Here is a 72089-nt window from a genome sequence, read left to right as displayed (position 1 = left end):
CTATGTTCCGGCCTTGTGTATCTCGTAGGCAACGGTCGAACAAAGAGCAGGTGTTTATTCTTTGCAATCATAGACAACACTGTTAATTGTTCGGCTTCTCTTTTTGACACATCTTGCAATATCTTACTTGAAGTCGAGGAGTTTCTACTTGGTTATGATGCAAACATAGACAACATTTTACAGTTCCATACAAACTATGTAGACTCGAATTGTCCTTTGCTTCAGAGAGGACCGTTTCATGTGTCGCTGCCGAACGAAGGTACGGTATAATAATTGTTAGAGGACACTTCAAGAAGTACGGTAATTCATGTTAATGACTTGCTTGAAAATATTGGTGACAATTCCCGTGACAACTTCAACAGTTCCTTCTCAGGCTTAAAAGACCTCAGACACTCTGCGTACAACTAATTATCAGCAGTGGGCCTTGTGCATGTACTCAAGTAGACTGCTCAGGCGCTAGACCAAGAAATGACGGCATCTGGTGATAGTGCTTTAAACACTTCATATTATGAAATGAAAAATCCACAAAATGTTTTATTGAAGTAAGTTCTATTCTGTTTACTTATGAGTATTTTGATAGTTCCGTACCTACAGAACACATTATTAGTACGTATTTATGAACCAAATTCTATTTTTTTATTTACTTGTGAATATTATTGACAAATCCGTACCGGTACGTAAGATTCGTTCAAAAATCTATTTGAGGAACGATTGTTATTATTTCAGTTCGTGAATATTTTCATTATATAGGAATGTTTGCATGAATAGTTATTCATGCCACCCCCCTCCTCCCAGTAGTTACCCGAAGTAACTAGGGAGTAGGCGACCATCCTTCTATGCTGACCAGGGGCCTTATTGGAGGATGGGAAGTAATAGGCAAGGGAGAGGGAAAGAAGCGTCCGTAGCCTTGAGACGAAGTGGGAAACCACGGAAAATCACTTCGATGTTAGCTGAAGAGGGAATCGAACTTCCTCTACTCCTGAGCGCCCGCAGAATCTTTTCCAGGGGATGGGGGGCACATTAACAATTTTTTGAATATAAAAACCAATCTAACGTCAGCAATATTAAATTGTTTACTGAAATTTCCGGTTATAACAAATGCTAGGTGACTGTCAGTAATTTCAGTTTATGAAATAATCTGGTATGATATTAAACAATTGAACATCAACATTTTTAGAATTTCAGGGGGGGGCACGTGCCCCCCACCTTGCGGGTGCCCATGCCTCTACTCAGATAACTTCCCGAGGATGAGTGGATTCCTTTCCAGTTCTCGTACCAATTTTCAAACTTTGTGGAAGAGTCGGACCTCGGGGGTGGCACAGAGGAGGACGAAACACTATTCGAGTTAAAGTAATTTAGAAGTGCACTGATGGCATCACATCTCAGGGCGAAGCAATGGACACGAATTGAGAAGTGTTACATAACACACAAGCTTCCGATACGCAACCTGAGTAGACGAACAAGTTTGAATGGTGTCTTTAAAAGTAGGAAAGATCACTATATTAAGATGATGTTGGAAATCAAGAAGAGGCAAATTGGGGCCGATAACCTTCATGTTAGGCCCCTTTAAAAAAACAAGCATCATCATCAAGAGACAAACTAGGGCTAATATTTGTTTATAGTAAGGGGAGTTGGAAACTGGAATTACTTAAGAGGCACGTGTTTATGCATAACTTGACCAAGCGCCAAATTGTCATTTCGAGATATTGACGTGAACGCGTTTGTTAGCATATAAATTCGAGTCGTGAATGCATTGGCAGATTTCTTTCACCATAAGAAGGGCTAAGGTCAGTTCTATTTACAGACCAATCACCAACTGCATAGCAAGTCATTAAGTGTCTGATTTTCCATAAAATGTCGCTTAGTCAATTTTAAATTTCTGAAGTAATTCATTCTTTCTGTTTCGCATCAACTGACCAAGTGACAATTTTGTCGGTTGGTCATGTGATGCATATTCATGTTTTGCCTTTACTTATGTTTTACGTTGGGGATTGTTACTACGAAAGGGCAATAATCTAGGTAAACAGACGTATAAACAGTTTTGTGAGTAATGTTGAACAAAACTTCTGTTTATTATTCTACAATACCGTTAGAATACATACAAAGAAACATATTATCCATACTATTACATACTGATATTTTACAGATGGTTTTCACTTATGCCGGTGTATCTACTTGATATCACTACCATCAGAAATTGAAATAAACTTCAGAATGTTTAATCTGACACAGGAATGGGAAGTATCATCAGCTTCATCTAAGTTTCCTCTTCAACAATGAAATCAAGTTCCTGGCAATCGAATCCATCAATATCGTCTTCAATACCCGGATGACTGCAGAGTTTCCGATAAAAATCAGTGGCATCTTTTGGAATAAGTGACATCAAAGAGCGTATGTCGCTGAGCTTTGCTTCTGAAATGGGTTTTCCATTCGGCCACAGAGGTGTTAACACATTGCTAAAATAGTGGGTCACGCCATTTTGTGAAGGACGACCAACAGCTTTCTTCTTCTGAATGTTTATTTCAACTGGCTGTCCTTTATATTCCTGCTTGAAGAAGATGCTAAATGGTTTGTCTTTATGTAACTCTATCTCTTTTACTTTCAGCCAGTTTATCTTCTCTCTCAAATTATTTGTCTTCCGGTTCACGATTTTTTTCTCAAGTAAATCTGTACTTTTAAAATCCTCATACTTCATTCTGTGAACAACTAAGGGATTCCTCTTCCTACAAAATGTCATCACATTGATGTAGTCCTCTGCTGTATACAACCTTTGCTGAAGTTTCAGTGCACACTCTATGTCCCCGAAATCACTGTCATTGGGGAGAAAGCTGTGTCCTGGAACAAGGAAACGTTGAGTGACTTTTTTCACTGTGGAATGCTGTTCTAAGATAGCTTTTAACATCAAAACCATTTTTATGTTTCGGTTCTGTCCTCCACAGGAATCTGACCACAAGATTACTTCTTCAACAGCTGGTAGCTCTTCCATTAAATATTTCATCAGGCATGAGGATACCTCCTGTGACCCTCGGCCTGCCTCACCCTCTAACCAGACATATCAGTGTCCTCTTTCATCCTTACCGCTGCGTATTCCTAAGTTATAAAGCCATAACTGCCTTTCATAAAAGACTGTATTTGTAGGAATTCTAGGCAATGGCAAGGGTTTCTCTAGGTCAAAACAAAGAACTTCCAGGGCGCCATCTTGTTTTGCCTTCGACATGTCTGATGATCTCATATCCTGCGCAATTTTGGCTTGTTCAAGATGATTTTCTTTTTTTGATTTAAAATTCTCGGCTTCGCATCCAGTTGTGTTTTGGATCTGAACTTCCAATGTGTCACAAACATTGCATGTGTCTTTTTTCAGTGGTTTCCTTTTGATGTTGAACTTCATGAGGAATATCTTCTTATAACTTGCTTTTGATACAGGATTTGAAACCTCGTCCTTGTACATATCATACATGACATTGACCGTTATTTCCGGGGCAAGAAATTATGCTTGTGTATCACTTCTCCTATAGTGAGATTTGTAACGTGGAAACTTCTTTATGTGGTCTATGACTTCTCTCAGTTTATTTTCAGAGAGTTTATTTCTTCCACCAGCCAATCCACGACGATCCACAACGCCCCTTGGTGATTGTATCTTCTTAATTGCCAGATGAACCTTTCCACTGGAGATTCTAAATGTTTGCAAGAAGAAACTTTTGCATGCTTTGACACCGCGGATGGTGTAAGTTCTTGTAGCTGTTCTTTTGTTGGAGTGCTTCACTCTCTTCCGTTTGACATCTTTTGTTGTTACCATGGCACAAATAAGAGCTGTTTGTGCATCGTGTGATGTAGTACTATAGAAGTTTTTAAACTCTTCTTTCACTGCATCAATTCCTATCTTGTTCAGACATTTACATGAACAAATATATTCTCTAAATTCTTTGGGTTCTTTAAGATATCCCCGCTGTGTGATATAGGTTTCATTTTGAACACATTTCATCTTCCTAATTCTTCGATTCTGAAATGGATATTTTCTTTTCCGACCTTTTCTTGGTCTCCCTTCTCCCAGAGAATCATTATTTTGAGCTTCCAATATCTGAGATGCTTCATTCATCGGCTGAGGAGTTGAATAATGGGTCTGGCTAGCCGCATAATTAGAGATGCTGGAGTCTAAAACAACATGTTCATTAGTAGCATTACCATCATCGAAACTAACGTCTGTATGGGAATGAGAGAAGTGATGTTCGTCCAGTAATACAGGAACGGACTGCTGCTGATCTTCAGACCGTGTATTTTCCTGTAAAACAGAAACACTATATTGTGGGGTAAGAATGTATTTCTTCCTAGAAAAACCTTACCCGACACTGATCTACAGTATCTGCCTGGCAATGCTATAGGATATGATGGTGTTTCTTTTCCATTAACTAATTCGTACTTACCTTCAACAATATTGTTGCGTCCATTCTTCCCTCAACAAAGTTTACATCACTAGAGCATCTCAGTTTTAAATCTGAATAATCATCTTGAAGATTGCTAGTCGTGGCTGTATTACACCTCAGAACAGTACTTTGGGTAGCATAACAGCATTTCATTGGACTCAGCTCAGTCAGACTGCTGGAAAAATTGACATCTTTTGGGGATTCGTAAACGGGTGTAGCAATAGCTGGTGTCTGTGGATATAAATCCGGCTCATCTTCCTGCGTAAGGAGAAGAGAATATAGAATGGTGAAACTGTTTGAAAAACAATCCATAAGTAACATGTATTTGTCATATATGCTAGTGGTACTGTGATATAGACTGAACAACTAACCTGTAATAATGTTTGCAAGTAGATTTCCTTCCTTGCTAACTCGACGATTCGATGGGCTCTTGAGGAAGACCTAAAGTAATCCATGCCAAAACAGAAGTGAATAGTGTTAATAGGCACTCACTAAATAATTTTGTTGAAATGAAGACGGTAGACAATCACGGAGAAACTTCACTGTTGTCACAAGAATAAAAAGGCGGGAAAGAGCAATACGCATAACATGACCAAGCGACCGCCAAATGTCGTTTAGTCAGGTGATGCAAAATTCAACTACATGAGAGTTTCTTTGGTCAGTTGATGCAGAAATATCTTCAGGCGATATTTAGATTGGCGCATGGTCCTAATCGATTTATTTTCGATATAAATGATGTTCGAGAGTACGAATATTTTTTTTCCATGTACCGGTAGTTTGAAGCCTCGGCTACCAGGTGGTGTAGATATCTCGAAAATTGAGAATTGGCGTTTGGTCAAGTGATGCATAACACAGTCCAATTTAATTGCAATCATTTCAGAAAAGGCTAGGGAAACAACAGATAGGGAATCTGCCACCTGGACGACTGCCTCTTCACATCAGTATTGATTGATTGATTGATTGATTGCTTGATTGAATATATACATATTGAAGCTGCAGACGCAAGGTTGACAACAAAAGGGAAGCGTGACGGCCAACTTGTATGCCAGACAGCCTATGTACATTGCACGTAACTGGTGGTGTACGCCTCTCTTTCGCATTTGTCTCCCGTCTCTCGGTAGGTACGCACGCAATGTATTTTCAGTCCTGTGTTCTGAGTGTAATGGTTGGTCTTGGTTGTCCCAGATGAATTTTGTCTTCTATCCATGTGCAGTAGTTAGCTGGGTATAAGTGAATTATACCGGCTGTCCATGTATACAGTCGAGGAACAACGCACTGGTTATTAGTGATGGGCGATATTTCACGAACTGTGATTTTTCACTGATATCAATAAATCACGAGTAACGACTGTTACTTTCTACGCTATCACTGTAATCAGTTGTGATTTCACTTCAAGTGATCACCGTACGCCCTCTTAACTCCAAATACCGAACTAGAATGTTGCTACCGAAACTGTGACTGTGATCGATGTTGTGATCAGTCGTGATATCACGACATGTGCTGTCGCAACGGTATCCACGCAAAACGATGCGTTCAAGGAAGCAGCATCGCCATGATTACCAACAGTATGGATTTCATTTTTTAAGGACGTCAACATATCGTTCAGTATATAATGTATTTGCAGGAATTGAGCACATTTCTCCCGAATATATTAACAACTGAAACACTTATAATCCTCGGCATCGCTTGCAATATCAGTTTCAGGAAATTGTCAGTTGACTCGCAGTGTGGTATTATTTTTAAGCGCGCGTTCAAAAAAATTGTGGTACACGGGACTCTCCTAGAATAGTAACAAACATGTTTTTCTCCTGTATTTTGGAATGCTCGGGTGTATATTGTCACTGGACCTCAGTATTAGGAGGCAAGTTGACCGAAATGGCGTTTTCTAGAAAAAGGAAGAACAGTGACCTGTAGCAGTCCTTTAAAGAAGTGGATGAAAATTTCACATTATGTAATATGTGCAAACAGAAATTGTCTAGAAGTACTTCAAATCTGAATAAACATTTGGAATGCAAGCACCTCTCACTTGCTTTGCCAGAAAGCAGTAGTCAACAATCGGCATGTATCTGATGATACAGACCTGGGATTTTAGACTCTAAAAAAATGTTTTAATTACCTAAAATGGCCTTTTAAACAAGTAAATAGGTTTTTAAAAGAGAATATAGGCACTTCAAATATGCTTTAAAAATAGGCAGAAAATTGACTTTAAAATAATGACAATATAGACCTACACTGTATTGTGATATTTTTTTTTACGTTAAGTAGGCCTACAGTAATGTGGTACAGGCTACCCTTTCTAAATAGGAATAGTTGCAAAATGAAGGCATAATTAAACAGGCGTTTATTACAAACAGCTATGGATTAGGAAACAAAAAAATTTCATCAGTACTGTACTAAAATTAAATTAAATGCGTAGTACTGGTATGCATATTTATTTGTGAGGAACATTCCTTCTGCACTTTTCAGTCGTAGTTTGCTTTACAGCAGATAACAATAATCTTCTCCAAATTTTCCACAGTCAGGCTGCGTCTTTTGTCTGTTAAAACAATTTTAAAAGCAGAAAAAATGTGCTCTACGCTCACAGATGTCGGAGGGGCATAGCAAAATTTACCTACATTTTTCAGTTCAATTTCACTAGGTAGGTCTACTTTTCCCCATCCATTACCTGATGTACCCTTTCCTGCACTGAATTACCTAGATTCTTCTGCAATACACTAGCCCACCTGTCTTTTATTTTATCCCTTACTTTACCCCTAGTACTTTGTATAATATTCTCAGCTTCCTCAATTACAAAATATATCTGTTTGAGACTCTACTTTTTTTTTTTCCTATTTTTGTAATGATTGACTGGAAGAAATGAAAAATTTGCCTGAATATATGCAATGTCTCTCTGAACACTGGAATAATCCTTTAGCAGATCTTTGCCCATACGACACACATGCAGAGTTGTCTGTTAAAGGCATATTGTCTATCACAGATGTTCGATATAATACAGGGCAGCTTCCATTGAGGAACCCCAACGTCTGATGATTGGCTGTGGTGGAAAAGAATAGAGGGGAATTTCTCTCAGAAGATGGCTATTCTTGATGGAAGCTTACAGAACACTTACTTTGTTGTTGAAATCAGATTATTTACTGCAGGCAACTTGGCCCTAACTATTTCTGTGAGTCTGTGCAAGGCATGGGCCATGCAAGTAACATGAACATTAAAGAAGGGTAGAAAGTTTTAACGAGAGGTAGAGTAGCCATCATGTAGGAAGCAGCATTGGAGATATGGAGAAGGTCTTTATAATCATCAACACTCCCAGGATACAACAACTGGAACCTCTTGTTGATGAACACAATGCTTTGCTCTATTTTCTGAAGCTGCTTAGAACAAAGGAGAGCAGTTAATGCCAATTGGGTTCCAGTTTTCCTACTATAAGATTAGCAATGTACCTGCCCACAGAGTTGCTGGTTTTGTCTACATACAACCCTGTGTAAGGACTCCCAAATATCCTCTGTGACTGGCAAAATTACCTCCTATATCTAAGTAGTTTTTCTTTAATGTAGATGTTGAAAGTATGTGTTGTTGGTGTATTTCTGTAAACAAATCTCTGAAAACATGACTATGCACAGAATTCCAGGGGATATTTTCAGCAACTAGGGCTCTAAACATATGAGCATAGAAACTACTGTGGATTATGGGAGGTATACTTTGTGTGAGCAGAGTCTGTCCAATGTTACTTCTCATGGTTGATTTTGCTTTGTGACTAGCACTATCAGCATGCTCTTGTGAAATCTAAAACACAATAATGTGATGAAAATTACAGACTAAAATAAGGAATAGCTAATGAATAAAATTTGTAATTTTGAATTATTTCATTTAAACCACTGTTATTCTAAAGTTAATTAAGAACAAGAACACTCCACGCCTCGAAAGGTCTTGGCTTTCATTTACAGCTGCTGCGCAGCTCTAGGCCTGCAGATATTAGATAGCCGTGTGGTTCAAAACGTCACATCCCTCAAATGTATTGCCGTGCCTCTGAGACCGTTCCTCATTGTAGCTTCCCAATTGCCCTCACGCAGCTGGGTCAACGCCTTTCCATACCATACATTTTTCTAAATTACTGCCGGTACTGGTATCTAGGGAAAGGTGAACTGGTATCGTTAACCTTACATTAGGTGGCTGAGAATAGTCATTCATCATTATATTTTTCGCTTGTGCCAGATAAATGTGTAGAATTTCATTTCCTAGCACATACAAATAATCGGTTACAGTATAAAACACGACTGTTACCAATGTTGATCCTATTTTTTCTTGACATATTGGTTGAACTTCGGCATGTCTACAAAAACGAATGTAAATAATAAAATGATTATGTTTGTACTCCTAGAAGTAAATTGGCAACGACCGTGTCTGTAATGCAACCAAAATGTAGGCTGTTTATTAAATGCAAAACCTTAGGTGGCTGATTTTCTTATAAATGTTTACACAGAGATAGCCTAGTCACAATAACAAGGCATTCTCTTGAGTTGATCACAAGCTACAAGTAACAAGTAACAAGCAGCACGGACGATGCGATCACGTCACGACTAAAAATCACTGATATCAGAAAATCACGATATCAAATCACGCTGTGACTCACAAATCACGGTATCGCTCACCACTACTGGTTATACAGTAGTGAGAAGCGCTATTCTCTATTTCGGGTTTACTTTCGAAGTAGTTGGATTGTTTTTAATGAATATTGCGGCAGCCTGTCCAGGTTTATTAAGTGGATTGTGTTGTTTCTCTTCATATTTTCTTCATCAGGTAATTGCAGTTCCTTACGTTTTACAGTGTTTTGTCTGTATATTGCTCAGAATTTGAAAATAAAGGTATTTCTGTATCGGTCATGTCCACAGTAACAAGGAAATGCACTTTTTACTTTTCCCGTAATTTCTGTCTGTCTGTCTGTCTCTATGTATGTACACGTATCACTAGAAAACGGCTAAATAGAATTTAATGAAAATCGGTAGAATTAAATTTCCGACCATTTATGTCTTATACTTTTCTACCGTACAGGCTATGATAACACAGATATTCATGAATTTGTATTTTTGTTGCTAAGTCCATATCGACGCCAAGCCACGGGAAAAAGGGTTAACAGAATTTAATGAAAATCGGTATATAGAGTCGAGGAATAAGAAACTACAGTCTAAGCTATAAACAATTTTATTTACCGTGGATAAAATTTTAGTTTAGGGGAAGGCGCCTAGAATTTAATTTTTAAATACCTATGTTATTGGTCTTATCGAAAAGTACTACATAACAAAAGTTACAGGGAATACAATTTGGGATCATTTATGTTTTATTCAGTTTTACCGTGCCGACTATGATGAGTGGTATTTCAGAGTCAAAAAAAACTAAATGTGAAGGCCTACAAAATTGAAAGCGCATAACATTGATCAAGAATAACACTACATTGACCATTGTTTGTTGTGATGTTATTTGTCTCTTATGCTGCCTCTCAACTCCGATAGATGCGATTACTTGATTGATTGATTGATTGATTGACTGCTGCGTACCAAGTATAAGAGCCTGACTGAATATTGGCGAGAAATAGCCGGGGAGTTAGTGTAGTCCTGCTCGTTAAAAGTAAGAAAATGTGTGGTGTTTCATTTGATTGAGTATTTCATATGGAAACATTGCTTTTAATCTCGCCATTCCTACTGACGTTATTGTAATGTATGTTCATTTCAGTTGGGAAAACCACTAAGACAGCCTTTCTGAGGATGTAAAAAGGCAGGTGGAGAGTGAGTGTCTACCATTATAATGAAAACTCCCCAATCTGATTGTGACTGATGGTATGCAAACGGATCTACCATTACACAGTGAAAATTCTCTAACTCAGTCTTCAGATGAGAAAAGATATTTGGTGACTTCCCCATCGGGTTTCTAGGGTAATGTTAAGAGCTATGCAATGTAATACAATCTTGCTCACAACGTGTACACTAGAATTCCATATATGATGTAGAATTCCGTAGCGAAGCACGGTTGGAGCAGCTAGTTGCTAATGAAGTTGGGGTCTCAGTCTTCTACATCTTCATAAGGAACTTAATTTTGTACGATACGTGATAGGAAATAAGGTAAGCTGTTTTGTTCAGTTCGTATTCAACACAAAACAACAGCAGCAGATAATTCTGTACGCTGCCTACATTAAATATTACCGGGCTATCATTCTTAGTGATATTATATGCAAATTTGTTCCAACATGGTACCAAATTCATTCTGAACAGCCTCCTCATGAGCTGTAGTATACATGCTGTTCCAACAGGGAATCAGAACTGGTTCTGAACTGTGAGTTCTGAATTCATGCTGTTCTAACTGCATTCAGAAACTTTTCGGAGCCAATACTAGCAGTTCTCATTCAATACTAGGGACTGCGTGCTTTATACATGCATGTTTAATTTGACCAATAAGTGATGCGACTAGAAAGACTTCTTCTCATTGGAATAGTGAGGTCTTCCATCATCCATCGTTAAAAGTTTTGTAACAATTCGTAGATCACTTTGATACAGTTCACAGGTGTCATTTGCTAATTCCAACAAATCATTATTAATAATCAATTCTGGAAGCATTCTGATTCGCATGTGCTCATTAAGATAATTTTGAAGGAGTTCATAGCAAGTTTGGAACAGTTTGTTGTAACGAAGGAGCTCATAAGTTCAGAACTGTTCGTTGTAACAAAATAGTTCATAGCCAATTCGGAACTGTTTGTTGTAACAAACATACAGTATATATTGTAACATAATCAGTAATGGTTGCAACTTTTTGGATAAAGTTGCTAATGAGTACCTGAGTATTTGATCAATGAGGAATCTGGCTAAACTGCTACTGAATTCAACATTTTGTGTGGTAGCTCTTAAAGGGGCTGCTAGCTCAGGTGAGGACTGTGTGTTGAGAGAAGAACTATGCATATATCTGTGTAAGAAACTGGCTTATTAAGATACGTAATGCACAGGGCTTACACACATTTGTCAGTAACAATGAAGATGATTTACATAATTTGTAAGTGTAATGAAAAAGACTGGGCTCTCCAATTACTATCTGAATATTTGTGGATTGAAAACAAAACTGAATGAACTATATCAGAGCATTCCTAATTGTAACTTTCAAATTTATGTTGTAACTGAATTACCATTGGACTCTAGTGTGAGGACAGTGTAGATTGTACATAGGCAATAAACCTAGCGGAGTGAGAGGGCGGGGAGGTTGTGTCTTCACAATCACATCATTTGCTCTTCAAGTTGAGCATGAAAGGAATAATTTTGAAGGTTTGGTTGTAGAATTTTTTTACAGTTGGCTTTGTCACATTGACACAGATAAGACTTAGGGTAACGATGGTAGAGTGAAGGGCTAAGAGTTGGTAAGGAAGTGGCTGTGGCAGCCCTGAAGACAGTTTTCCTATTTTCATCTCTAACTTCATGGTTGATCCGTATTGAACTGAGAATCACACTAGTAATTTTAATGTAAGGAAATCCACATTATCAACACATAGGTTATGCTACAACATTTTTATTATTATTATGAAGGTACCGGTTTTGACATGTTTTCAATTTCATCATCAGCCTTTCGTAAAACAAAGCAAGAAAAGAAATTCACATATAGCAACAATATACGCGCACTAGTTAGAAATATTTAATATAACAATGCACATTTAAAATAGTTTATATAAAATGTATTAAAATTGTTTTGTGTTGGCAGCGTGATTGTTTGTGTTGGCAGCGTGATAGTTTTTGTTGTCATGAGGCAGAGTCTGAAAAGATGGGCAATGATGTGATAAAGCTTGATGAACACATTGAAGTCTTATTCAAATTGGAATGCGGCACTGGAAGATAATGTGAACACTGTTAGCGGCATAGTCTTTCTTACCTTGAGATTGTGCTATGTTCGTCGAAATATGTTTTTTTTGTATGCATGTAGGTCCTAGGATGATATATAGGACCGTGTTTCCCCAGTTCAAGCAGAACGTGAAACATAGAAAAATAGGGTAATTGGTTTAAATGGTATACTATAAAGGGCAAGTTGTATGGGGCAAAGGTATAGAGAGTTATAGTGCGAGACTCACCTTGCCGCAGCGTGCCAAGAAGCTTACTTTATGGAGAGGAGTTGACAACTGGAGCTGGTTATAGGAAGGAGATTGGAGGAAGGGAAGGGAGGGGCTTGGAGAGGTATCGCCTACGGGGGAGGTGTTGGGGTTGGTCTGGAGGGCAATGTGGTAAGGACGTGTAGCAGAGTAGCCTGTTATGTAATGCTTGGAAGATTGACCGCTTTATCAAAAACTTAATACCTTTTAGGAACCATGATAAGAAAGTTGTAAAGAACTTTGGGTTTCTCAGAATTTTTTTAAGCTATAAGGTGGGGTTGAAAACTGATCAGGGTGTATGAAGCAATCCTCTGTGACATCTAAGAGAGGGCCCTTCTCTAAGATCCTGAGAATCTCTAAGTCATGGTCCATGGTGGTAAAATTATGATTCGCGTCATGCATATGCTGGCCCACTGCCAAAAACCTATTGTATTTAACAGCATTGATGTGTTCCATGTACCTAATTTTGAAGTTTCTTCCGGTCTGTCCTATGTACGAGGAATTGCAGTTATTGCAACTAAACTGGTATACTCCTGACCTTAAGAAGGTGTTATTTTTGTTTATTGTATTGGAGCAGTGTATTATATCCACATTCCTATTGTTAGTATGAAAGGATATTTTGATATTGTGTTTCTTAAAAATATTGGTGATCCTGTTAATGTTTTCATTAAAAGTGGAGGTAAAATGTCTAATAGTGTTTTTCTTTTCTTTTCTTTTTCTAACATTGTATTCAGTCAATGCTTGAATTTATTAATTATTCTTTCTATAAAACAGTCATCATATCCATTAAGGGGAGTCGGAAAGCCCTATCTTGCTAATGTTAATTTGACAGAAAATATACCCATTATCTCAGGAAGTATTAAGTTTAGAGGTTTGATGTTTTTACTACATGTATTTACACGCTTTCCATAAGTACTGAACCAGGATGGAATGGTTGGAGCAAACGATTTTAAGGTTATGAATTAGTTTAATAAGTTCCAAATTTCTAACAAAAAATGCCATTAAAAATGTATGTAAATCAGAAACTATATATGCGAAGTGCGTTTATCTGGTTCAGTAGCTGTATCATGGCACAAGGTGACTCTCTGCAAACAATGAACTGCCTATCCAGTGCAGTTTCTGAGATAATGGGTCAAACATGTGAAAAAAGCCTTTTTTAAAGAATATGAGTTCAAAGTTAAACAAAATGTTCACTCACAACAGTGCCTAAAATCTGACTCTATTTAATCAAAACTATTGAAATGTTTGTTTTGACAGTGTCGGAAACCTCTGTGCATAACATTAAGGAATAGAACGGTGAAAACCACAGCCTTCTGGATTAAAGTGTTCCAGACTTTTATATTATGAAAAAGAAACATGTCTCAGTTGCCCAATTTGACACTTGTGCATTGATTTTTAAAATATTTCTTTAAAATGCTTCCACGTGTCATATTAAAATAAATTATACACCCTTTCAATCAGCAGAGTTCAGATAATTGAATGAGGTAACATTTGGAAAAAGTTATTTTTAAATTCCTTTTTGGTTTCCGACTCCCCTTAAATTGTGCAGTGAATGGATTATGTCTAATTCTTTCTTTAAATTTGTCTTTGACATTGGTATTTTAAATGTGCGATTAACCTTGATGTTATAAGTAGCACACTTTTTTGTGTGTGTAAGGATGTGTAGAATCTTGTGTTATGGTTGTAGCAGTTTGTGTTGGTTAGGGAAGATGTGCATCTGCTTATTGTGATGTCTACGAAGTTAATTTGTTTGTTGGATTCCTACTCGAGGGTGACTTAAATATCTGGGTCTATGTTGTTGAGGTTGTGAAGAGTGGAGGTAGCGCTGGTGGTCCTGTCGTCAAGTATTACCGAAGTATCATCAACATATATAGACCAAAATGGAATATGACAGCCCTGTGTCGGTACATTTACTGGCACGTAAAAGAACTCCTGCGGGACTAAATTCCGGCACCCCAGCGTCTCCGAAGACCTTAAAAAGTAGTTAGTGGGACGTAAAGCAAATAACATTATTACATTTATTAAAATGGAATATTGGCAAATTTGTCATCATTGTCATTTATTGTGTGTTCTAAAAATCTAGGTATAATTCCACCAAGATCCCCGAAGCCGGTGACCCCATTGCCAGTCCACCTTGTTGATATATGACACTGTCAAAGATGAAAAAGAATATTATTAACTACCAACTTCAGAACCTTCCGGACGTCTTGAATTTCGGGTTTGCTTGGGGAACTGTGTGTATTTAGATTTCTTTCAGTAATGGGAATAATTTTTTTGATAATAATGCTTGGATACATATTTGTAATGTCGAACGAATGGATGGAATAATGGGGTTGTATTTCAAAGTTATCTCATTTCTTGACCAACTCTGTAGTGTTTTGTACAGATTCATTTGATGTAAACTTGTAGTTGTTGTTTAAAAATTCTTGAATGAACTGAGAAATGTTATAAAGCATGCTAGGCCTATAATTGATAATAGGGCTGATGGGGTCACCGGCTTTGTGGATCTTAGGGAATGCTTTAGCAGTGGGAAGACCAGGATTCATGTTGTAAACTTTTGCTTTTTCCTGATCAGTGAAGGGGAACAAGGAGTTTTTTGGGTTTGTTTCAAACAGCGTTAGATATGCTGGGTAGGAACTTTCTTCACTATAGAAAAGGAACTATTGTTGAAAAAGTTTTTTGTATTTCTCCATAATGACGGTCATATTCTGTTTGTCCGCTTTTGTGATGATGAGGCTATTATCCTTGATTTTCTTTTTAAGCTTAAGGACCTGTTCCCGGTTGTTATTATTACTATTGTTATTAGGGGTTGTCATTTTATTTTTGGAGGCATACATTCTAACCAGTTTCCTTTTTTCTCTAGTCTTACTTCCTCTTGTAAGTCTAATGACATTTTATTCATGGTAAGTTCTGATTCCATGACTTTGAAGCTATGTTAACTTTATTATAATAGGGCCAGTTGTGTTTAGGGCCTTTTTCAAGGATTGCGTTTTCTTCAACATTTAACTGTGTTTTTGATACGTTAACTACCGGGGAATGAAATTGATCAATGAAATTGTGCGTGATGGAAGGTTTTTTAGTTACTCCTGCAATGTTCTTTTTTAATACTGAATTATTTTTGAGTGTATAAAGCTTCCTCTCAAGAGTAAGCTGTTTTATGGATAAGGCATCAATTAACTTGGGCCTGAAACAAATTCCATTGAGCGCCGGTAAGCAAGCAAGATTTCAACGTGTTCATCAAGCTTTATAATATCATTGCCCAACTTTTCAGACTGTGCCTCATGACAACAAAAATTATCACGCCACCAACACATAACAATTTTAATACATTTTATATAAAATATTTTAAATGTGCATCATTATAGTGAAATTTCTTACCTAGTCTGTGCATATTGTTGCTAGATGTGAATTCATTTTCTTGCTTTGTTTAATGGAAGGCTGAAGATGACATTGAAAACATGTTGAAACTGGTACCTTCATAATAATAATAATAATAATAATAATAATAATAATAATAATAATAATAAATGTTGTAGTATGATTTATGTGCAACAGTTTTGTATGTATTGAAAAGGTGGATTCCCTTACATTAAAATTACTCATGTGATTTTCATGTCAGGCAAATGCTGGGATGGTACCTTACTCAAAGCCACTGTCACTTCCTTCCCGCTCCTAGCCATAACGCCATAAGTCCTATGTATGTCAGTGTGATGTAAAACAAATTGTTTAAATTAGGGTCAGTTGGGAAATAGAGGACAAAATATAATGAACAGATTAGAGTACATCTAGCACAGGATAGGGTTGTATGGGAAGGTGCATCAAACCATTCACTAGACTCCCAGTGTAGTGGGCGTTGTGTAAGTTGCATAGTCACAGGCTTTTCAAGAGGTGTGTGCAAATTAATCCAAATCTGTGGCTGTGGGATGTTCTTCAAGTGAAAATGTTTATCCCTGAGGTTCACTCTCCAGGTAAACTGGAGGTCCTGTGGCTATGAGTCACCTAAAACTACAGTCTTGACTACAAAACAGCAATAATAGTGTTTGTTTTTCTTGTTTCAGTGCAAGATCTGTGGAAGTAATCTACATCCCAAAATTGTCTTAACCTTCACACGCTATTTAAAATGGATGTAGATGTAAAGATCAAAGAAGAACCGATCTGTGTTGAGGAAACATCAAACACTTCATGCGTAAGTATCATTGTAGATAACTTTATAGTGAGTACAATTAAACCCTTAGCAGTCGTCTGATCTTCACTGGTTACATAACTTTACTTTTATCTGTTGTTCAGAAAATAAATGCGTGTCTTGCTGTCTGTTCTTAAGGTAAATATACATTTGTATACTAATCTCAAATTTACTAAAGATCTTTTTTATGATTGCATAAATGCAGAATTTACAAGTATGCATCTTTTATTTTGCACAACATCTGTGAAAGCTGAATTCATTCATTAGGTTTTGAAGGAGAAGTGGGTTTTCTTCATCTCTCCTTGCTTTGTAGCTCTTGTCAGGAAAAATGGGAGCCTGAGTAACTCAGGTTCTGGAGTGCTTGTATTCTGGTTTCAAGTTGGCATATTAAATCCTTGATCACCCTGATGGTATTAAAGGTGCTCAAATACATACTCCTATAGCAGGAACAATTTCTGTCACTTTAGTGTTTCGAAATCCATAAAGCTAGTTTGAACAACATGGAATCAATAATGATAACAAGTTAAAAGTTGCGAATTTTGTTATGGTGTGTACTGACAGTTGGTCACTATCAAAGAGCAGAGGAAGGTAGCTCTGCCTCCGCTCCCTCTTGGCACCCAGCGTGGTGTAGGTGTCTGTGCTGAATGCACGAGGAGCATGGTGCATTCACTTCACAGTAGATCAATACATCTGAAGAAAACGCCACTTATTAAGATTGTGAATGTCCCCTTCAGTGCTGTATGTGGGGGCCGATGACGTTAGATGTTAGGCCCCTTTAAACAACAAGCATCATCATCATCATCATCATCATCAAGCTATATGTAAACTGTTTGCCAAGGGAGTTGGCCATGCTGTTAGGGGTGTACAGCTTTGAGCTTGCATCCAGAAGATAATGGGTTTGAACCCCACTGTCGGCAGCCCTGAAGATGGTTTTCTGTGGTTTCCGATTTTCACACCAGGCTGGGGCTGTACCTTAATTAAAGCTACGTTCGCTTCCTTCCCTCACCTAGGCCTTTCCTATCCCATCATTGCCATAAGATCTATCTACGTCAGTGCAACGTAAAGCAAGTTCTAAAAATAAGAACATGTATACTGTACCAGGAATGTTGGTACAGCATTAAAGTTAAAGTATTACAAACTTAAAATATGCACAGTGTTCCAACGGAGCAGCTGGCTACAGCAAGCATGTTGCGAGTGACGTAGGAGCCAGCCTCAGCTCGCCATTGCTAAGTTGCATCATCCATAGAATTTTCCAAACCTTCTATCATAAATAACTCACATAGGAATTGCAATTATCCATAAAAAAATCATTGTGAATCCACATTGAAAGTAATCTTATGATAAATGTTAGAAATTTATTTCTCTTCCTCCTATTCAGTACAACTCAATATGTTAGAGATAACTCCTCATTAAAATAAGAAATTGGTGCATGTTTTGCCCTTTCCTATTGGGCATCATCAGCCATATCATTACCTCAAACCATGTCAGGTACATGGTTTAAATTGATGTAATATCTACTACAAAATTGAATACATTAAAAAACTTCACTTAAAAAGCCATCATTATATGAGTAACTTGATTTAGGTACAAGTGGCAAATAACAATACTGATGGTGTTGAGCCATGGTCATTGTTGAATATGAATGACAGTTTAAAAATATTGTTACAAAATGACAAATGTGAGTACGTAGCAATACAAATGATTATATACAAAATATAAGGAAATGCATTCCAGCACTGTGCCATTTTTCATAATAATTGGACCTTGGTATGTGTACTGGATGTAGTCTTATTCAAAAGTAGCAAATAAGTTCTGTTTTTTTAGTTTTTATTATACTAGCCCAGGAAAACGTTATACTTAAGTTGTAGTCCTACTTTAGCACCTATGTTAAACAATTTATTAGAGAACAACTTAATGAGGCTGTTGAAATATCATTAGACCATCTTCTTCCATACAAATGCTTATATAAAGACTAATAAGGGAAATGCATTCCAACACTGTGCCTTGTTTTCATAATATTGGACCTAGGCATGTGTACTTGCCTATATACAATCATATATATATACATATATATATTTGTATATAATAATTTATATTGCTCTGTACTCAGTTTCATCATTTTCTGAGAATATTTTAAAACTCTCATTCATATTCAATATTGGCTATTGCTCAAAGTCATCAATATTGCTAATTTTCACTTGTGTCTAAATCAATTTACTCATATACTGACAGCTTTTTAAAGTGAATTTTTTAATGTATTCAATTTTGTAGTAGATATTAGATTCAATTTTTTTTTTGCTTGGGGCTTTACGTCGTGCTGACACAGATAGGTCTTATGGTGACGATGGGATAGGAAAGACCTAGGAGTTGGAAGGAAGCAGCCGTGGCCTTAATTAAGGTACAGCCCCAGCATTTGCCTGGTGTGAAAATGGGAAACCACAGAAAACCATTTTCAGTACTGCCGATAGTGGGATTCGAACCTACTATCTCCCGGATGCAAGCTCTCACAGCCGCGCGCCTCTACGCGCACGGCCAACTCGCCCGGTGAGATTCAGTTTTAACCAGGTACCTGACATAGTTTAAGGTAATTATATGGCTGATGATGCCCCATAGGAAAGGGCAAAATATGTACCAATTTCTTATTTCAATGAGGATTTAACTCTAACACATTGAGTTGTGTTGAATAGGTGGAAGAGAAATAAATTTCTTATATTAATCATAAGATTATTTTCAATATGGATTCACAATGATTTTCATTACGTTTCATAAAGACATATATCAGAACCTCAAAACCAAAATCACTAAAATCTTGAAGCACATCAAATTCTTAAAGGAATGTTTAATGCTCGGTCTGATACCTAAGTTTTTAAAGCCAACTCAAAGGAAAAACATTCCAAAACACAAATCTGACATCCAAAACAAGGTCAATAACATCTGGCTCAGAAATGAAATAAAACTATTATATAAGTAGAAATCATTATTAAACCTGGAAATTTATCATGTGCATTTGACCTTCGCACAATTATTATCACCTCTTGAATGGAACTCATACCAAAAACACACTACATATAAATAACAGATTATACTAGACCAAATACAAAAAACTTTAGACCATAATTTAGTGTGCCTAAAGGAAGAGAAAGCTAAATCATTGAACCAAAACAGAAGCACAAAAATGCCTACCTCCTTATTGAACAATACTCCAACCACAATCAGTTTATCCGACACCACACTTTTGTATAATGAATTACATTTGTTCAACCAAGGCCTAAAGTACAACTGGCCTATCCCATAGAAAGCTGGGGACATAATTACCACAATAGCTGAAGTCAAGTTAAACATTAAAAAAAAATCCCCTTAGATAGACAGAATGATGTAAGATATGAAATAAAGAAGAAATGACCCACTTTCAGAGAAGAAGTCTCTAATAATAATAATTTCACCTTCTTAACACAAACCCAAGAATTAAGAAAAAAAAGTAGACACCAATAATGTCATAGTAACTAAAGCTTATAAAGGCAACACCATAGTCCAATTGAATAAACAAGATTACATTTATAAAACAGAAGGGTTCTTTTCCGGTAAAACTTACTCTACGATCGCTAAAGATCCCATCATAAAATGCAGCGCAGTCTAATACACTCCTAAAAAACTCACCATTTTATTTAATGAACATGAATACGAAAAACTCATCAGTGGTAAGTTTAATAGAAATAGAAGAATTCATGAAATTACAAAAAAAAATTTCTGCATAATAACTATTTTACCTTAAATAACCAGATATACAAACAGGAGACCCTATCTCGGGAATACTTGCTGAAATTTACATAGATAACCTTGAGAATAATCAAATAATGGAAAACAATGGATTGTGTCTTTGGCTGTGCTATGTCAGTGACACTTTGGCAATAATCAACAAAAGATGTAACAATAGTAAAAATATATTAATCTATTTAAACAGCCTAGACAACTGTAACAAATTCACTAAAGAGGATAAAGACTATAATTCAAATTTCGCAGACAGATTCGACTTTCAAATCTATAGAAAATCTTCTTTTACTCCCACAACCATAAAGCATACACCCACTGTTACATAAACAAGCTTCATTTTACAGTTTAGTGTACAGAGCGCTAAAAATTCCTCTTACTATCACCAATCTAAAGAAGAAAATAAATACCATAAAACAAATTGCCAGTTTCAATGAATACAATCCCTCAATCGTAAATAAAATAATCAGTAAAGTGAAATTAAAACCACAAACCGCAACCTTTCCCCAATACAAACAAGCAAATCAAAATATGCAACTTTTACCTACACCAGTCGGATCAAACATCAAATTTCTAACCCTTAAAAAACATGAAATTAAAATAGCCTTAAGACTCAAAACTCAAATCACATGCTGTTTTTCCACCACAACACGATAAATTCTGACAACAACAGGTATTCAGGTTCCGGCACTTATAGACTGAAATGTACTGAGTGCGATTGTTCTTATATTGGTCGAACCAGAAGTAGTATTACAACCAGATATGCTGGACATTTCAATGCCCAGGAACTTAATAAACACTCACCAATGAGTAATCATATGAAGGATACAGGATATAATTTCACCACAATCGAATGAGATGTCCTATTTTAAAAAGAATTGAAAAAGGCTGACTTCGAGAATTTGAACAATTTTTTGGACCAGAAGTACAACATAAATACAAACCTAAATGATCCAATAGACAATAAAAACCCTCTATATGATCAAATAATACTTTTGTTTAATAAGTAAAATATTCAATACAAATTTTTTGAAGTTTTTAAGACAATATCAATAAGCACTCCCACAAACATATCACACCTCTCCTCCTCTCTGAATGCACACAACTCCTCCCATGTGCTGATCTCAAGCCCATAGCCCCGCCTTCTCAAGTCTACTCCCCTCCACCAGGAAGACACATGTACATTACAAGGAGCAGAATGTTTGTGACTACCAGTACTTCAGAAACCTCTCACACGACAAGACAACAGTCCAACAATACTAAAGGTAAGCTTTAACACCACACTCTCAATGTTTATGCGTAAATCCTACTTTCTTTTTCTTTCATTTTTTGAACCTAATTAATTATGGATTTCTCTTTCCTTTCAGAGCTTGTAGACATTGGACAACTTAACATTAATAACTTGTACTACAGTTTCACCTAGTAAACTAACATCTGAACACTAACAACGGGAGCACACCATCATAATAGAATATGTTCAACAAAAGAAGACAAGTTGTTGTTTAACTATTCAACATAAGTTCTCGAGTAGAATTACGACATGAAAGCATTATTTTTCTGTGCTAGGCACACTCTCAGCACAGAATATTGTTCAACGGAAGAAGAGGGTATAATGTCATTTCAACAGCCTCAATAAGTTCTTCTGTAATAAATTGTTCAACAAAGGTGCTCAATAGAACTACGGCATAAATGTAAGGTCTTTCTGGGAGAGATTCAAACTTTAAAAAAATAGAACTTATTCGCTACTTGTGAATAAGGTTATATCAAGTACACATGCCGAAGTCCAATATGAAAAATGGCATAGTGCTGGAATGCATTTCCTTATATTTTGTATGTAATCATTTGTATTGCTCTATACTCACATTTGTCATTTTGTAACAGTATTTTTAAACTATCATTCCTATTCAACATTGACCATGGTTCAAGGCCATCAATATTGTTAATTTTCACTTGTACCTAAATCAAGTTACGCATATAATGACAGCTTTTTAAAGTGAAGTTTCTTAATGTAGATTTTAGATTCAATTTTTATGAGGTACCTGGCATGGATTGAGGTAATGGTATGGTCGATGATGCCCCTAGGGAAAGGGTGAAACATGTACCAATTTCTTATTTTAATGAGGAATTAAATCTAACATATTGAGTTGTATTGAATAGGTGAAAGAGAAATAAATTTCTTACGCTTATCACAGGAATTATAATACGAATATAATAATAAAATCACTGTATACACCATTTTAATATCCCCACTTCGGATTAAGGTAGATATTGAATTATGGAGGGTAAGAGAAGGAGAGGGAGACCAAGACATCGATGGTTAGACTCAGTTTGTAATGATTTAAAGATAAGAGGTATAGTACTAAATGAGGCCACAACACTGGTTGCATATCGAGGGTTGTGGCGACGTGTAGAAAATTCACAGAGGCTTGCAGACTGAACGCTGAAAGGCATAACAGCCTATAATGATAATGTATGTATGTATGTATGTTGAAGGAAATGAAACAGCTGCAATCTCCGGGACTTTGCTATAAAACAGGAGCGAAAATTCAAAACGACACAGTCTTGTCCCACAGTCGAACCAGGACGGTTGGCTGGTGGATGGTGGTACCGCGAAGTGACAGTGCGGAATCAAAGTCTACAGTCAAAGGAATTAGGATGACAGGTGATTGAAACATTTCAATAGTCTTGCATTAAGACTTGTATTTTCTCAAGTCATTGAAATATTTCTGCAGATAGTGAACTTAGAAACTAGAATAATGCATTAGGACTTCTTGTTAAATGCTTCAAATTGATTAAAATATTTAAATATTTCTGAATTTTGAATAGTGCATTAGGACTTGTATTTTCAAGTGAAATCTGAATGTTATGAAAACATTAAAACTTCACATGTGAATTCACTTATGACTTCACAGTATCTTTACAAGGGGCACTGATGTCAGGTATACACCCCATCTATGATATTGTAGCTCACTGTGGTTCATATGACCTATAGGAATAATTGTTTGTGTGATTCATGATGTTTAAGGGATCTTGTCCTTGATGACTTCCTGCCTGCCCTAATTCACCTCTGATGAGATGCTGTGTGTCCAATGCCTGATGTCTCTGGGATTTGCCGTGAACAAGTTAGTGTCTCAGTCTCGTCCTTAACTCTGACAATATGAAAGTGACTGTGCTAGTGTCACCATTCATAATACAGCCTACCGGGCAAGTTGGTTTAGTGCTTAGGGTTGTGCAGCTGTGAACTTAGGAGATGGTGGGTTCAAACCCCACTGTCGGAAGCCCTGAAGATGGTTTTCCATGGTTTCTCATTTTCACACCAGACAAATGCTGGGACTGTATCTTTATTAAGGTCACGACTGCTTCCTTCCCATTCCTAGTCCTTTACTATCCCATCATTGCTATGAGAATTATCTGTGTCAGTGTAGCATAAAGCAGATAGCAGTAAATAGCATAATACAGCCAGATCATGTAGGAAAGGGTATAAAGTTGATGTTGATATGATTGGTCCGTGTGTGCATTTCAGTGAACATGAGAGACTGCTATGTAACAGCACTGCCATAATTTCCTTGGTATGTCTCCTCAGTGACACCAAGCTCTCTGTGGCAGCTGATGGTAGAGCTATTGACGATCCTCCCTGCCTTCAGGCTGAGCACTTCACAGGTAACAGATAATATGGATGTTATGGATAATATGGATCCCGTGACGTCTGCTCACAATGACGAGGATATGTTGGACGCTGCCCGGCATAACCCTCACACTATTACACTTGATATATTTGGAGTGTACAGATCACGAAAGGGTAGCACTGACGCGGATTTGGAATTATTTGATAGGTTAGTCAGCTATGTGGGAAACGACATGGAAAGAAATGTGATTGTAGCGGGAGATCTGAATTTGCCAGATGTCAATTCGGAAGGAAAAGCGAACGACAGGAAGCATGACCAACAAATGACAAATAAGTTAATATGGGAAGGACAGCTGATTCAGAAAGTGATGGAACCAACCAGAGGGAAAAATATCCTGGGTGTGGTGCTGATAAAACCAGATGAGCTCTATAGGGAAACTGAAGTAATAGATGGTATTAGTGATCATGAAGCTGTTTTTGTGGTAGTTAAAAATAAATGTGATAGAAAGGAAGGTCTTAAAAGTAGGACTATTAGGCAGTACCATATGGCTGATAAAGCAGGCATGATGCAGTTTCTAAAAAGTAACTATGATCGGTGGAAAACGGTAAATAAAAATGTAAACAGACTCTGGGATGTGTTTAAAGAAATTGTTGAGGAATGCGAAAACAGGTTTGTACCTTCAAGAGTGGTAAGGAATGGTAAAGACCCACCTTATTATAATAGAGAAGTAAAGAGACTAAGAAGGAGGTACAGACTGGAAAGAAGTAGAGTTAGAAATGGCTGTGGAAGTAAGGAGAAACTGAAGGAACTTACTAGAAAATTGAATCTAGCAAAGAAGGCATCTAAGGATAAGATGATGGCAAGCATAATTGGCAGTCATATAAATTTTAGTGAAAAATGGAAGGGTATGTTTAGGTATTTTAAGGCAGAAAGTGGTTCCAAGAAGGACATTCCAGGAATAATTAATGAACAAGGGGAGTGTGTATGTGAGGATCTTCAAAAGGCAGAATAATTCAGTCAGCAGTATGTAAAGATTGTTGGTTACAATGATAATGTTGAGATAGAGGAGGAGACTAAGGCCAAAGAAGTAATAAAATTTACATATGATAACAATGACATTTACAATAAGATACAAAAGTTGAAAACTAGAAAAGCAGCTGGAATTGATCAGATTTCTGGGGATATACTAAAGACAATGGGTTGGGATATAGTACCATTTCTGAAGTACTTATTTGATTATTGTTTGGTCGGAGGAGCTATACCAGATGAATGGAGAGTTGCTATAGTAGCCCCTGTGTATAAAGGAAAGGGTGATAGACATAAAGCTGAAAATTACAGGCCAGTAAGTTTGACATGCATTGTATGTAAGCTTTGGGAAGGCATTCTTTCTGATTATATTAGACATGTTTGTAAAATTAATAATTGGTTCAATAGAAGGCAGTTTGGTTTTAGGAAAGGTTATTCCAGTGAAGCTCAACTTGTAGGATTCCAGCAAGATATAGCAGATATCTTGGATTCTGGAGGTAAAATGGACTGTATCGCGAATGACCTGTCTAAAGCATTTGATAGGGTGGATCATGGGAGACTGCTGGCAAAAATGTGTGCAATTGGACTAGACAAAAGAGTGACTGAATGGGTTGCTATATTTCTAGAAAATAGATCACAGATAATTAGAGTAGGTGAAGCTTTATCTGACCCTGTAATAATTAAGAGGGGAATTCCTCAAGGCAGTATTATCGGACCTTTATGTTTTCTTATATATATAAATGATATGAGTAAAGGAGTGGAATCGGAGGTAAGGCTTTTTGCGGATGATGTTATTCTCTATAGAGTGATAAATAAGTTACAAGATTGTGAGCAACTGCAACGTGACCTCGAAAATGTTGTGAGATGGACAGCAGGCAATGGTATGTTGATAAACGGGGTTAAAAATCAGGTTGTGAGATTCACAAATAGGAGAAGTCCTCTCATTTTTAATTACTGCATTGATGGGGTGAAGGTTCCTTTTGGGGATCATTGTAAGTATCTAGGTGTTAATATAAGGAAATATCTTCATTGGGGTAATCACATAAATGGGATTGTAAATAAAGGGTACATATCTCTGCACATGGTTATGAGGGTTTTTAGGGGTTGTAGTAAGGATGTAAAGGAGAGGGCATATAAGTCTCTGGTAAGACCCCAACTAGAGTATGGTTCCAGTGTATGGGACCCTCACCAGGATTACCTGATTCAAGAACTGGAAAAAATCCAAAGAAAAGCAGCTCGATTTGTTCTGGGTGATTTACGACAAAAGAGTAGTGTTACAAAAATGTTGCAAAGTTTGGGTTGGGAAGAATTGAGAGAAAGAAGAAAAGCTGCTCGACTAAGTGGTATGTTCCGAGCTGTCACCGGAGAGATGGCATGGAGTGACATTAGTAGACAAATAAATTTGAGTGGCGTTTATAAATGTAGGAAAGATGACAATATGAAGATGAAGTTGGAATTCAAGAGGACAAACTGGGGCAAATATTCATTTATAGGAAGGGGAGTTAGGTATTGGAATAACTTACCAAGGGAGACGTTCAATAAATTTCAGATTTCTTTGAAATCATTTACTAAAAGGCTAGGAAAGCAACAGATAGGGAATCTGCCACCTGGGCGACTGCCCTAAATGCAGATCAGTATTGATTGATTGATTGATTGATTGATTGATTCGTGTTTCATGTTGAAGTGTATTTGCTAGTACAGGATGTGAAAGATAACAGTGATAAATTGTTAATGGTTCAGTGTTATTTTAGAAGGTTCTACTCTTCAAAAATATCTCTGAGCATTCAAACAGGACTTTTCTCCACTCCTGAAGGTCTCTTATTTGTCATGTTTTTAAGGATACTTGACATCAAAATTTTCTGAAAAATCATAATGAAGATTTGAAACTGAAACTGACTTATTTACTAGGAAATTATGAATTGTTAAGCCTACTCAGACACAACAAAATTTCCACATGTATCTGAAAAATGTGCCTAATATTTTTACTTTTCCACAGGACAATTATAAAATTACATCAGAGGAGATGGATTTGAAAGAAGAACCCAAATCCGAGTTGGCAGAGCCGAGAGAAACAGAGGTGAATACGTTTGAAGTAATCTAATACTTTCATGACATTTTTCTGTAACAGTTGTTGTAAAAAACTGTTGAATAGATTTCATTGAGCTAATCTGTATTTTAAAGCAGACATTTAAAAGGTCCTTGGAAAAATTTATAGTGAGATTTCCAGTATTTTGAAATGATTTTCATATTTTCTTCATGTAGTATGCTATGTAATGTATAGCGGCTATCATTGTTCAAAGTTCCTCCACTGCATGGCATCTGGTGCTACCTTATCCTAAGTGGATTTAGACTACGAGCATTGCCTTCTTCATGTTTCAAAGAGCTCCAACCCATTTCTTCAGATATTGATCGAAGTTGTCCATCTCTTGTTAAGCTCTCTTTTGCCTGAATTTCTTCCTCAAAATATTACTTCTAACAGACTGTTCTTCACTGGTGTCCTCATAGTGTGATACATTGAATATAGGCTCTTCATTTTAATTGTCTTGATGAGCTGTGTTCGACAGCTTGCTGTTAGGGGTACTTCCCTATTCTTGTTATGCTCCACCCAAAAGATGAGTAGGTTTGAATCCTACTGTCAGCAGCCCTCATGATGGTTTTTGTGGTTTCCCATTTTCATATCAGTAAAATGCTGGGGCTGTACCTTAATTAGGACCACGGATGCTTCCTTTCCACTCCTAGCCCTTCCTATCCTGTCGTCACCATAAGAACTATCTCTGTTGGTGCGACATAAAAAACCCCACAAAATTTATGCCATTTGCCATTATATCCTCATCTGGAATATTTGGATTGTCTTTACTCTGGGTAATAAAATATATAGGGCTCTACAATATTAAGTAGGGAGGAGGGGATACAAGATTTTGTTATTCTCTTTTTGAGCTGGATTCTGAGATCATTTCAGGATAGGAGTTGCCACATGCTAATGAAGATGGACTCGGCTTTCTCTATCCAGCATTTGATTTCTGCAGAATGGTCACATGTTACCTTCTAAATATACCATATTGTTTGCCCTGTCTAGATGTATGTTGTACACCAGAAAGATTTTAGGCATTGTGGGTTTATTTGTTTGTTTTTGTTATGTTGAGGACTAAGTCGCAGTCCTTGCGTACAGCTTGTGCAATTGTGGACAACACTCATTTATGTGCAGGACAGGAATAGTATGGCAGGGAAGAGCGCTGTAGTGGAAGGTGGCAAAGACTAGATACGAGCATACATAGGAGAGCATAAGCGAGGATATTTTATAGTCCAGGTCTTATGAAACATAAAATCTTATCATAAATTGTAGCATTCCTGCTAAGAAGACTCTCAGAGATCCTTTGTATAATTAACACACACAACTGCACAGTACAGATAACTCAGTATGATCACTTGACAGACGACTACGGATCATTCCCTGTCACTATCACCAGGCATGGGAAATCTGTTAGGGAATGCCCCTCCCACTGCTTCATCATATTCTGCATCCATGTCTATTCCACTTCCACAGGCAGTGTCGGTCACTTTATTATCACCTTCTCTTGCGGTTTCAGAATTGCTTCCATCACTGTCACTTTTTCAGTCCATTTCATTTTGCACATTTATGTTTACCATGGTCGAATATACCTTCACTTGAAATGTACTGATCTTCAATTTTCCTTATGTGCTCACAGATTATTCTTCCAGTACTCATTTGTAATAGAAGCAATTTGTTCATCCATAAATCTTATTAATGCTTCCATTCTGAACATCACATTATGTTCAGAAATGCCATTCTTGACACTTGCCCATATCAGCGTAATGGGATTCAATTCCGGGAGGTATGGAGAAATGTGTAATGCTGTATGACCATGTTTGGCTTAAATACAGTCTATTTTATAAGCCTACTGGAGTTGCTTGTTTATTTTGATTAATGAATACAACCGGGTTTTCGTCATGTCCTTATGAAATCAATTCCAGTCTCTGTAAACCAGGACACAATTTCCCACTTGTTATTGTTAGAGTTATCAGTCTAAAGACTGGTGTGATGCAGTTCTTCGTGTGACCCTATCCTGTGGTTTCCCTTTCACTGCATGATAACTACTACATCCTACATCTGCTCTGATCTGCTTGTCATATTCACGTGTTGGTCTACCCCTACTATTCTTACCAAATAGATTTCCCCCAAAATGAACAGCTGAACAAGCCCTGGGTGTCTTAAGATACATCCTATCATTCTCTCTCTTATCAAATATATCCAAATTGATCCTACTCATCAGTTCAAATGACACACATGAGTGAAGATGAAAATGACATCATGAATGAAGAGAAAGAAGCGGGAGGAAGGTAAAAATAATACTGTGAAAAGCTGTTTTGCAAAATAAATAACAAAGAACGGGAACTTTCTCTGAAGTATAACATGGAACATGAAATTCTATGCTGTGAAACTAAAGATGCTGTCAAACACCCGAAAAACAACAAACCCACTGATGTTGATAATATTTAGAAGAAGTGCTGAAACTGAAGGAAAACAATGTCATACATGTCTTATATTCAATATGCAATAAAGTTTGGATAACAACTAAATAACCTAAAGACTGAACGATCTTCATATTAATACTTCTTCACAGAGCAAAATGTAGCTCACGGCCATTTTAACGCTTAGCACTCATGCAGCGATGCCCAAGAATATCCCGCATTGATCCTATATCGGGCAATGCCCGACATGATTTTCTTCCCTATGCGTGCATGAATTACAGGTACAATAAGGTACTTTCATCCTTTGATGACAATTTGAATCCATGTATAGCTATAATCTCTTTGAAATCAGGCTTTGTGTGCACTCTTTGAAGACCATGTGAGTTCGCAAACAGATGTTGCTTAGCAACATGGCGTCGTTCGAGCAGCCAGAATTTTAGGTTAAAGTGACGTTTATTTCGGCGTTCAATTAAATGATGAGGAAAATATTGTGGAACGAGATTGTGTTGGTGAGTTGAGTGATGAAAACCCCGATAATGAGAAAATTGTGCTAAATGGCATTGCTGGTGCCTCTACTGATGGCTGGAGGAAATACCGTGACACTGACTTGGACTTCAAAAGCCCATTCACAGGTACATCAGGTTATAAACCACTGCAGGGTTGAGTGAACATGATTTTTTCCAATTATTCATGACTGACGAGCTATTGTCGGAAAATTTTGCGCGAGACTAACCGGTATGCTAGTGTAAACATTCAAAAGGTTGTGGGTAGATGTTAATCTTCCTGAATTCAAGGCATTTTTAGGCATAATTCTGAATATAGCAATGAACAGTAAGCATGAATTACAATATGAAACTGTGTTTTTCAGCAATACTCGTAGAAAAATGCCTGAATTACATCCTGGCGAGTGTTTCGGGAAGTTCCACACAGTGCACTATTACAGACAAAAAGTGACTGTCTGAGATAATTTCAGGTTTTAAAATGCTGAACATTGCACCTGAATACTATATTGTACTTGTGTTATATTAATTTTCTGTTTGCTTTAGTTGATTTTTATAAATATGCTGTCAATATGTTTGTGCTGTCTATTATCCCTCTGCCAGCAGATTCCTTAAATAGAGCTGGAGAGGCAGGAGTGTTCAGAAAACAAGGAGGGCTAAGGGTTAATACCATGGAAGCTGCTGGGGTACGAGTGGTGCTGAGTAATTACATTCGGAGCAAGACTAGAGTGTCTGAGTTTCATAAAATATATTACTCACAGGGTCAAACATGCAGCAATAGGACTTTCTGCTCCACAAATTTAATTCGGTAACTTATTGTTCGTAATTCAATCTAACCATCTCATCTTCAGAGTTCGTCTTTATCACTACATTTTAAAAGCCTCTACCCTCTTGTTTTTTTCATGAGCTAGTTATCATGATGTTTTAGTTCAATACAATGCCACGCTCGAGGCAAAAGTTTTCAGATTTGTTTATCAGTGTCTGAAGTTCGCAAATTTCTCTTCCGAAAAAGGGCCTTCCTTGCTTGTGGTAGCCTGCAGTCTGTATTTTATGTCCTCCTTTCTTCTGCTGTTGTTAGTTACTTTACTACCCTAGTAACAATATTTATCTATTTCCTTTAAATGTTCATTTCCTAATCTGATATTTCCTGCATCAGCTGACTTCACTCTGTTACTTTTATTTTGAATTTATTTACTTTCATCTTGTACTCCTTCCCCAAGTCTCTGTCTATACAATTCAACAATTTCTCCAGATCTTCTGCAGACCGAGATAAAATATCAATATCATTGGCAAACTTCAGGGACTTGATGCCCTCTCCTTGCATTGCAGTTCCCTTTCCAAATCCCTCTCTGATTTTCTTAACTGCCTTTTCAATATGAACATTAAAATAGAAAGGCAACCTGCAGCCTTGCCTCACTCCCTCAAGGAATGCTATTGTTCTCTCAAAGTCTTTGATTCTTATCACAGCAGACTGATTTAATGATGATGATGCTTGTTGTTAAAAGGGGCCTAGCATCTAGGTCATTGGCCCCAGACTGATTTTTGTGCAGATTGTAAATATTCCTTCCTTGTCCATATCTGACACCAATCACCTTTGTAAACTGAAATACCTTTGTCCGTTCAACAATATTGAATGCCTTTTCTTGTTCTATGAACAATATTTATGTGTACTTGCCCACTCCTAATATGAAAGACTATATTCTGAAAATTAGAACAAGTAAAACAGACACATTGTCTGACACTTAAAGTCCTGGGAGGTCCAAAACTTGTGAAAATGTGCATAGATAACATAGAGATAGTGACATTGGAGTTAATTTTCCAGGCCGAAAGTAGCCAAATGAATTTCAAGAAAGCATCAATGACATATAAAATACCATTATTCCCATCTAAGGATGTACAGAAGAGTCTCATTAATCCAAACTAATAGGGACTAGAGTCTGTTTGGATTACAAAATTTTCAGATTAACTGGAAAGATATTTTCTAATAATAATGTTATTGTTTTTACGCCCCTACTAACTATTTTTACGGTTTCTGGTGACACCTAGGTGCGGGGATTTTCTTCTGCAGGAGTTCTTTTACATGGCAGCAAATCTACTTACATGACGCTGATGAATTTGAGCAAATTAAAATACCACCAGACTGAGGCAGGATCGAGCGTGCCAAGTTGGGGTCAGAAGGCCAATGTCTCAACTGTCTGAGGAAAATAGTTTGTACAATAGAGTAAGGACTGTAATTTGAAATGTCCATTGTTTAGCAGTTACATTAATGAAATACACTGTAAAATTACAGTAGGTTAGTTAAGAACTCATCGAGGAGAAAACGACTTAAACTAGGTTAAAACTTGTCTCCTTAAACGGCTAAAATACTTTAACATTTTACACTTTTGTATTGTGCCTGGGATGCGAAGATCTGCTTGTGATGTTTATCTGATAGTTGTGCTCTCTCAGTGGTAGCGCACGACTCACTCATGTGATGTTTATCTGATAGTTGTGCTCTCTCAGTGGTAGCGCACGACTCACTCGTGATGTTTATCTGATAGTTGTGCTCTCTCAGTGGTAGCGCACGACTCACTGGTGTGATGTTTATCTGATAGTTGTGCCGCTCTCTCAGTGGTAGCGCACGACTCACTCGTGATGTTTATCTGATAGTTGTGCTCTCTCAGTGGTAGCGCACGACTCACTCGTGATGTTTATCTGATAGTTGTGCTCTCTCAGTGGTAGCGCACGACTTACTCGTGATGTTTATCTGATAGTTGTGCTCTCTCAGTGGTAGCGCACGACTCACTGGTGTGATGTTTATCTGATAGTTGTGCCGCTCTCAGTGGTAGCGCACGACTCACTCGTGATGTTTATCTGATAGTTGTGCTCTCTCAGTGGTAGCGCACGACTCACTGGTGTGATGTTTATCTGATAGTTGTGCCGCTCTCTCAGTGGTAGCGCACGACTCACTCGTGATGTTTATCTGATAGTTGTGCTCTCTCAGTGGTAGCGCACGACTCACTCGTGATGTTTATCTGATAGTTGTGCCGCTCTCTCAGTGGTAGCACACGACTCACTGGTGTGATGTTTATCTGATAGTTGTGCTCTCTCAGTGGTAGCGCACGACTCACTCATGTGATGTTTATCTGATAGTTGTGCTCTCTCAGTGGTAGCGCACGACTCACTCATGTGATGTTTATCTGATAGTTGTGCTCTCTCAGTGGTAGCGCACGACTCACTCGTGATGTTTATCTGATAGTTGTGCTCTCTCAGTGGTAGCGCACGACTCACTGGTGTGATGTTTATCTGATAGTTGTGCTCTCTCAGTGGTAGCGCACGACTCACTCATGTGATGTTTATCTGATAGTTGTGCCGCTCTCTCAGTGGTAGCGCACGACTCACTCATGTGATGTTTATCTGATAGTTGTGCCGCTCTCTCAGTGGTAGCGCACGACTCACTCATGTGATGTTTATCTGATAGTTGTGCCGCTCTCTCAGTGGTAGTGCACGACTCACTGGTGTGATGTTTATCTGATAGTTGTGCCGCTCTCTCAGTGGTAGCGCACGACTCACTCATGTGATGTTTATCTGATAGTTGTGCTCTCTCAGTGGTAGCGCACGACTCACTCGTGATGTTTATCTGATAGTTGTGCTCTCTCAGTGGTAGCGCACGACTCACTCGTGATGTTTATCTGATAGTTGTGCTCTCTCAGTGGTAGCGCACGACTCACTCGTGATGTTTATCTGATAGTTGTGCTCTCTCAGTGGTAGCGCACGACTCACTCGTGATGTTTATCTGATAGTTGTGCTCTCTCAGTGGTAGTGCACGACTCACTCATGTGATGTTTATCTGATAGTTGTGCTCTCTCAGTGGTAGCGCACGACTCACTGGTGTGATGTTTATCTGATAGTTGTGCCGCTCTCTCAGTGGTAGCGCACGACTCACTGGTGTGATGTTTATCTGATAGTTGTGCTCTCTCAGTGGTAGCACACGACTCACTGGTGTGATGTTTATCTGATAGTTGTGCTCTCTCAGTGGTAGCGCACGACTCACTGGTGTGATGTTTATCTGATAGTTGTGCCGCTCTCTCAGTGGTAGCACACGACTCACTGGTGTGATGTTTATCTGATAGTTGTGCCGCTCTCTCAGTGGTAGCACACGACTCACTGGTGTGATGTTTATCTGATAGTTGTGCTCTCTCAGTGGTAGCACACGACTCACTCATGTGATGTTTATCTGATAGTTGTGCTCTCTCAGTGGTAGTGCACGACTCACTCATGTGATGTTTATCTGATAGTTGTGCTCTCTCAGTGGTAGCGCACGACTCACTGGTGTGATGTTTATCTGATAGTTGTGCCGCTCTCTCAGTGGTAGCACACGACTCACTGGTGTGATGTTTATCTGATAGTTGTGCCGCTCTCTCAGTGGTAGCACACGACTCACTGGTGTGATGTTTATCTGATAGTTGTGCTCTCTCAGTGGTAGCACACGACTCACTGGTGTGATGTTTATCTGATAGTTGTGCTCTCTCAGTGGTAGCGCACGACTCACTCATGTGATGTTTATCTGATAGTTGTGCTCTCTCAGTGGTAGCACACGACTCACTCATGTGATGTTTATCTGATAGTTGTGCTCTCTCAGTGGTAGCACACGACTCACTGGTGTGATGTTTATCTGATAGTTGTGCTCTCTCAGTGGTAGCGCACGACTCACTCATGTGATGTTTATCTGATAGTTGTGCTCTCTCAGTGGTAGCACACGACTCACTCATGTGATGTTTATCTGATAGTTGTGCTCTCTCAGTGGTAGCACACGACTCACTGGTGTGATGTTTATCTGATAGTTGTGCTCTCTCAGTGGTAGCGCACGACTCACTCATGTGATGTTTATCTGATAGTTGTGCCGCTCTCTCAGTGGTAGCACACGACTCACTGGTGTGATGTTTATCTGATAGTTGTGCTCTCTCAGTGGTAGCGCACGACTCACTCATGTGATGTTTATCTGATAGTTGTGCTCTCTCAGTGGTAGCGCACGACTCACTGGTGTGATGTTTATCTGATAGTTGTGCCGCTCTCTCAGTGGTAGTGCACGACTCACTGGTGTGATGTTTATCTGATAGTTGTGCCGCTCTCTCAGTGGTAGCACACGACTCACTGGTGTGATGTTTATCTGATAGTTGTGCCGCTCTCTCAGTGGTAGCACACGACTCACTGGTGTGATGTTTATCTGATAGTTGTGCCGCTCTCTCAGTGGTAGCACACGACTCACTGGTGTGATGTTTATCTGATAGTTGTGCTCTCTCAGTGGTAGCACACGACTCACTGGTGTGATGTTTATCTGATAGTTGTGCTCTCTCAGTGGTAGCACACGACTCACTGGTGTGATGTTTATCTGATAGTTGTGCCGCTCTCTCAGTGGTAGTGCACGACTCACTGGTGTGATGTTTATCTGATAGTTGTGCCGCTCTCTCAGTGGTAGCACACGACTCACTGGTGTGATGTTTATCTGATAGTTGTGCTCTCTCAGTGGTAGCACACGACTCACTCGTGATGTTTATCTGATAGTTGTGCCGCTCTCTCAGTGGTAGCACACGACTCACTGGTGTGATGTTTATCTGATAGTTGTGCCGCTCTCTCAGTGGTAGCGCACGACTCACTCATGTGATGTTTATCTGATAGTTGTGCCGCTCTCTCAGTGGTAGCACACGACTCACTGGTGTGATGTTTATCTGATAGTTGTGCTCTCTCAGTGGTAGCGCACGACTCACTCATGTGATGTTTATCTGATAGTTGTGCTCTCTCAGTGGTAGCACACGACTCACTGGTGTGATGTTTATCTGATAGTTGTGCTCTCTCAGTGGTAGCACACGACTCACTCATGTGATGTTTATCTGATAGTTGTGCTCTCTCAGTGGTAGCGCACGACTCACTCATGTGATGTTTATCTGATAGTTGTGCTCTCTCAGTGGTAGTGCACGACTCACTCATGTGATGTTTATCTGATAGTTGTGCTCTCTCAGTGGTAGCGCACGACTCACTGGTGTGATGTTTATCTGATAGTTGTGCCGCTCTCAGTGGTAGCGCACGACTCACTCATGTGATGTTTATCTGATAGTTGTGCTCTCTCAGTGGTAGTGCACGACTCACTCATGTGATGTTTATCTGATAGTTGTGCTCTCTCAGTGGTAGTGCACGACTCACTCATGTGATGTTTATCTGATAGTTGTGCTCTCTCAGTGGTAGCGCACGACTCACTCATGTGATGTTTATCTGATAGTTGTGCTCTCTCAGTGGTAGTGCACGACTCACTCATGTGATGTTTATCTGATAGTTGTGCCGCTCTCTCAGTGGTAGCACACGACTCACTCGTGATGTTTATCTGATAGTTGTGCCGCTCTCTCAGTGTAGGACTCACTCATGTGATGTTTATCTGATAGTTGTGCTCTCTCAGTGGTAGCACACGACTCACTGGTGTGATGTTTATCTGATAGTTGTGCCGCTCTCTCAGTGGTAGCACACGACTCACTGGTGTGATGTTTATCTGATAGTTGTGCTCTCTCAGTGGTAGCGCACGACTCACTGGTGTGATGTTTATCTGATAGTTGTGCTCTCTCAGTGGTAGCGCACGACTCACTCATGTGATGTTTATCTGATAGTTGTGCTCTCTCAGTGGTAGCGCACGACTCACTCATGTGATGTTTATCTGATAGTTGTGCTCTCTCAGTGCACGACTCACTCGTGATGTTTATCTGATAGTTGTGCTCTCTCAGTGGTAGCGCACGACTCACTCATGTGATGTTTATCTGATAGTTGTGCTCTCTCAGTGGTAGCGCACGACTCACTCATGTGATGTTTATCTGATAGTTGTGCTCTCTCAGTGCACGACTCACTCATGTGATGTTTATCTGATAGTTGTGCTCTCTCAGTGGTAGCGCACGACTCACTCATGTGATGTTTATCTGATAGTTGTGCTCTCTCAGTGCACGACTCACTCATGTGATGTTTATCTGATAGTTGTGCTCTCTCAGTGGTAGCGCACGACTCACTCATGTGATGTTTATCTGATAGTTGTGCTCTCTCAGTGCACGACTCACTCATGTGATGTTTATCTGATAGTTGTGCTCTCTCAGTGGTAGCACACGACTCACTCGTGATGTTTATCTGATAGTTGTGCCGCTCTCTCAGTGGTAGCACACGACTCACTGGTGTGATGTTTATCTGATAGTTGTGCTCTCTCAGTGGTAGCACACGACTCACTGGTGTGATGTTTATCTGATAGTTGTGCCGCTCTCTCAGTGGTAGCACACGACTCACTGGTGTGATGTTTATCTGATAGTTGTGCTCTCTCAGTGGTAGCGCACGACTCACTGGTGTGATGTTTATCTGATAGTTGTGCTCTCTCAGTGGTAGCGCACGACTCACTGGTGTGATGTTTATCTGATAGTTGTGCTCTCTCAGTGGTAGCGCACGACTCACTCATGTGATGTTTATCTGATAGTTGTGCCGCTCTCTCAGTGCACGACTCACTCATGTGATGTTTATCTGATAGTTGTGCTCTCTCAGTGGTAGTGCACGACTCACTCATGTGATGTTTATCTGATAGTTGTGCCGCTCTCTCAGTGGTAGCACACGACTCACTCATGTGATGTTTATCTGATAGTTGTGCTCTCTCAGTGGTAGCACACGACTCACTGGTGTGATGTTTATCTGATAGTTGTGCTCTCTCAGTGGTAGCACACGACTCACTCATGTGATGTTTATCTGATAGTTGTGCTCTCTCAGTGGTAGCGCACGACTCACTCATGTGATGTTTATCTGATAGTTGTGCTCTCTCAGTGGTAGCGCACGACTCACTGGTGTGATGTTTATCTGATAGTTGTGCCGCTCTCTCAGTGGTAGCGCACGACTCACTGGTGTGATGTTTATCTGATAGTTGTGCTCTCTCAGTGGTAGCACACGACTCACTGGTGTGATGTTTATCTGATAGTTGTGCTCTCTCAGTGGTAGCGCACGACTCACTGGTGTGATGTTTATCTGATAGTTGTGCTCTCTCAGTGGTAGCGCACGACTCACTGGTGTGATGTTTATCTGATAGTTGTGCTGCTCTCTCAGTGCACGACTCACTGGTGTGATGTTTATCTGATAGTTGTGCTCTCTCAGTGGTAGCACACGACTCACTGGTGTGATGTTTATCTGATAGTTGTGCTCTCTCAGTGTAGGACTCACTCATTTGATGTTTATCTGATAGTTGTGCTCTCTCAGTGTAGGACTCACTCATTTGATGTTTATCTGATAGTTGTGCCGCTCTCTCAGTGGTAGCACACGACTCACTGGTGTGATGTTTATCTGATAGTTGTGCCGCTCTCTCAGTGGTAGCACACGACTCACTCATGTGATGTTTATCTGATAGTTGTGCCGCTCTCTCAGTGGTAGCACACGACTCACTGGTGTGATGTTTATCTGATAGTTGTGCCGCTCTCTCAGTGGTAGCGCTGCAGAACCTGAACGAATCACTCACTCATGTGATGTTTATGCGATGCATCTTCGAGTAGGTTCCAATCACTATGGCAAAAGAAACTAACAGACTTTGTAAAGATAAACGACCAGTGATTTATGGTTTATTATGTGTAAATATCTTTACATTAAGTTATTCTAGCAAAATATGACTAAGAAATACAATTTCTTTCATTTCAATTAGTAAAATTTTTTAAAAAATAGAACATTTCAGTTCAGATTAACCAGACTTTTGGATTAATGGGGTTTGGATGGGGTAACGGGACTCTTCTGTATTTATTGGGCCAAATAAATCTATAAATAATTTCTCCCCAGGAGAGTTTGCAATGTCAGGGAAACTGAAACCGACTTGACTATTTCAAACAGGTTTACAGTTTTGACATGTCACATCTTCTGACATATTCAAATAAATCCTTCTTTAAACTTAGACAATAATAATTTTGGGCAATGTTGTGAAAAGTTGAAAATGATTCATGGTAGTAATTTAAAATCGTAGGCCTCAAATCACAGGCAATAAGCACTTTTGAAGACTTGTTTCAGGGATGCTTATTGCGCAAGAGACCTCTCCTTATCTCTAAGGACATTCAGTTGCAGTCATTATTAGAAATTCCATCCATTATCTTAACACATTCATCATCCTTTTTTCTGAAATTGAACCAGATCAGCAAATGTCCAGGGGTAAATTAGAAGGATATTGACCGAAGGATTTCAATCAGGACTACGTTGAGTGGTATTGTCTGGTACTTCCACACCATCAAACATGCATGACAGATTGTCAGCTACAATATTGCCCTTTCCTTTCACATGAACCACAGTAAAATTATAGGGTGACATGCGAGGAATCCATTGACCCAGTCTGTCTAATTTTTTCACATTAGCACTCATCCATGATAACGCCTGATTATCAGCATTGTACTGGGATTGACTGTACATAAGGTATTTCTTAAATACTATTCACCATGAAGAACTGATAAATTATTGGCATGTATCTTTTTTTAAGTGCCAACGGAAACAAAGTTCCACACCAGCAAGTAGTTGACCTGCACAATGCTGCTTGCTTCATCTCCTGGCCAGCGCTCATCAAGGACAAGTAGCATCATACATTCTCGAAACATCAAGTCATGGAATTTTCTAAATCCTGAACCTATTGCGATTGAAGTCAGAAACAATGGCATCTTATAGTACACATTCAGATGTCTCCTCGTGTTCATTTGTCCAAAATCGATCCAGGGATTGTGGAGATAGTCAAGTTTTTGTAAAACATGATATCAGAGCCATTTCTATGCCAAGCAGGCATCGATTTTTGGTAGTGAGACAGGGTCTCATAGTGCATTGGCACTGTTGGTGGCTTCAAGTGGCCTACGCAGTGGCCTCCACGGTGTGCACTAGCCATGCATCTTGGTAGGTGTGCTAGGTACCAACTGATGAGCCCAACCTAGCACACGGGGGCAAAACGCTGGCAACCAGGAATGAATTAGCTGGAAAATTTATAATGTCCAATAACAGACCATTTATATTGGTATTATAACTTCATTCTGCCAAAAAATTGCATGGTACTTCTCCTGCATCATGCATCTTGCACACTAAACGGAATAATCTGACCATGCTGGTTTCTCTTAAGGGAGTCGGTAATTGTGAGGGTTTGTCATCAACTTCTGGTGCCTTGTTCATACATATGTCTCTCAAAACTTTGTCAAATTCTGGTCCCAAAATTTGGACTCCCATTTTAATAGCCTCTCGTTTTTACAGAACCCTATCATCTACTTCTTTACCTTGATACTACTTATGGATATGTTCCTGCCATATTTCTGCTTTGTCTTCTTTCCCTAGAAGATGTTTTCAATCTGAGATCTTGTTGAGGGGATTTGCTTGGGTACAGTGGGAAGGATGCAAATATGGAATAAGCCTAATACTTGGACTGCAGTTTCATAGAATTATCAGCATACTGTTGACTATGTTCTTCCATATCAAATCCATCGGCATTGTTGTATCAACCATCACTTCCCTGTCTTACCTAGTTTTCCCTTCTCCAAAGGTTCTCCTTGATTTTCGTGTATGCAGTTTCTATATTTCCTAGGCCTATGAAGCATTGAACTCTTTCAGCCATTCTTCCAAAGATAGTTTTCAGAGGTTTCCTACTTTTAAACTAGGCAATTGCTGGAACTATACCTTAATTAATGCCAAAGCTGCTTCCTTCACACTTCTAGCCCATCTAAGACCTATCTGTGTGGGTGTGCCATGAAGCAAGTTGTAAATAAAAAGTTGTTGTTCATATACGATGGTTGGTAGTAGCAACTATTTAATTACAACTCAATACAAAAGACATGAATGTTGTACCAAGATTCACTGTCAGTAGAGTACCTAGAAGAAAGCTGGACCAGAGTTTCGATAGAAGAATTCTGGACCAGCGGCAGCCACTGCGCATGCCCCGTGCGCTTCACTCCCTGAAGGGGCCTCTCACTTGGCAAGGCACGTGCGGGGGGCGCCTCTCGCTGTCAAGGCTACACACAAGTGTGGAATGTCGCTCCTTGCGGTAGCTTACTACTGCTATGCTTAGGGTGGGTGGGCGTGATAGGTGACATCACTTGTTTTGGTGCGTAATTGAGTATCTTTTTACTGAAAGGTATTGTAAGAGCAAAACAAGTTCACTATTAACCTCACTCTTCTAGTAGAGATTAAAAAAAAAGATCCTCTATTGAGTGTAATAAAAGTGCTCAGCTCAATTATCAAAAAAAAAAAAAAAAAATATTCTACCCTACTTGCCTATGTGATTACCTCTTGAAATGTTTATGTTGGTGACAGGAAAGACATTTTGACAAAAATCATCATGTTAGATATGGTACTAAATTTATATTTTTTTTTTTTGCAGAGTTCTTTTTACTTGTTAGGGTGCATGTAGGAAATGTTAACTACACTTACCCAGAGGTCTTTATGTAAGAGGTAAATATTTCTTGAAAGGCAAGGTTCTGTGAGTAGATTTGCTTCTAAAAGTTACTTGGTGGAGTTTCTCTCACTGCTCAAGGTGAGACAGCTACATGTTAAATAATTGCAGCAACTGGATTTGCTTGACAAGGTTACTTGCTGCCCAAAAGGTGAACAGGATATGAGATTTTTTTTGTAAAAAAGAATCGCTCCTCTCCTCCAGCTTTGGTCTGTTGAAGGTTAGCGAGTAACAACTCTAGCCAACTGGTTGGTGATGAGTGAAGGACAACACAAAAGTGCTTAGTTTAATTAAATAATAAAAATATTTTTCATGACTACTTACCTTTAATTATTTTTTCAACAGGATGCACATCTAGCTGTAATTCTTGACGATAGATACACGCATTGTTTACTAACCTTACATCAATAAATGTCATCTATGAAATATCATTGTACTAGGTAAAAAACAAATTAAAAAAATTCGGATAAAGTCTGAAATCAGAGGTTGATTAAGACATTCCGTTGTTACGAACGCGATAGTATGAATTTTTACATACGGAATAAAACAAAAACATCTCGCCATTTTTGTTGGATACGTCGGCAACTGTGTATACTCATCGAGGTCAAACAGCTCATACATGAGAGTGTCATGTCTGTGATTTCTTATTATCTTTGTCCAAGATGGCTAACACAAAAAAAAATGCATTATGATCTCTGAACTAATAAATTAGTTAGGCAAACACATGATGTGCTATCTCATCAAAAATTATATCGAATATATATGTTTAGCACGGAAGATGAAATAATAAATCGTCTAATGAATCGGTTAGGGGTGCGTGAATTCACCGCAAAGAACAACAGCAAAGAACTTCAGTGAACAAAGACATCAAACACGACAGTGTTTTAACAAAACAAAAGAACGTGCTGCCACGTAGCTGAAATATTGGTTGAAAAACTGTAAAGCATGGTTTCTTTTTAAATAAAATATTACGAATTATTTCTTAATCAACCTCTGAATTGAGACAGTGTGTGAGTGAAAGCTATAATTTGTCACACCTACACAGGTTGGTGATTTGAGGATAGAAAAATAAAATCTGGTAAAGGATTCAAGGTTATAGCATTTGGATGGTGTAAAAACAAAAAAAATATGTGTATGCATATATAGGTTAGGATGAATTATTCAAGCAACTCGAATAATAAGTGGAACATCACACTGTTTTATTTACCTGTTAGTTCAAAATACATGATTAAATTCTTTCTTACATGCTTCACAGTCTTTAATCATTGGAATCGCTCCGTCAAAACCATCAACCTCGTCTTGTCCTCTGTAGCAATAATGTCTGACACTGCTATTTCCAGTTTTGCTTTTACATAGTAGGGTAGTTTCTCCCATGCTTCATCTAAATCTTTAGCGGCATATGTTGAGAGAAACCCAGATGGTAAATAGCGAATTAGATGTTGTGGCATTCGAAGTAAACTGCCATGTGTATAGTATGATGTAATAGCCTCACTTACTAATGAGAAATATATTGTACGTAAAGGATCAGGTTTAATACTTGGTGTACAAAGTTCACATTTACACTGGATGTTACGGTTTCTCTTCTCACCAAACTCATTCTTTACTTGTCGCTCCATGACTGATGACACGCACACACTGTTGCCAACAAAGAGAATACCTTAATATTTATTCACACACTTTTTTAAATAGTGTGCTACAGTTTACGTTACGTCACACTGACATGGTGTATACTCCAGTTAGCTTTAAAGTACACTTCTCTTAGCAGTTACCTAGTGTTAAAATAGCGAACTAGAGAGAATAATTTTATGATTGCCAACGAGGAGGATCGAACTTGTACTCATCTAGATGTGAGCGAATTCACTTGCTTTATATAAAAATTTTAATGCTAGGTGTAAGATAATCTCACATTATATTACCAGACGCAACTTTATTGTGTGTAAAATTATTATTTTGTAGACATATGTTTGAAGCAGAACATTCCTTTGTAGTGTATATCTATCCCGGATGTTTTCTGCAAGCAGCTTTCGCATAAACCGGTTAACGCCTTACTTCTTTCGCGGTCATTGCTGGTCATGGTCGTGCTTTGACCACGGTTTCATCAAGGCTACAAAAAAAGAGGATGCGTGAACTCAAGTGCGGATCGCTACGCAGCTTACTAGCAGATGTTGTATCCAGGCAGGTTTTTTGAAACTAGTTTTTTTTTTTTCAAATTACATATCACCGTTAGAACAGGTATATATACTGCGATCGCTTGCTGTAGGTACGTTACAGTTTCAAACTGCCTTCGAAATGCCGTCCGTCCAAGAAACTCTCTTTGAAAAGCTTCTCGCGCTGCGGGAAATAGTTAGATTAATGGAAATGTGTGAGATAAATAATATAGTAGAAGTACAGGGCTCATTTGAAAGAGCGATCGTTAACAGAATTCGGCATATGACTAACGAAGAGTTTCGGCTTCTCGTTAGGCTGCATACACGTATTTTGTTACGGCGCGAAAGCCCGAACTTCAATATATTATTTATCCACAAATTTAGTTTCTTTTCGTGCAACGCGATGTTAGCAGAACTAAGAGAGCTAATGGACGATCACGGAAGTGATGGCGATATTTTTGGTGAGTTTTAACTTTTTTCTAAATTTCAAGACTTCGTCTATTGTCGGATTGCGAAAGATTTTAATCTTACATTAACTTTTTCTTTCTATATAGGAGAAGATTAAGAAGTGATCCTGGAGGAGGAGGAGAATTTAATTTATTTGAACTGTTATAGGTGAGTGCAAAAATATATTTTATTTATCTTGCTTTCTTTTCTGCTCTTAGGAAGATAAACTAATTAAATATAATTTTTTTTTACGTCGCACTAACACAGATACGTAAAGGAGTAGGAAAAAGGTTGGAATTTAATATTTAAAAAATTACAAGAGGTTATCTTTAGTTAAATTTTGTTTATTATATTTTATTAAGATACATGTTACACAAATGTTTCGAATTAATTATGCAGAGTTGAGGTGGAAATATCTTCTTGCTTGAGGTAATGTCCAACGTTGTCATCAACAAAACAAACAGCACAGTTTCTTGGGCAAGGGAAGTCTGCAACAATAGAGAGACGACACTATAAGATGGTAAATCTATCAGACATTAGAGTAAAAAATTAAAAATATGTTATACTAGCGTACTTACTATTGATTTTTTTTGAATACATATTCCTTCGGAATCCATGAATTATGCGTGGCGTCGAATCCTAGCCACGATACGAAAACTTTGTCGTTCTTTCTTTTTAAAATTTTATCAATGAGGTATATTTTAGGATGTTTTGTCTTCTGCAGTTCTTGTTCATAGAACGCACCAAATATTGGTTTATTTTGATAGTCGTGAAGCAAGTAAGTTCTCGGTGATGTTTCTTTTACTTTTCTTACAGTAAATAATTCATTACTCCAATTAGGAGTATAGCCCTTTGTAAAATATCGCTTAATTTTACTTATTCGTACTGTGTCACCTACTTTAAATTTTGGTGGATAAGGTGACTTCTTTTTCTTCATTTCCCGTAATTTGTACACAGTAGCAAGTTGTTGTAGATTGTTTGTGACGTCTATAGGTTTCATACCAATCGTACGATGTTTTCGATTATTATATTCATCTAATAGTTTTGGTAGCATGCGAAGCCAGTGGTATGATCCGCACGCCGAGAATTTCCTCCACATCCACTGCTTCAGTGTTCGATTGAAGCGTTCAACTACGCTTGCCTTCAAGCTGCTCCCTGTCGAATAGTGCTTAATTTTTCTTATTGTAATCCACTGTTGAAAAATCTTATTATAAAATTCTTTTCCCCTGTCAGTTTGCAGATGTTTTGGATAGCGTTTACATTTTGAATAGATGCGTTCCATATTCTCCACTACTTCGTTTCCTGTTTTTGTTTTATGTGGAACTGCCCAGGCATACTTTGAATAAACATCAATAACAGTTAACATGTATTTATATCCACTATTAACTTTCGAAAACAGAGACATATCAACAAGATCCGCTTGATGTAAATCATCTCTCCCCCGGCTAATAACGCTCCGTCTTTCAAAATTCTTTCGCACTGGAGCGTGGAGTTCTTTCGCTATTTCTTCTCTGATATTGTTCATAAAGTATAGGTAAAAGAATTCGTTCTGTGTCGTCTATTCGTTTCTTGAATCGCAGTCGATCTATAGCCAGTTGTTGCCAGTTGCTTCTTCTGTCTTCACATCCAATTTCATAGATTACTGAAATATCCTTTGAGAATCTAACCGCTTTAAATATATTTGCGAACGGAAGTTCGTCCCACCGCGCAGTGTTCATTTATTCGATGTACCTCGACTTTCGAAGTTCTTCGATTGACAAGATTTCGTTTTCGTGTGACGAATGACCAGCACTTCTAGATGCTATTAACTTTTTCAATCTCTCCACTAGACTGTTTGGATCATTCCAGTGAACTAATTCGATCTTCTTTCTTTGTTCATTTTTCCACTTGGCTACTTTTGATCCTCTTCCTGTACGTTTGTATTTGTGTACACTTACAAATTTTGGTGTGCTCCTTCCTTTTTTCACTTTTGCATCTTCTACTAATGGCTTGATAATTTTTTGAAATTTGAGCGATTTCGTGCCTCTCATTGGCTTGCGTGCGTCATACTGTTTCCTGTGCACGTTAGTGTAATTTAATATATGACTGTAAGCTGACAGATCCTTATCATCATACAACTGTGCGTCCGGATCTTTCTGAAATATTAATTCAAGGAGACCTTCAGTTAAAGGATAGTTAAAATTGTCAATTATAAGATTGTTATCGCGAAACAGTACTTTTTTCTCCCTAAATAGTGTTCTCCATGAACTACTCGAACCCCGAATATTCTATCAACTTTGTGTCTCAATTGTGGGTTAAGATAATTTTGCAGGAGAGTTGTAACCTTTCTGTCCAGAGTTTCTTCTTCTTCTTCTTCTTCCGATTCTTCTTCTGCCTCATCACTTATATAACTATTTAATTTTCGATTTTTCTTTGCAACTAATCCATTCGAGTTAACTGTAAGCTGCTGTAGTTTATTTAATGGTGCAGTTATTGGTTTAAATGTTTCTTCTAACTTTAGTTGGTTTAAAGCCATATCTGCTTTAAGAGAGTTATATTTTTTTTTACATCTTTTCTTAATTTTGCTAGTCTATCCTTTACACGACTTTTTTCCACTATGTTCGCCTGCATTTTTTAAACTGAAGCGTAACGTCTATTGTTTTACTCATATATAGTATATTCAAAGAGTATATGGAGCGGAAGATCGTTAGTATTCCATTGTTCTGGGTCTTTTAGGCGGAATTGAATTTCATCACCTTCCTTTACAGCAATTGGTGTACCTACTTCTAATTCGATTGGATTGTTCACGTGATTAATCATCGCATATACCAGAGAACCACGTGAAACTGTTAACGGTGTAAGTGTACCCGTGTAGGGAAGCTTATACATAAGACGACAGTTTTGTAGCATATATATTGGTGACTGATTTGACGGTAGACTGTTAATTTGAAAAAGAGCTTTTCTTGGTTTTTTGTGCAGTTCCTTTTTCATCACTTCAAACTCTTCTTTTGCAGTTGCAAACGTTTCTAAATACTGTTTGTTAACAACATCTTGCTCGTGGATAGGTGAATCAACATTTGTAATTCGTTTGTTCTTCATATTTAATTCTCCGTTAGATTCTACTGGTAGAGAATTTTTCTGAAGTTTAGATACGACAAGTTTTAACTCGTCAACTTCTCTCCGTGCAGCTGCATACTGTTCTACAAAGACTTTATTTGCAACATCTTTCTCATTTAACGGATTATGTACGTTAGTAATTCGCTTATTTTCCATACTCAAAGTACCACCCCCATCAACGTTTAGTTTCTGTTGATTGCTTATTTCATTCTTCAGTTTTTCGAGTTCTTCACGCGCTGCTGAATGTTTTTCCAGGTATGCTTTATTAATCGCATCCGTCGAATGAATAGGTTTGCCGATGTTTGTTACTCGTTTATTTTGCATATCTATCGATCCATCGTCATTCACTTGTAGTAGTCTACCTTTTGTATGCTTTTCTAAAAATAAAAGCGAAATTGCATCTTGTTCCTCTTCAGGATCTGCCACGCCCGATATTCTCTTGTTGTTCATGTTGAGGATATTGTCAGTTACAGGAAGGTGATCATCCACAATATCACGTAAAAGAGAATCAACATATTCTATGCGTGCAGAAACGTCGTTAACTCGTTTCTCTAAATTTCTCTGCACATGGTTAGTGTGCGTACGCATTGTGTCAAGCGAAACTGCTTCGTTTCCATTCATCGCTGGAGCTATTCCTTTCAGCCTTTTGTTCTTAAAATCAACTGCATCCTCTTCTAGTTCACATATGTCATGTATTTCATTTTTAAGATCTAAAATGTCACGTTGTATTTCTTCTTTATTAATACTGTCCTTAACGGTTTTTAACACATAATTTTTATTACAAGCATCCTCCATGTTTATAGGATTGCCGACGTTCTTTAAACGTTTACCATGAATACTTAAGTTTCCGTCAGATGTTGATGTTACGTAATTTGTATTAACCATCATTTTTTCATCCACATATGATTTAGTAGCAATATCATGACGTGATGATGGTCGCGTTACATACACGTTACTGGTTCTGTTGTTTGATGCCATCGTGATGTTCTTTCTCTACTCAACAATTCGAAAATGAGTTCGTTAATGTATACACTCTCGTATTTATATCACATAAAATATATCGAATCCATTTCGATATGGACCTTTGCTTATTTCGCTATCCTTATCGATAACGAGAAAGCTGAATTTCGACTGTGACCAACAACGATAACATAAATCAGTGAACTGGTTGTAACTCATATCGGTGTTCACGTGATCGTCGTAGACATGCCGAAGATTTCTTACATCTTGTTTAAACAGAATAATGAAATTAGCGTTGTCTCTAATAAGTTGTTTGGGAATGCAGGAATAGGTCTGACATAAGTAAAAAACATCCACGATATGGTGTCGACCTCTACTAAAGTAGTCTTTCATGTGCTGCTGTTTGTCGCTTGCTACATCGTCAAAAAATAAACACGGAATTTCTTTGAGCTTTTTCTGGCGGTATTACTTGCTCACGATCAGAGTAAAACTCGCATTTTATTTCTTTAATAGATTTTAAAAGCTTCTCTAGCTCAATATATTTCTTCTGCGACAATGATTTTGAGTAAACATACACATTCTCAAAACGTAACCCGTTCGGTTGCAATAACAAATTAATCATTACATTAGTCTTCCCTGCATTCGATGGTCCGCATATGAGACAGCGTATTGTGTCCGGCAACAGTTTACTATGTTTATTTTTCTTTCCTACTGATCGTTTTGTGTCGTTCAGATTTGCAACAGGTAAAGATATCGATTGTTTTATTGTCTTCACCATCACTTTCTTTTGATGATGATAATTTTCAACGATCGAGTGCACAGTGGATTTCTTTTTTCTCAAAGTTATTGTTGATTACTAAATAAACACGAACTTTTTTTTACCTTCTGTTTTACTTATCTAGTTCCAAAATGGTTCGTGCATCACAATACACGTAGTATTAAGAAGTGCTGGAAGAGCTGTCCTGTTATAGTGATCTAATACTATGTTGCCAACTTCACAACCTCTCATATACCGACAAGAAGGCGACCATTTTCTATGTTCTGTTAACGGATCATCATCTTTATCCCACGAAAATAATTCGATTCCGCAAAAAATACATTTAACTGCGTCTAGGTATCCCGTGAAGTAAAATCCAGCTTTAGCTAAACTTAAGGGGTCTATCCACGGTACACGCCATCTAGCGAAAGTCCTTATCCGATCTACCTCAGATTTTAAATTTAACGGACGAGGAATGTACGCCATGTCGCTGTAAAATGAGGAGAGCAGAAAAATATCTCTCTTATATATATATATATGTGTGTGTATCTTTCTACCTTTCAGAAAAAAAAAAGAAAAAAAAGTAAACTTACATACATTTTTAGTACTCAACAGTTGCACATCGTGTAAAAATGTAATTCGTATATAACAACACACTTGATAGCAGGAGCTCTTATTTGAGTATGCTGCGTCGAAGACGCAATGTTGTAGCAGCTCCATGTAAACGAGTAGGGAAAGGAGGAATAATAGGCAAAGTTCTTAATAAAGCTATAGATAATTTACCAGTAGAATTGCACATACCAGGTTATGAATTCTGTGGACCTGGGACAAAGTTAGAAAAACGACTTAAGCGTGGTGATCAAGGAATAAATCCATTAGATAAGGCATGTAAAGAACACGATATCGCTTACGCTACATACAAAGACCAGAACAGAACGAAAGAAGCAGATGAAATCTTAGCCTCTAAGGCTTGGTCTCGTGTAAACTCTCAGGACGCATCATTAGGAGAAAGAGCAGCTGCACTAGCAGTTACGGGTATTATGAAAGCGAAAACTAAAGTAGGTGGTGGTAGACGAAGAAGAAAATCAAAACATCGAAGAGAACGAGTAAAACCAAAAAAAAGACAACATGCTGTAAAAAAAAAGAAAGGTGGTTTTCTTCCACTCCTTCCGATATTTGCAGCCTTGTCGGGCTTGGGCGGTCTAGCAAGTGGAGCTGCGGGCATAGCATCGGCTGTAAACAAGGCGAAAGCTGCACAGGAAGAATTAAAAGAAATGAAGCGCCACAATCGAATGCTAGAAGCGATGCGTGGGAAAGGGCTTTCTACTCGAAACAAAGGAAAGGGCATTTACTTAAATCCTCCAGCATACAAAAGATAATGGAAGGTCTGCCGAATAGAGCATTAACTAACATAGATCTGTATCGTTATGCATATCGTTTAAAAATTCCCTACTTCAGAGGTGTGTTTATGCGAGATACGTTACCGAAAATTTCTCGTAAAAATGAGAGTTGTATTTTGAATTTAGATCCGATAAGTAAATCTGGTTCGCACTGGGTTGCGTTCAGTAAACGAGGTGCGTATGTCTACTACTTCGATAGTTTTGGTAATTTACGTCGCCCTAAAGAGGTATTAGAATATTTAAGAAACTGTTACATTCGATATAATTTTCATTCTTATCAAACTTTTAATTCATCAATTTGTGGTCATCTGTGTTTACTATTTTTATACTGTATAAATAAAGCAAGACCTTAGTATTTGTGTTCAGTGTGCACGATGCCGTATGAAAGACGGATTACACTCGAGGGTAGAGGCTCGAAGATTGATGTAGTATTAGAAACTCCGATTTATTTGAATAGAGCTTCTTTCTATGAAATAGGTCTTGCCGCACTATTTACATCTAATAGTATTCGAAATGTCACTAGTAAAAATAATAAGTTTGCTATATATTTGAATGGTAAAAAAATTCTTTTGAGTGTAGCAGAAGGCATTCATGAATTCGAAGATCTTGTTGCAAAAATAGAAAGTTTGCTAACTATTAAAAATGTGAAACTATTTCTGCGGGAGTACACTCCAAAACTTAGTTTTTTTTATCTCGACTACTAACAACAAACCTACTATGCATTCTCCGTTTGACATTGATTTCAATGTACCGAACAGTGTTGGCACTAGCTTAGGTTATCTGTTAAATGTATATGAGAAATATGCTAACCATGAATCACAGCTGAATGAAATAGGTAACGTAATCGTTAATAGCACAAATAACCAGATTGGTATTAAAATGAAGGGAGACAAAACAACTGTACTCACATTACCGGAAGGTAGTTACACTTTTTCGGAAATAGGAGCTCTAGTTCAAGAAGCAATAATTAACAACTTTCCTATTCTCGAAGAGGAGAATGACCCTCTAGATGGAGATAGTAAACTTATTACTATTACTTACGAAAAGACCTATCTTCGCTGTAAAATGTCCTCCAACCTAGACGTAGACTTTGATGTTTCCGATTCAATTGCTGATTTGTTAGGATTTTCACGCCGAAAATATGATGCTAATAAATTACATATTTCAGGAGAGATTATTAAAATTAATAACGTGAACTCGATTCGTGTATGTTGTAATCTCGTGTTAGGTTCCGGTTCCTACCTCAACGGTAAACAAACACATTCGTTATACAATTTTAAACCGCTTGTTCCAGCAGGCTATCCTATCGTAGTTCAACCGTCAACTATAAGCTTCTTACCGGTAAACACTAGTGTTATTCAACATATATCCGTTGTACTCGAAGATCAGTTCGAAAACCCAATCGACTTACAAAATGAGGATGTAACAGTAGAGTTAATTATTCGTCCAGTAAAAATACAGTAATCATATATAACATAAAGCGTACACTTATGTACTATCATTCGAGTAAGGAACAGTTGAACAACAACATCATGGTAGTAATTTACAACAACCAGTCAAAAATCCGAGGATTAAAAGAGGAAGCAGCTAGAGTAGTAAAATATAGAGTAAAGCTAAAAAAACAATCTCATCGTGTATGCGACAAGAAAAAATTAACCACAAACAATAAAGACTTTTTACAATCGCTAGGCTACCGACTACTATAAGTTCTATTTCTCCTACAGAAACTACTTTACTCTCTTTTCGTGTGCGTAATCAAGGTAACATCACTCTCTTTTTGTGTGAATTCACTTTACAATGCTACCGACTACCCCCCTAGGATAAAGCATATAAATTCTAATTCTCTACCAAAAACTACTTTAGTCTCTTTTTGTGTACAATCACGCTAACATCAAGGAGAAATATGTTCAACGTAACGGACAAAGTTATATTTGACAACAGAGTTGCTAGGCGGGAAGTAAGGAGCTATCATCCATATGCTGGCACGAAATATGAAAACAACGATGAAATTCGAGTTCCTGTACACAACCAAGAACATATATTTTTACCCTCTGAAGCTGATGTTCACATCGAAGGTGAAATAGTTAGATCAAGCGCAGATAATACACCATCAGCTACAGCCGTTCCCGATCAAAACTTTGCAGCAAATCTCTTCGATGAAATGCGTATTGAATTGAATGGGAAAGAGATTGAAAGAACACGACGTGTAGGCACAACTAGTGCTATAAAAACTTTCGCCTCTTATTCTAAAAATGAAATGTTAGCGCTGCAAAATGCAGGCTATTTTCTATCAATTTCTACACCACCAAACGAAGCTAATATTGCCCACGCAACTACAAAGCTGTTCCACGCAATTATCCCACTGAGTCTTCTTTGTGGATTATTTGAAGACTACAGGAAACCATTCATAAACTGTAAACTTGAATTTATCTTTATTCGTTCTAGAGATGACAAATGTGCACTGTTTTCAGCCAACGCGGAAGATACAGCTAAGGTCAAAGTACGAAAAATGTATATAAAGCTACCAACTCTAATACTGTCCGACGAGGAAGAAGTTAAACGCATAAAGTTAATCCAAAAAAATCCTTCTATTCCTGTAGCATTTCGATCGTGGAGTTATCACGAGTTCCCTACTATTCCAAATTCAACGAAAATTAATTGGACTGTTATGACTACGTCACAAATAGAAAAACCGAGAGTTTTTATGCTTGCTTTCCAAACCGATCGTAAGAAAATTAATGTTTCTTCTTCTCTGTTCGATCACTGTAATATTCGATCCGTTGGCGTATTCTTAAATTCAAACTTTTATCCCTATGAAAAGGCTGTAGCTAATTTTAACAATGGTGACTACAGTGAATTGTATGATATGTTCATCAAGTTTCGTAATGCGTACTATCAGCTTGATGATAATCGTTCCGAACCGAACATATCACGAAGTGAATTTCACTCGCATTGTCCTATTGTTGTTGTTAATTGCATGGAACAGGTTGAATCGATAAAATCTTCTTCTGTAGATGTTCGCGTTGAAATTGAAACGAACGAACCTATTCCAGCCAACACTACTCTGCATTGCATTATTATTCATGATCGCATAATAAATTATAAACCACTAACGAATGAAGTATTTTTCTTCCAATAATCTTGCGCGAGTTTTTCTTCCTTTTTTTTTTCCTTGCTAATAGTGTATATAAACGAGAGAGTGAAGATTCTCTGCTTCAGTTCTTCGATATCAAGCACACCATGAGTGCAAAACCCAGAGGAGTGATAGTTGACATTCAGAGGTTACCTACTGGAGGTTACGAGATAGCCTGTTGTAATATAGATTCGTCTACAAATGTGTTATCTACTGCTCTATTAGGTATGAGTGTACCTAATTTAGATTTCACGCTTACGTCGTTTTTCAATCTTCTCAGTGAACAACAATACCAATATCTGGTTGTGTGCAACTGTGTTAATGAGTTACGTCTATTAGCACTGCAAGAGTATCCTCGTACATGCATAATTGACTTGAACACTATAGAAGGTGTACCTGATTTAAGAACAATGCGTAACGAGTGTTTCCCTGTTGACTGTCCGCGGCATTTACCACATGTTGCAAGACATTCAGGCAGCTGTGCTATGTTCAACGTTCACGCAGTTCATAGTTGGCTAAAATCGACAGATGGTGTGATGAGAATAGTGTGTTCAGTGATAAACAAATTCAAGAAAGAAGGTGTGAGCAGATTCAATAAATTTGAGTGGGCTTTCTTCCCTGAAAACATATTATCTATTTACGAACAACATCAGTTAAGTGCGCTCTGGCAGTATCTACCAGATCATCTGAAGGCGAACTTACACCAGGCTTGTCAGGATTCAGGAGCTAACAACAACGACATCGTCCGAGCTTGATATCAGCTACTAATACATCAATTATTAAGGTGAAAAAAAAATATAGATATAATACCATCCTTTTTTCCTTGGTTGTTTTTTCGGTTTTATTCTGCTTCTAACTAATTTATTTATTTTTTCTCCTCTGCAGGTGTCTCCTCATAGTGGGATCAACAACAACAACAACAACAACGACGTCTGAGCTTGATATTAGTTACTATTTCATCAATTATTAAGGTAAAGAAAAAAAATAGTTTCCTTTTTTTTCTTGCTTGCTTTTTCTGTTTTATGCTGCTATCAACTAATTTTTCTTTCTTTTTTCCCCTCTGCAGAACTCTCCTCTGGTGGCGGTAGAAGATTCAGTCTCTGCAGATCTCTCCTCGTGGTTGCAGTTACAAATTCAATCAGAAGTTTATATTTTGAAAAACCTCTGTAGTTTCCTATTCAATAAACTTGATTGTAAAAAAGAAATATGTTCTCTTTTTTTTTTCATTCTCCTACTCCTACTTTAGTTAAGAGTACAAGGAATAAAAGGAGAGGCTGCGCAGGATAGTTTGAAAGAAAATCAAACTTTTTGATCATCTAGTGTAGAGTTTTTATTTTTTTCGAAAAAGAAAAAAGATTAAATAAAGGTTTACAATGCACTTTAATATATAAATGATAGAAAATTAACTTACAGTACAATACTAGTTAGTACAATAGTATACAATGTACTTAAACAGCGAGTGTAATTCTATAAGATTCCTTTTTTTTTTCATAATTAAATAAATATAATAGTATGCAATGTACTTTAAAAGTATAAATACAGTACAATACATTGAATAAAAGAAACAGCGAGTGAAATGTTTATCTAGTTTGAAATTCTATAAGCTTACATTTTTTTTCTTTAATTAATTACAGAATGAAACAAAAGTTTCTCTAAAATAAAAAATGATTAAAGTAATCATAGGAGCTTCTCCTCTTATTACTTAATATTCACCTTCAGAGAAAATTACATTATTTTACATACAGAGGGGTAAACTGATGACAAAGTGGAGGAGGTGTTCACAAAAAAAGCAAACCTACCTTGCAAGATAGCTATACATTAGTTATACTTCTTTTCTCTGCAAGACTGTAATGTCCAAATGGTAATGTATTAATTTTGTTATCTGTGATGTACCTTTTGTCATCATTAGCTGTGAGTGCTAGTTTGTATTGACGAACCGTGAACACAGAATGAGAATTGGAAGTAATGCACACTTGTAGTTTGGTCACTTGTTCACCTTCATACAGACAACGTCTATACTGATCAATTGTAAGGTGATCGACAACATTTTTTTTGACACCCTTAGCTTTACATGTAGGTTTCTCTTTTTCACACAACTTAATAGCATACATCTTTGGTCTCAAACCTACAAATTCTTCAACAATACTTCCACCGTTTTCATCCTTCATCAAACCTATTTCACCTGAATTTTTTCTTTCAATTTGGAAAGGATTATTTTCATCATAATTTCCTGTATCAAACAAAACTGAATTTTCCTTCATAAACTCATATATATCAAATGAAAAATTGTATATTAAACTGTCGGTGTCAGTGTAGAGTAGTTGTGAGTTTGATTCTGTGTTTCTCAAAATAACGTTGTAGCGAAAATCGTTCATTTTCATTTTTGACAAATCTAAAATTGTAGCACCGAGGTAAACCGGTTGATTGTGATGAATTTGAAGTTTCTTCATTTCGATAACCATACACTGTTCGTCTACTATAATACGACGTTTGAAGTTTGCTCTTGAGATCAACGTACCAGCACCATAACGTCCCTTCCACTGTGTGACCCATCTGACGTCGCGCAGCTTCCTTACGTTCATTAATGAACGACCAAAAATTGCGTTATTCATTAATTTATAGAAACTTTTCTCGAACTCATTTTTTGCTAACTTTCGTTTCTCTGTGTTCAAATCAATGTAGCATTTTAACCATGCGCTCTGATTAAACTGAATCGCTCTGTAAATGTGAGCTACTTTCATACCTAATTCTACACACTGTTTTAATAGCCTATAATGAAGAACATACCGTTCCTTGTTGTAAAGAGTGCTCATTAGTTTCGTAGATTTTTCAGGACACAATGGATAATCGGCATGTTTATCATGAAGTTCTAGCGGGTAGATTAAATCAACTTCTACCATAAACCCAACATCTGCTTCATCTCCTACATTCATAATGTCTAAATTCTCAACGTTTTCGACCCATTGAAAGCCGCCCGTTGGAAGAAACTGTTGCATAGCGAATCCATACAAATTGTTCACGTCAAAGTACATTATGTATGATTCCGGTTTGGACTCATCGTATGTTAACATGTACTTGTTATTTGCTACTGCATGCCGCGTAACGCATTGCACATTACCACCGCGTATGGAGCGTTCGAAAAACTGCAGCATGTCGATATCCTGAAGTAATTCTAGCTGGACAGCTGTTATTTTCTTCATAGCACTCCATGCCATAGACGGTACCGTGTAGAAATGAGCGGCATCAATACCATATGTCTCTTTTCCACTCAATCTAAAGTTTTCAAATACATCGGCCAAGAGTAAAGTATCGATTTTAAAGTAAAGATCAGAATATTCACCCAACGATTTACAGTTAAACTTATTCCAAATAAGCTGAGCAAACGCGTAGTTTTCTTCCGAAACAGTTTCACCCTTTAAAGAGCTAAAGAATGAAATCCTTGGCTGTAAACTAGTGTCGTCTAACACCTCCATACTAGTAACATATTCGTATGGAAATATCCCTTTCCGAGAAGCGAGTTTAAACTGTAAATCATCGGTGAAATACCGTCTCGTTACAAGCTTTGACTCGTCACTAAGTAATACTGCCATTTTGTCCAGCGAAAAAGGAATAAAGTTGTAAGTGTCTATAAATCTTAGTTCAACACACTGTCTTTGGTTATAACGTATAAAGTTTGAAAATCCTTTGTATCGTTCCATGTTCACTGCTAATAGTTTAATGTTCGTTCTGTGATTTGTCACAACATCCCCTCCCTTCCTATGCAGTTCTCTAATTATGAAATGACCATCATAGGCTGTCAAATTATGGAATGCTACCGGCAAGATAGAAATTTTACGATACTGTAAGTTACACAATTGATGTGCTGATCCCCTGTAAACACCCGTTAAATGACAATGATCGCGAACTTTAATTTCATTATCTGCAATTTCCTTCTCACATATGTGACATAATGTAGACGAAAAAAATTCATTTTCTTGCTCAACAGTTAATGCTAACATTGGTTTCGTATCAAAATAATAGGGCGCAAGCGTGTCCACCAAGTTATACATCTCATCTACGAACCATTTTACACAATCACTACCTCGATAGAGTTTGAAAGAGCACAAATCTCTGTCAAAACTACAGTGTAAATAATATGCTACGCTGTATGGCACATGTTCGTGAATTGGAGTTGAATGTGAGGTGTCATCACTTGGAAAACAAGTAGACACAGGTTTCAGTATGCATTCTGTGTCAGCATACACAATAAAAGGCACTGGCTCTTTAACCTTATACTCGGTAAAGTACACTAGCCGTTCGCTATCCGAAGGCATTATACTTTTGCCCACCGGAAATTGTATACAGTTATTAGTATGCAAAGCTAATTTTTCCTTATTAGAAAAGTAAGACAAACACCGTCTGCAAATATAAATTCTATTATGGTTCTTCGTAAGAGATGAGCGCACAAGACGTGGAAGATTCTTAATCAAACAAAAGTGATACTTCTCACTGTCGCCAATCTGAAGCATTAGAAGATCTACGATCTTTTCACACGTTTTATGTGAAATGTACAATGGTACAAGAGTAAACTCTTTTTTGTCATCATTCCGTCCTATGCACACCCAGTTGTTCTCGTCATACTGCGCTCCGAATACATTCACGGAGATTTCGTTTTGATCTTCAAATTTTCTCATGTATCTCATTTCCATCGGGATTGGTATGTCTTTTAAATTTAAAATTGCATTATAATGTGGATAAGAAGAAATGCGATCTACATGATGTTTAGCTGGAACTAAGCCAGCAACTACACTCCACGCAAAGCAAGCATCTCGTGTGTTCCGCAGATTAATAACTGCTTTCTTGTTTCGAATTGCTGTAGGCAACGTTAGACTAGTTGGCGACTTGCCCACGTGAAAACCTACATTTTTATTAATGTTTATCCGCAATTCGCGAATTCGTAGCAGAGACCATCCCGAATCACGAGCCTCGAACTCTGATAATTTTTTCAGAATCGGTCTCGTTACATGTTCGTTGTACCATTCTCTTAAATTAGTACCTTCAGTAATTTCAGCGTTCCTTGAATGAAAATAATTGTTATCGATTTTATCGTGAAGGACATGTTGTGTGCAGAGAACGGTATTTACTTTTAATGCTTGTGTCTTGAGTGCTTCCTTCACGTATTTATTAAACCACACGTAAGATTTATCTAGGAACTCTTCGGGGAGTAAGAAATCATTGTTAACATTTACCACCGCTAGTGTGTACACTCTGCGCCGAAAAGCTTCCTCGATTTGTTTACACTGGAAAGCAGACAAATCTTCTATCTGAAAAGTTAGTCCATTAACAGCGCGAGCGTGAAAATAAATTTCTAACATCTGATTACGCATTTCCTCTAGCTCGTTAAGATTTTCAATCAGCTTGAACTGAGCTTCTTCTCGCTCGTCGCTAGGTTCGAACCGATATGAAATTAGTATTGATCCATTTACCTCCCTCATAAACGCGCGAATGCGTTCAAACGCTCTATCAAAATGAGTTTGCATTCTACCCGCATCTTCATCTGTCTGTAAATTAATGTCTAGTTTCCTACGTTTGCTGCTCGAAGGATACTCCATGACTAAAAAAAAAAATTACGATTTGGTGCTAAATTTTTCAGCAATCTCAAGACAAGTCCAGCAGTTGCTGTAGCAACGACTTATCAAGAATGTACAATCCGTCATTACACAGTATAACCATCGAGCTAGGTCACTATCTTCTGCATCGCGTGAACAGTGTACAGCTTCGCTAGGAAACTCCTCCTGAAGCTTCCCTAGCAATGTATTACGGTAATAGGAAATGTTATTTGAATTTTGTGACGAAAAGGAAAATTCAATTTTATAAATTTCTTCGAATGTATTGTAGCCAAGAAATAGTAGAAAATGTTCATTACTTGAAAGTTCACTCAAAAGAAATCGCACTACAGCAGCTGTCACTTCCTGCTGGCTTTCATAAGCTTTACTCAGGTTCGTCACATATACTGTATAATTAAAAAGAGAACCCCCTCTGTTCCATAGTTCAATACAATTAGCACTCACTTCTTGTTCTTGTTGTGCGCTCAGTTGTCCCGCTTCATCTTCAACAGGCTGTGAAGTAGCGACCACATCCTCCTCTCGATGTACTTGAAGACGACGACTCTGTATGCTTGGATATGCTTGATGTTCAGTTCCTGGTTTAATCTCAACTTTCTTCCACTTCATCATATTACCACCTCGGACCTGAAAAGAAACACCACATACTATTTTCAATTAACAAAACAATTATGCGAATACGGCGAAAAAAAAAATTACATTAAGAACGAAAATACTCTCTGCATACTTACTTAGTTAAAATAGATGTCGTAACTGATGACATTCTACTGTAGGAAGCACACTTGATGGTAGCCCCTCTCCATGCCTCTGTACATCATTTTCAAGTTGTTTTTTAAAGAATTTATTTCTTCTATTTCTTCTGCTGTAAGTTTTGAGAATTGCGCCGGCAGGAAAACACTCACAGTCTCCTCATCTTCCCCTTCTATATCAACGATTATTTTCCTCCCAAATCTTGTTTCTACCGCTCTCAGCGCTTTAACCTTAAATGGATGGTTAAGTTGCAACTCACTTAACTTTCTATTATGAAATTGTGGTGCCTTGGCAATTTTGTTTAATTTCATTAACATATCCATTTTGTTGAAACTGCTATATCTTTTTTTAAATTAACAAACTAAATAAACTTACACTTACTGAAGAGGAAAGAAAAGTAGTAGTAGTAGTAGTAGAGAACTCTTCCAACTAGATGATAGTTTTCATGTTGCGCTCTGCTCCTTAAATACTCCCTGCCACCACCTTCACTCCTCACCAGTAGGCTGGACTTGTCACTAGTTCACCTTCACTCAAAATTACAACCTACAATAAACATCCTGTTCGTGACAGAGATAACCTTCAACAAGTTAGAAAGCGGATCTTGCCTAGTAACAGCTGCACTGTAGCACTCCTTAGTGTTTCCCCCTCACCCCTCTAGTAAGAGAGGAGTGAGGGATCAATTTTTTTTTCCATAAACTAACATCCTGTTCAGCTTTCACCAGCAAGTGACCTATTAAAGCAAATCCAGTTGCCACATAGTTACTGTACCTTGCCCACAAGAGTAACCTTTCAAGAAAATTAATTACCTCTTACATAAAGACCTCTGAGTGTGTTGTCCTCATTCTACATGTGGTTGACCCCCTTAGCCAGTGAAAGCTACTCCAGCAAAATCCAGTCACAGCACCTTGCCCCCCCACACCTTTCAAGAATTAATTACCTCTCACATTAAGACCTTGCAGTATGTGTAGTTAACATTCCACACACGCCTTGCCAAGTGAGAGGCCCCTTCAGGGAGTGAAGCGCACGGGGCATGCGCAGTGGCTGCCGCTGGTCCAGCTTTCTTCTAGGTACTCTACTACTGTCCTTCAGAGTAGTCACTAGCATTGTGTACATCCTGATACCAGCAATGCGGATATCTATTGCAGCACCTGTTGTCTTGAGAGTTCGAATAGAGCGGTGGGTTTACTGCCTGACAAATCTCTGAAACATTTCTGGAGGTATGGCCCCAAAGTGGTTCCTTCATCTTGTAAATCAAGTTAAAGTCACAAGAGCTTAAATCGGTGCATTATAATGGATGGTACAGCGATTCCAAGCCCCATGAACCAAACAAATCAGTAATGGTTTGCACTGTATGTGGAGGAGCATTCTCGTAGATAATGATGTGTAATACGCATTGACGGTATGCTGTGGAGGAACATGGTGCATTAGGATTAAACAGTCACAGTCATAACAAACAGTTTCACATCATTGTGGTTTCCCGTAATGATGCCATTGGTTCGATCAGCATTTCAGTTACGGCTCATCCACTTTAGCCCATAGTTCATGCGGTATAATGACATGTCATAAGAAAGCCTGTTCTTCAAACGTATAGTACTCCAAATGGTTACGAGCAGCATCGTATTGTAGCCATGTCTGCATTTATGTTGAATCATGCGGAACCCATTGTAATGACATTTTTCTCTTGCACAAGTGTTCCTCCAATCATTTTCGCTAATTCGGTGTCTCGGGCCAGCTCACATATCATATGACATTCACCAGTGACCATTAACATGCGATTCTCCTTCACTGACACTAGGATAACCTGGCTGATGCACGTCTGCCGTATATTGGCATCCCTCGATGAAGGTTTTTACCCACTGTTCCCCTGTCCTTTAAGACAATGCAGTTACTCTGCAAGGTTTGTACGCACTGTTTCCCTGTCCTTTAAGACAATGCAGTTGCCCTACAAGTTTCTGGAAGACCTAGGTTATACTGTCTTGCTGTATGATCTTTGGCACCCAGTTCCATTGTTCCTGTTTCAAAAATAGTGTGGCAACACTATCTTAGATTACAAGCTAACCTGAGGCTGTGTTTGCATGCGCGTGATGAGAGAAGGGGGAGTCCATATGCTCTGAGGTAAGGTAGGTATGTAACTAATGTGTGTCGTCAGTGACATTATTAAATTCCATTGCATGGCATCTCTGCAGCAGTGTTGTCACTGTTAAAGTTCTAACCATCTTATCTCCCGTACTTCAGTTTGCCTTCATTTTGTAGTTTATTGGACATCATTTCTGTTTTCATCCCCCTGTGGCCTACTTATTCTTCGTATGCACAGTCCATTGAAAGTATTTCATGGATGTATCTGGAAAAATGCCAGTTTCAAACATGTGTTTTCCCATGAAGCTAATGTAGACTGTTCGTTGAAACTGTGTTGTCATGAACAAAGAGGTTGTGTTTCCAGTATAAAATTTTACACTGAAGTCAATATAATACTACATGTGCTATGTGGCATATCCATAGATGCAGCTGATCCTGAAGAAAATCTTCTAAGAAGAATTGATCCTATAGAGATTCCTGGGCATTTTTACGAATGTACTTTGGACCCTTGATTTCTATTTGCTGCATTTGCTACACAAGGAATTTGGGATTTTCTTCTCTTTTGCTGGTTGTTAGTTTCAAAATGTACAACATGAATTATGCTCATTCAACTTTCATTAGTAAGGTTTAATTTGATGAATTCATGTGACCATTGCTCTTTTTTTTTTTTTTTGCTATTTTGCTTTACGTCGCACCGACACAGATAGGTCTTACAGCGACGATGGGATAGTAAAGGCCTAGGAGTTGGAAGGAAGCGGCCGTGGCCTTAATTAAGGTACAGCCCCAGCATTTGCCTGGTGTGAAAATGGGAAACCACGGAAAACCATCTTCAGGGCTGCCGATAGTGGGATTCGAACCTACTATCTCCCGGATGCAAGCTCACAGCCGCACGCCTCTACGCGCACGGCCAAATCGCCCGGTCATTGCTCTTTTGGTGACATATGCGATGACAGTAAACTAAATTGAATCCTTTTACCTTTGTTAGAACAGTTGAAAGTTCACTTCTGAGTAAGCAAAGTGTAAGGTTTCTCTGTTTGTGGAAACGCAAATGATAACATTAACATTGCACACCAAGTCAAGTGTAGACAAAGTCAGTTGAATGATAATCTTTTTAAATGTTAGGCTGTTCTACTCATGTCTAGGGAACTTATTAGGTAGATTTAAACTGAACAGAGCCCTTTGAAGACCAAGCCAAAACCCATTGCGTTACAGCTCGGTTGAGCAGTACCTTGCCAATTGACCTCTGCTCAGCCTGATGTGTAATGAGCACAACATATTTGCTGGGCCATTACTCTTGGCTTTTTAGACTAAGGATTCTACCTCTATCAATTAACATGTTCATTGTTATCATGTAGTCTGACTGGACCAGCATCTAGCTGGCAGCATCTCTTAATAATCCCTGACTTGTCTGAGAATGAACTCTGGGGCTTCCAGGAATGTGGTGTATTTGCTATCCTTAGAAAACAGGCCCTTTAAAATCTGAATGTAAATGTTGTAAGTCTATATTGTTGAAGCCTTTATATTGTCTAGGGTCAATGGAGAGTCCAGCATCTGACTAGTTGTTGACCGTACTTGGACATGGTAGGCAGTAGATTGCCATTTCTCAGATTAAGATGCAATGTATGTCTGTTTGACAAGGAGAAAAATCTGTAGGAAACAAGAAACAAACAAGTGACCTGTCATTTAAAGACACATACTAGGAAGAACATGATGACGGGATGCACCTTTCCTGCATCCAGGGCGGGTCGTGAAGGAATCCCTATATTCAGTTAAAGTTTTACAAAATATTTACAGACCTTACTGGTAAATCATATATTTCAGCATCAATGACTTTTCTTGTAATCATATATATTCTTTTAGGTATTTAATTATTTAGGTATTAAATTATTTAGTTACTTATGTATTTATGATATTTAATTGTTTAGGATGAGTATAAATTTTATTATTCAGGAATTGTTCTTCATGGATGCATCAAGAAAAAGATAAGTACTAAGTCAGTCACATCATGCTCTCTTCTATATTAACATCTACAATCACTTGTAGCTGAAATGGATATCATTTGTCTCATAAATCTTACAAATTAGATTGATTATATAAATGTGTCTTATGAAATTTGTCAGCAGGTAATTTATTAAATTCCAACAGCTCACATACTATTATTTAAAAAAATAGCTATAGATTATTATTCAAGGAGACTGTATCAATCATTACCTTCTGGATTTATACATGAGAAGCTTGTCATACTTGTGCATAGGATTAAAAATAAGTGCCATGTACTTGTTCAGCAAACAGTCATCATTATGGGAGAGATCTGGGTTAATTCGTGTTTAATATCCTACTCAACTTTCCCTACAGTGAATTATCTTGATGATTTACTAGTGCATAAACTCTCTATAAACTTCATAATACGTCTTCATACGTGTTGGATGTGGATTACTTATCACTTATCACACATCATGATATCAAGTACAGTACTAACTCTGGATTGCATCTACCTACTTATTTTTATCTTCACAACAAATTATTTTCTTCCGTACCAATGAAACAATTTATATCACACTCATTTTTCTTATTCAAATTCATTCAATACTCATATATCACTTTCTTCATATCTCAGTGTCATACTTCCATCATTTGCAAGTAACCTTGATATATACTGATGCTTAGGAATCTGTAACCATCATCTATCCATTTGATTAATCCATTTCTTCTCAATGCATTTCTGTTTCACTTTATATTATTCTCATGTCCTCATATAATCCAACTATAATCTTCATACGGCAGAGTACGATCTCCATCTTAAAAGAAATTAACCCTTACTCACATATAATCTTAACTATTGTATCGTTACAGATCTTATCATTCATATATAATAACCTCATCTTTTAATTAAATGTCACTTGACAGCACTTACATGTTACACACTTCACATATATCCTAGGCAGGGATTGGTTACGTTGTACAGATAGCTACCTATCATCCCTGGATTTTGACACAAGTATATCATTAATTCATGAGAATTTTCCATATCTGAGATACTTTGAAGTTCACAATGCCTCACCATTGTATTCACCAACAAAATAAGATACCCTTGAGTTCCATAAGGTTTATTCTTACTTGATGCGCTAATAAATAAAACTTATCTTTTTCAATCCACTTCAGTGGGATTGCATTAGGTGTTCTGGGACATCTGTAGATCAGGCACCGCAACTACATCCTCTTGCTGGTCATAAGGATGCTCAGTGATAGGTAAGGTTCCTTTGCCATTATCTCAGGTTAGTTTCCTCAGGACATCGGGCCATCATCTTCTCAGAACATCTTGACAGCCATTTCTTGCACAAATGCAACAGAAATATACACAGATGAAGTCAATTTCATCATGATGGGAATTCCACAGCCTTCTAACATGGTAACTTCTATATCAACCCTGATGTTTTAACTTTAATTCTAGTACTGCTTGTAAAATACCAAAATATCTGCTCTTGTTTCAGCTATTTGTTTTGTAATTGCTGTTTTATATGTCAGTTCACTTATTTCTCGTATCCTAAACATTTCTTTCTGTATAACTATCAATGGTTATCCCTTGCCGATTTGAAGTTGGGATGTATGCTTTCTCGTTATCTTTCAAATCAAATCAAATCAAAATCTCTTTATTTCCAAATGAGGTGTCTACCTCGGTGGCAAATGGTACACTAAAATACATTATTGTCAAGCACTAAATTTTAAATTAACAGGAGACGACGAAAATTTTCCTAGAATACAATATTATACAATTTACGCTAATAATTTTTTCTATTAAACACACACATCATCCTTAATAAATTTATATTGTTTACAAAATTCTACTTATAATATCTTACAAACATAGTCAACTCATATACAGTACGGTATGTGAAATTACTTCTAATAATACTATACAACTGGTATAAGATTAAAATTAACATTGAATTTGATTACATATTTATATTTTACCCATTTTGGAACCTAAGTAGCATAACGACCTGCTGCGTCTTAACCAGAGCCCCTTTTGCCACCACTTTTCAGAGTTCCTGAAGGGCCTTCACAGCTACTGTAGCGGTCCCAGGGCCCTCGAAGTCCCCACTGTACTTCACCCCTACAGGCAGTCCACTACTTGGGCTGTCCAAACTCCTTAGACCAGGGGATGGAATTAATTTAATCACACACATTTATTATTTACAATATCCTGCACTGGTCGAATGCCCTCTAACATTTAATTTATTATCTCTGTTGTTGTTTATTCTCTTCTTGAATATCTGTACAGATTTTGGAAAAGGATCAAACACTACCCCTGGTAAACTGTTCCACTCCTTCACGCCCTTCCCAATGAAAGAAAATTTACCCCAATCGCTTCTGCTAAAATTCCTTCTAATTTTGTACTTGTGGTCAGTTCTACCAATATAATTATTTTCCAACCGAAGCCTCTCACAGATATCTCCCCATGCTTCTTCTCCTGTATAGGCTCTATATAATCCTATAAGTCTACTTTTCTCCCTTCTCTTACTTAAAGTTTCCCACCCAAGTTCCTTTAACATTTCTGATACACTACTCTTTCTCCTGAAATCCCCTGTTACAAACCTTGCTGCTTTCCTCTGCACACCATCTAGTTCTTTTATTAGGTATTCTTGGTGAGGATCCCAAACACTGTTTGCATATTCCAATAATGGACGAACCATACTTAAGTAACATTTTTCTTTTAATTCTTTGTTGCATCCTTTAAGTAGCCTCATTATGACATGTAACGATCTGTATGCTTTCCCAACAACGTCATCAACATGACCCTTCCAGTGCAAATTACTTTCAAATCTCACACCTAAGTATTTGCACTTGCCATCTTTAGGGATAACTACCTCATCCAAAGTATATTCAAATTCAGTTTTAAAGCTCCTGTTTGTAAAAGTTGTAACAGTTGATTTGGCTCCATTAATCTTCATATTATTTTCTTCAACCCATTCCTGGATACTGTCAAGGTCCCTTTGTAATTCTGAACAATCCTCAATGTTATTTATTTCCCTATAAACAATTATGTCATCTGCATACAATCTTATTTTCGATGTTATATTGTTCCCCAAGTCATTTGCGTATATTAAGAAAAATAACGGACCGATTATACTACCCTGTGCAATTCCCTTCCAGACTTTCTCTTCCTGTGATATATTATTTCCTACTTTGACTTTCTGAACCCTTGCATTTAGAAATGTTCTTATCCAACGTATAACCCTTACGTCCAATCCTATTCCCTCCAATTTCTTTAATAATATTCCATGTTCCACTCTATCAAAGGCTTTGGAAAGATCTATGGCTATGCAATCTAACTGGCCTCCTGAATCTAACTGATCTGATATGTCCTGCTGAAATTCCACCAGTTGTGCCTCACAAGAAAATTTCTTTCTAAATCCATACTGGCTCCTCATGAACCAATTTTTATCATCACATATCCCTCTGATGTACTTTGCTATTAAACTCTCCAGTATTTTACAAACTATACTGGTCAGGCTGATTGGTCTGTACTTCTCTGCTTTCCTTTTATCACCCTTTCCTTTATAAATTGGTATTATTATAGATTCCTTCCATTCCTTTGGTATCACACTATTATTTATGACATAGTCAAAGAGAAATTTTAAATAAGGCACTATATACCACCCCATTGTCTTTAATACCTCCCCAGTAATTTGATCACTTCCTGCTGCTTTTCCTTGCTGAAGCAGTTGGATTTCTCTGAAAATATCTTCATTTGTGAATGAGAAGCTTCTTGTTTCCCTCTGTGTCTCTCCCTCTCTATCTTCTGTTACGGTTTCCGAGTCCTGACAGTCTTCTACTGAATCTCGGAATTCCCTACTAAAGAGGTTTGCTTTCTCAGTATCTGTTAAATAGTGTTCACCCCCTTCTCCCACCATTGTAGGAATTTGGATTCCTTTTTCTTTTTGATTCCTCAACTTCTTGAGGAGTTGCCGCTTTCATTACTTTCTTGTATTTCTATGTTCTTCAGTTAAATTATGTGATGCAAATTTCTTCTTTAATTCCTTTAAGTTTCTTCTCAAATCTTGACTTGCTGCTTGTGATATGTGTTTGCTGTTTCAGTCTACAGTTTTTAATAGTAGGATTGTTCTGTCTTATTCACTGACGCCTTGATCATTCCTGCCTCAGCCATGCCATATATTATATGTTATTGACATAGATGATTGAGTTTATGTACGGTACTGTATTTACTTATGCCATGGCAATTGCATCCATTTTAGTTCCAGTACACTATCACAGACAGTGAAATGGCACAAGGATGTTGTAAGAAGAGAAGACAAGGGATGTGCAGATTATCCTTGTCCTTCCAGTTTCCTACTTCTTTTGCTCCCTCTTCCAGTGCTGTTCTTTTTATCCTATTATGAGTTCCTTTTCTTGTCCCAGTTCATATAATTATCACCTGACACTTGTTTGTTGTTTCCTTTTTACATTGGGAGAATAAATCGGTATTTTTATTGTGCAACTATGAAATTTATTTTGTCATCTCTGTATATAAACGTTTATTCTAGCCACTCGTTTACTCTACATTTCTTACTTTGCTTTGCATATGTGTTCCTTACAGCCTTCTGCCAATATTAAAGATGAAATATGCGTGGATGAACTCATAGTTCGTCAGCTGGTCACCTGTTTCAAAGAAGAAGAGAAGTAAGTACAGTTTAGCTTAATTAGATTTTACATCCCTAACCCTTGATAATATGGAATTTGCTGTTTACGTTGTGACCGTTCATAACATCGTCCTGAGCATATTATGGTACCCTGCAGTTTGAATATGCTATATTCCGTGCGATGTTACAACAAATAGTGCCCATACCAGCGCATTGTAGCCGTCCCAGGATATAAGTAGCTCGCCACCAGCCCGAGAGGTCGAGTTCTCCTTGCGCACATGTAGCTAAAACGGGTCTTGTGCTAGCGAGGAATTGAAAAGCGCTCCTTCTCTGAGGAACAGGGAAAGAACGAGGCACGCCAGGCGAAGCAGATCATGGAACATTGCCTTAAACCCTGGGAATAGTAGACTTGCCTGCATATTCACTCGTACCAATCCACAATCTTCAAAATTTCTGGAAATAATAATGATAATATTAATAATAATAATAATAGTGAAGGTCGTGATAGATCTCTATGAGTTAAGACTCGTAAGAATCGGTGAATTTTATGCTAATTTATAACACTAAGAAGTGTTTTACATAATTCAAATATTAATGAGTATGCAGTAAACACGACTTTAGCCAGGGGGCCTCCAGATGTTGAGAGCGGATTACGAGACAGAACTCAGGAAATCCCCGAGCTGAGACTCTGCCTACTAGAAGATGCTTTCAAGATTATAGAGAGATCCACAATGCGATCGTAATAAAAATAGATCAGTGAGAAAATAGGACAACGAGCTTTAATTTCATACCACATTCAATGTTGTGATCCACTGATTAGTGGAGCGATGTCTAGCAAGGAGGCGTGGTTTATCCCTTCCCGGCATGCCAGGCCACTCTACCTATATAAGGGATGTATTTCGAAACAGCAAAACATTCTACATTCTACACCGTGCTATACCGTGCTTATTCTTATACGTACTCGCACTTGCTGTGATACATTGTGCAGTGGACAAAATTTTTGTCAGATTTAATGGTGACTCAGTAATTATTCATGAGTGGCTACGAGATTAATAGCAATTTCCAGTGAAGGTATTTAAGGATAATATGTATGTAAGATCCGCTGCTAGAGAATTCACAGGGGATGGCACGGAGCCTTGAGTATAGTTATCTGTGTGACGTGTGAAGGGGCATGTTAAACCGTATGTGAGTGAAATAAATGCAGTTCGATTGCAGTGAGCTATGCTGCTGTATAATTAAGTTTACAGACATGATAATACTGCGGGAGCAGTGTAGGAGGTCTAAAACTTTGTCTTATTCGGAGAGAAAATTGGGAGAAGGAATGAACGGCTTATTTTTGAAAGGGCAGTATCCGCTAGGCAACCCCAGATGCAGTGGGTGATCTGTTTATCCATGAGTAGTGCTGAGAGTTGGGCCAAATTAAAACCACGTCAGTTTGAATTAACAGTGTCTAGCCAGTGACAGGACTGATGCTAGATTAGAGAGCTCAATACCATGTGTATCTCTAATCATAATCATTATAATCCATGTTGCAAATCTAGCACAGTTATAATCAGTAAAATCTCCTCATTTGTGTACTTGACCCAGAGATACCATCATCCGAGGAAAGAGACTACGAGCTGATTGCCTGTATTAATTCTACACGTTGTGAAAATTCCAGAATATACAACACTGAATGAGAACCCGGCCAATATGCGAGTACCTCATCAGCTGCTGAACCCTGGACTCTGCGTCGCTGAAGTTGTCATGATGTTTGAGTAGATCCATCATGTGCCTCCCCAGGATAGCTGTTTGTGATTGCAGAGAGTTTTGAGTATCATTTCAAATTGTATTGGCATGAAGTCATATCTTATTAATTAAATGTAGATAATTAACTTGGATGTAAATACTTCAGAATATAGTTTAGTGTTTTGCTGTTTGAAAGGTATGGATATAATTATTCACTTAGGGTTTATACAGATTTTTCCTCCTGGTTGGATGACCGTTTTTATTTCATTTACGGAGAAAAATGTAGTGCATATTGTATTTAAGGCGCTAGATTAAATTTATGTGTGAAGTGTTTAAAGGGATTTTTAACCCATATGCACCCACCCACCCGCCCTTTGCTCTGACATTGCTAGGAATCCGCCAAATTTTTTGTATGCAACCTGAGTGTTGCAAGCTTTCGGTTAAAACAGTATAGTGGGTGATCGACTGCGCGTATTATCACAGGACTTGTTTTATATTATTGAGAAATTCCACGCTATTGCTCATGACACAAAAAACAGAACAATACAGAAATATAACACAAAAAATCCCTTTGAAATCTTAAATTTTTCATTAATTTATCTCATCTCGGAAGTTCTTTAGTGTGCGTGTTATGGCCTTAATTATAGGACACGAGCCTAAAATTTGCCTGATTTTGAAGTGAGGAACTAATGGGAAACAAATTATGAGTAAGCGAATGATGAGATTCGAACCTATATCCCAAATACGAACTTACAGCCATATATCTCACTCTGTGTATTATTATTATTATTATTATTATTATTATTATTATTATTATTATTATTATTATTATTATTATTATTATTATTATTATTATTATATTTAGTCGGAGGATCGGTGATAAAGTGTTCACATCCAGGTACCAAGATCGTCGGTTCAAATCCGGCAGTTGCAATCAGATCTTGAGGGGCGAGAAAAACTTCATTCGGCTTTCCATATCGTACGATGTTACTACGCGAAAGATCTCTGATGATATATTTCATGTTCATTCATGCATGCACAGGATCACTAATAACTTCTTCCTCACTAACCCTGCTGAAATCAGAGCCTAAAACATCAAATATGCTTTAAATTTTGCTATTACTGAGCATTTCGCGCCAGCAAGCAACTTCCATCTCAGCCATCTTGTCAACAACTGAATACAGATTCCTCAATCGATATTTTAATCAATTCTCTTTGCTAAAGAAGCATATCAGAGCACTCTGGTGACACTTTGAGACACCAAGAACAGATTTCAATTACAAATGTTTCCGGAAAAAGCCATGAGATATCACATATGTCTCTAATATGCAACCTTGCATCCCGGCGTATCAGTCCGCCTGTGGAGTCTTGGCCCAGCCACTCGAGCACGTACCAGTCCGCTTACGGGTGCATAGGGGTTAATATTCAGTGAAATTACACCAGTACACATCATTTTATAATTCAGCATGAGTCGTCAAGAGATTCTGAGGTTATTTCTTTTACACTTCACGCGAGTTTTAGACTGTTCCTCCCATGTAGTGTTAGATTCCTGAACCAGAAAGTGAAGAAATGACAGTGGGATGTAACCATGCTTATTTAGCTTGCGAGTGTTAATGTGTATTTGACCTGAAGGGATAGGACTCTTTAAGTTTGCATGTGTTTGGTGTACCGTGAGGAGGGGTGGTGCCGATTAGTGTCTAGGTGTGATGTTCCCCAAGTGAGTGGTTGATAATTCCGAGTGGGATGCGGCACCAGGAATATGATTAAGGCCAGATTAGAGCTGAGATGCGAT

At 37.9% G+C, this 72089-nt stretch overlaps 1 long non-coding RNA gene across 1 annotated transcript; it reads left to right on the top strand.

Moving 5' to 3' along the window:
- The first annotated feature begins 16585 nt into the window (after positions 1-16585).
- Positions 16586-68609, top strand: LOC136875095 (uncharacterized). The gene is made up of 3 exons (XR_010860362.2): positions 16586-16717; positions 27131-27211; positions 68527-68609. It is a non-coding gene; the product is annotated as an uncharacterized lncRNA (long non-coding RNA).
- The last annotated feature ends 3480 nt before the right edge of the window (positions 68610-72089 follow it).

This window comes from Anabrus simplex, chromosome 5 (genome assembly GCF_040414725.1).
Source record: "Anabrus simplex isolate iqAnaSimp1 chromosome 5, ASM4041472v1, whole genome shotgun sequence".
Lineage (NCBI taxonomy): Eukaryota > Metazoa > Arthropoda > Insecta > Orthoptera > Tettigoniidae > Anabrus > Anabrus simplex.
Note: the sequence above shows the minus strand (reverse complement) of the source record. Positions and strands in the feature narration are given on the sequence as shown.